The 70,489-nt window shown below is 53.9% G+C and overlaps 1 protein-coding gene and 2 non-coding genes across 3 annotated transcripts; 2 read left to right on the top strand and 1 right to left on the bottom strand.

Moving 5' to 3' along the window:
• Window positions 1-2,949: 2,949 nt before the first annotated feature.
• On the top strand, window positions 2,950-3,109 carry LOC138396226 (U1 spliceosomal RNA). Its single transcript, XR_011235682.1, has one exon. It is a non-coding gene; the product is annotated as a U1 spliceosomal RNA (small nuclear RNA).
• Window positions 3,110-35,900: 32,791 nt separating this feature from the next.
• LOC138396137 (U6 spliceosomal RNA) lies at window positions 35,901-36,004 on the top strand. Its single transcript, XR_011235616.1, has one exon. It is a non-coding gene; the product is annotated as a U6 spliceosomal RNA (small nuclear RNA).
• Window positions 36,005-45,388: 9,384 nt separating this feature from the next.
• VEGFA (vascular endothelial growth factor A) lies at window positions 45,389-59,970 on the bottom strand (the record flags this gene model as incomplete). Its single annotated transcript, XM_069489053.1, has 8 exons — window positions 45,389-45,749; window positions 48,408-48,539; window positions 49,715-49,786; window positions 51,573-51,602; window positions 51,952-52,028; window positions 52,823-53,019; window positions 56,066-56,114; window positions 59,107-59,970. Coding segments are annotated over 8 exons (1,443 nt in total), but the record flags the coding sequence as incomplete, so codon positions are not given.
• Between the last annotated feature and the right edge of the window lie 10,519 nt (window positions 59,971-70,489).

Here is a 70,489-nt window from a genome sequence, read left to right as displayed (position 1 = left end):
GGGTGAACGACGCTAGCCTCCTGTCCCCAACACAGGAGGAGGGCCCCGGCCCCGGCCTGTGGTCCTCCCGAGCCTTCGCCCCAGCTGGTATTGCTCCTGGGAAGGCCTCGCCCTTCTCCTCTGCCACCCCAAGCTCCCCACCCTGAAAGGCCCACTTTTGGTCTCCCCTTCTCTAAGATACTCCCACTGATCTCCGTACTGCATACTGAGTACTTTCTGGAAGGAGTTTTTAGAACAACAACAAAAAAAAAAACCAAAAAAGCTTTGGGATAAGACCCAATATTTAACTCTTAAAAATCCAGTTCTCTGGGTCAGGCATTGCTGTCTCATCAGGAAGGATTTTGTCACTGGGTCCCCAGGTGCTTATGTGGCTGCGTCACAGCAGAGGCAGGTGGTCACAGGCAGGTACCACCCTGGAGCATGACTTCTGGCTCTCGGCGTAGCACCACCTGCGTGGGAGGTCCAAGCCCTCTCTGAATGCACGATGAGGGATGAGACTGCAAACCTCTAGGTCCCTCCAGCTCCCGGAGCCAGTGGTTTCTCCTTCCAATCAAGGTTTTTTTATTGGGAAATCACACAACTGACCTTGCTACTTTGAAATGTTGCCGTAACTTTAAGGGGGAAGAGAAGTCCTGCTGAGCCAGGCCGAAAGTGCAATAAAATTAGGTTAGCTGTAAGGTGGAACTTCCAAGACCGTGTATTACAAGGCGTGCGGAATTGTAAAGCAAAACCACAGAATGTCTCCTCTGGAAATCTTTAAAGTGCAGGAAAGATATTCCTCAAAGGCTGAGTGCGACTTTGCTGGATGTTAGGGGCCTTTTATTCTTATTACCAGGAGAGAGAGTGTGACCTCTCCTGAGCCAGGAAGGGGTGGGGGACGTTGATGGAGTCCCCAGTGCCGAATGATAGAGCGCTGAATAGGCGCAGGGCCTCACCCCCACCTCCTCCTTTGTCCCCTCTTCCCCTTAATGAAGGCTCAGACCAGAGCAGCCAATGAGGCTTGGAAAATCCGCCTGTTGTGCGAGGGGATTTTCCATAAATCTCCCTCATTCAGGCAGCGACAGCCCCGTGCCCTGTGGAGGGAGGGCTGCCCGGATCCTGGGGACCCTCGTTAAGAACAGGTGCTTTCTGGCCGGCTCCCTGCTCCTCTGGGCCCCTCAGCCGCCTGAGGGCTTTGGGGTGGGGGCCTGGGGGGAGAGTGAGGGAGCCCACCCCAGCCTTGCAGGAGCCATCTCGGAGGAAAACGGCCTTGGCCCCCTTCCGGCCTGCGAGGGCAAGGAACGGGGCTCTGACTCACCACCAGCATGGCAGCGTGGAGGTTGTTTTGTGTAAATTTGTTCGCCACCTGTCCAAGGCCCCCTTCTGAAACATCATAGACCACACCGTGGAGTATGGTAGCCACTAGCCACATGTGGCTGTTTAAATCTAAATTAATTAAAATTAGGTTTTAAAACTCCAGTAACTTGGATGAATTAGTTTCCTTGATCGGTACACACTAGTGGCTATCGTTTTCCACAGTGCAGCCCTAGAACATTTCCACCATCACGGAACGTTCTATCAGACAGCGTTGCTTATAGCCGATGCTAAACAGAGCAGCCTCCCGTCAGTAAGGCCACCCAGTCAGGGCAGAAATGCAAGCATTGACAGCAGAAATAGAAGTTGACAATGGAGAAGGCTCCAGGACTCAGGCAGCCCCTGTCTGAGGGGAAGACACGACCCTGTCCTCAGGGAGCTCTTAGCCCAAAGAGGGTTAAATAATTCCTTGGCCAGATCTTGTTTTCCTGAGCAGGTGAGGGGGAAAGGGTCCAGCTGTCACTTAGCAGGCTCATTAGTGGTGTCTGCTGGGGCCTTGCCCTCCCCAGGGGTAATTATTAACAGGCCTCAGGTGTGAGGGAGCACGCAGCCCAGGCCCCACCCTGCCTTTCAGCCTGCTGGGCCAGCTGGGCATCCTGGGGGAACCCAGGGCCAAGAGTCCCACCTGGTGACAGCCCCAGGCCTGAGGAGTGACACCACTGAGACCCGCTGTGCCGACCCTGCCCCCAACCCCTCACCCTGAGCCAACCCCTGCTCCACGTTTAATAAGAGGGACTTCCAACCAGTAGGCAGCAAACTGAACAGGAAAGCTGCCCACCACCTCCCAATATTGGGGGGCCATCTTTGCAGCCTCATTGGGGAAGGTCTAATCCCCCCAAACCTGGGCCACAGCCTCTTGCCTCGTCAGCAGGAATTTTCCACATTTGCTGAGATTTCTGTTTGCCTTCCCTATTAGCCCAATAAGCATGGATGGAAAGATGACTAAGGTCATTAGCGACTGACCACAGCTCTGACAGAGGGGCCGGGCCAGGAGGAGGTGGCAGGGGCTGGAGTGTGGCTGGAGAGGCTGTGAGTCATCCAGCAAGTGTGCACGAGGGGCCTGCACCAGGCCTGGAGACCTCCGGCCAGAGAGGAGGGGGCCTGGAGCAGACCCACCAGAGTCAGAGGCAAGGGACAGAGAGAGCAAGTGATGGTTCAGCCTCGTAACTGTGGAAACGGGTCCAAACCCAGGCCGCCTCTACTGATGAGGACGTAGGCCCATGGGTGGGCCAACAGGCCTGAGAAGGGAGAGGCCTATTCTGCAGCTGCAGATGGGGACCCCTCCCCAGCCCTCAAATGGCCCACGTCACAGGGATGTGACAAGTAAGAGGAGATGCCTACAGAGACAGAGCCTGAACCTCTTGCCAATGGGGGTGGCAGGGGGAGCGGGTTTAGAACCCCTCCTGTGGCATATCCCAAGCTGACCCCAGCCATTATCTATTCTACTTCAGTAGGCTCCCAGTCCTTTCGATCGTATACCTCCGTTCACAGAAAATCTGTGACATATGCCCCAATAGAGGTATCGTTATTTATAAATAATCTATATGTACTATTATACTAATAAATTGTGTACATTATTAAAAATACAGAAAAATAATACTTATCTAGCAGGGGAAACACCCTGATCACTAAGGTGGCTTCCCCAGGGTGAGGCTCATGCATTGCACTCCGGGTGTGCCAACCTCTGCGGTTTGCAGTTTGGGGAAACCCAACTGCATAATTTGTGGCAGTGGGGGACCGCACTTGCACTCTCCCCTATTTAAAAAAACAAAGAAAACTTGGCATTTTTAAAGGATGAAAGAAAACAAATAGAAGAGTCTAATGCGTCCCCAAGTATTCATACGCCAGTCTTGCCCACCAGTCTTGGAGATCGCTGATTTACTTAAAGAGTATGGGTGACGCATTTCTAAGCTTATTCAATGAGCAAATCTTCCTGTGTTTGCAAATTCAACACCAGCTAGTCCTTCTGGTTAACGTTAAGATTAGTTGCTATCTCAAAATTACTTTGAACTTGAGCTGACCCTTAAGCTGGGATGGAGACGGTGGCGGAGCTGGCCATGTCAGCTGACAACGGGATCCATGCACCCCTACCCCGCACGGTGACTTTGCCCCTGCTGTTCCCTCTAAGTGGGGTGCCCCACCGCCACCCTGCACGCTGGCAGTGATTCCCCTTGGAAACTCTGCTATTCTCCGGGATTTCTTCCCTAAATTCCAGGCTGGCCAAGTGTCCCACCTCTAAATTCCCACAACCCAGTATGTATACAGGAAGTCCTTGCTTACTGCGACTTTGAGGGAAATGACATATAACAAAACCACTTTTTTTCCTGTTTTTGTTATACCACAACGATGACGTTATTCAAAGACCTGCAGTACTAAAGTCAAAGTTTCCAAGAACCTATCGATGACGTTCAGTAGGGACTTACTGCACCTCCATTCTGGCATTTACTGTGCCGCACTGGGACAATGTGTTTAACCCTCCAACTCGTCACTAGACTGTAGAACTCCTGTAGGGTAGGGCATTGTGTCCCCAGCTACCAGCATATGGAGACACGGACATACCCAGCCACATCCTCTTAGCACTCGCCATTCTGACACCTTGAGGACACTTGGGTTTGTGTATGGGGCAGGTCAGAAGTGGCAGGGAGTTGACACCCCTTCCCTAGGATTCCCCAGTCACTGACTACAGGATTTGGTGGCTAATATCCCAGCTCCCTTGTCCCCTGGGTGGGTAACTTTGGGGCAGGTGGTCTACGTAGTCGCGTGGGGGTCCCCAGTGTGACTGAGCCCACAGCAGTCGCCTGCTCAGCAGTATACGTGGTGTCGGCATCCTTCGCTGCCCTGCCTCACTTCCCCACTCCTTTATTGGCGTGTCATGGGATCACCTCCCAAATCAACTGCTAAAGCTCAAATCTTTATTTCAGGGGAAACCAGCTGAAGACACTGACACATAGCAGGTGCTCAATAAATTCGAATTCATGAGGATCTAGTGAGCAACATCTACCCCAGCCACTGAGGGTTCCAGGCCGGGACAGCTCCCTAGGCTGGAGCAGCAGCAGATGGCTCCTGAGGAGGTGGATTGAGCTGGGCCATGCGGGCTGGGCAGGACTGGGGTGGGCAGACAGGAGTGGCGATGGAATTCCCAGCAGGAGGGACTTGAGCACAGCTGGGGAGGCCGAAATGAAGGCACCTTATCCAGAGGGCAATAAGGAAGCACTGAGTGGCTGGTCTTATCCTGCCCGGAAAGGTTTTCCCTTTTCCATGCCTAGTTCCCCTGGTTCCTCTTTCCCTGAGTTCCAAGTCCTGGCAGCTAGACTTGAGGTTTGACACTTTGGGAGAAAGGCTTCTGTGTCCCGCCCTTTGGAGCAATCCTCATTAAGATCTTTCCCGAGATAGGCAAAGGGCTGACTTCTGGGAAGGCCATGCCTCCACCTGCCCTATCTCCCGACTAGAGAAAGGAGGGAGGCAGAAGGAAGGAGCCAGGGATTCACTTGGTCCCTCTGTGGGATCCTTAGGTGCAGTTGAAAGCAGGCAGGAGACAAATCGAGGCCTGCCAAGGAGTGGGCACTGCCATCCCCTCGTCCACCCTTGCCTCTGGGGTCCTGCCTGAGCTGGCAGCCACCCAGGCTGCAGTGACAGCAGCGGCAGCAACATCTGTCCTGGGCACTCATGCTCAGCCAGAGAGGGCGTGTGGCCCTGTTCTGGGGCTGCAGGCCAAGCCGTCATCCCTTATTACTCAACTGGAAGAGGACTACTGGCAGGGAGCTCACAGAGGGCTGGCCCAGGAGTCCAGATACCACGTGCCCAGCCCGGCTCCGCCATCTGCTAGTTGGGAGACCTTGGGAGGCCTTACCTGTGACTCAGTTTCCCCAGATGTACAATGAATGAACCGGATACTGTCTAAAGTTCCTTCAGCTCTGGTGTTTTATGTTCCAAGTCTGAGAAGCTGCTTTCTGCAGAGAGTCTGAGATGCTGACCACAAGTCTCAAAGTAAGCTCTGGGGTCCCAGGCTGGGGCCAGGGTGCAGTTGACTTCAGCCTGGAGACTGACCCTAGGCGTCAGAGTCCTCAACACGCACACGCACATGCACACACACACGCACACGCACACACTTGAATATTACCATGCCTACAACAAATTGTAAAGACTGTGACGATTTGCAGAGAAGGAGATCCAGCATTTGAACACATGGGCGGGGGAGAAGATCCTATACTGGGCTCACTGGCCTCAGCAATGCCGGGCCCACGTTTTAGGGTCACACTGCCTCTGGCCTCTCCTCAGAGAAATGAGCCTCGGAAAGAGAGCGGGGATTGCATGGAGCAAGAATGGGTACACATAGAACAGATCATGTTAAATTTACCTTCTTTTCTCCTTCAGTGGGGTCTCTGGTCCTGAGGAACACATGGATGCTGTGATTCCAGTGAGACCAACAGGGGCGTCCCCTCCTGTGAGTCTTCCGTGCCACAGGGGACCAGCATGGTTTTTGGTGGAGGAAGTTAGACCTCAGGGGAAACTTCCCCACTGGTGTGAGACCACAGGGACCTGGCAATGTCCCAGCAGATCACGCTAAGCTGATGCACAGACCCCACCCAGCCACAGGCAAGGAGAAGCCAGTCTGTCTTTGGATTTGGAGACGACTTGAATGGTTGCCGCAATTAGAGTCTCTCTCTGGCCAGTCGTCCACGGATTGAGTCAAATAAGGTCAGAAGCATGTGCCCTTCCCTGACAATTCAGCCTTACAAAATCCTTCATTCCCCAGCAGAAAGCTGCATTCTCCACACCCTAGTCAGATACCCCGTATACAAATGCACGTCCAAATTAGAACTATACTAAGATACAATTTCTCACCTGTCAGATTGGCAAAAATCCAAAAAAAAAAAATTGATAGCATACTTTCTTGGCCAGGCTGTGGGGAAATAATCACCCTCATGCATTGCTGGTGGAAGTTTAATTGTTAAAATCTCGGTGGGGAACTATTTGGCAACGCGAACAATCCCCGGTCTGGGAATTGGTGCTACAGATACACCTAGTACGTGAGAAGTGACGCACGTACAACACCAGTTACTGCAGCATTGTTTGTAAAAGGCTAAAGATGGAAATGACCTAACTCAAGAGAAGCCTGGTTTAATAAATGACAGAGCAGCCATACAATGGAATACTACGCAGCTATAAAAAAGGATCCAGACATTCTTTTTGTGCCATTAGTGAAGGTCCTCCAAGACACAGACCAGGCCGAAGAGGGAAGATACGGAACCACGTGTAAAGGGGGTGTACTTTGGGTAGCATACTTTGTTGTATCTTAGTCTAGTTCTACTTTGGACATGCATTAATGTATCGGGTATACGGCAAGGGTGCACATAAACACATGACCAAATTAGAACCACACTACCTTTTGTGGAGAAAAAGGGGGAAATAAGAATATATATATATATTTTTTCTTATAAAAATAGAAATTTTTAAATTCTTCCCTCAAGAGCCCTGGGAGGAACTTGCCCTGCCCACTTCTCCAGCTTTGAATGAGCAAATGAGGTAATGGGTGAAAGTCAAGTGCTCTCGAGCCTGTCAGGGACAGGGGAGGGCGTTGCTAGACCCTCTCTGGAACCAATTCTGTCCCAGGACCTGGACCTTCCGCCCTCATCCACTAGGGTTTTCTCACTTCCAAGCTAAGCTCAGGAAATGAGTTTAAGCAAACCTCTCCTGGCCTCATTAGGGCCAATTGTCCTGGCCAATGAGAAAAGAGCAGGGATGGGGCTTAATATGTAAATGAGCCATCGGTCAGGTAAGAGCAAATGACTCCTAGGTCCCCCTTCAAAGGGGAAAAAAAGCCTGCATTGTGGTGGTCAGTACACTGTTCACACTGTGAGTAATGATTTGGTTTCAGCAAGAATCATCAGACTACAGTGTGTGCCCTCCGTTTGAAGTGTGTTGGTTGTTTTCTTGTATTTTTGATTGATTTTCATTTTCGAGTTGTGCATAAGCTGAAAATGAAGTATTTTGTACTTTAGTTGTATTATATGTTTGCATATATCTAAGTAAATTTAATTTTAAGGTAATACTGGGGTACCCTGAGGATTTTTCCCCCTTTAATTGAGGTCCTAGACATTATTCATGGTTGAGATAAATCTATTTGATTACAAGTTTCTCCAGGGCCTGAGAAGAGTCTTATTTTTCTTTTTGGGAACACGGTAGGTACTTAGGAAATGTTTGCTGGAATAATTACCTATTTAGGAATCTAGGAGGGAAGCTGGTGAGTTGACTGCCGCTGGCAAGGAGGCAGGGCTTCCATCCTGGGGGAGCAGGTGGGGCAGGGCCCAGCACCTGGCCCGGCCCGCATCCTCCAGGCACCCACCTGGGTACACATCCTCATCCCACTGAGGGATCCAGTTTCCTGCCTGGGATTGGAGGTGGGTGGGGGTGGTGGCAGACCAGGGCACACCACTGCCAATGTTGGGCGTGTCCCCTAAGTCGATGGGAGCACGTTCCTGAGATAGGGGTGCGATGGCCGGAATGTAAGGGGCCAGAGGCAGTGATGGACCGCGCCAGCCCAAGAGCTGAGCAAATATTGACCCTCATCGGGGCAGCCTCTTGAAAACCCTCCACAGAATGCCTCTCGCTGTTCCCCTATCTCCAGCCACCCTCACGGCGAGGTGCCTCCAGCTGGGTGGGTGGAGGGGCTGGGGGCTGCTGACTCTTCCTCTAGGGTCCAAGGCCAAAACCCAGCCCAGAGACCCTGGGCAGGGGACACTGTGGAGGTCTTGCTGCTCCTGGAGGTCCTTCCAGCCTGGGGGGTCTCACTGTTCTCCAGGCTCTCCAGCCTGGGTGTGGGTGGCACCTGGGATATGATGCGGACCTTCCTGGAGCCAGGCTGCCCTTAAAATGCCCCATGGAGGCATTTTCATCACAAAAGAAACCCACGAAAGGCCATCAACAACTGCATAGCAATCAACTGCCTTCTTAATTACCAAAAATGATAATGGCAAGTAACATTTATTAAGAGCCTTCTGTGTGTTGGGCGCTATACATGTATTTACTCATTCAATTCTCACAACCACCTTAGGAGATAGGTATTATTGATATCCCCATTTTACAAGTGGGGAAACCGAGGCGCAGAGAGAGCAAGAAACACCAAATAGGGAAAAGTGTTTCAAATCTATTGTGTCATTCAGCCTGTGGACACAGAAGTGTGGAGATGGCAGGTTTTGGAGGAGTCTGGGTGCCACCTCCTGTTGCAGCCAAGGAGATAGAGCCCCTGCAGAACGACTTTCACTCCAGGCTCCGAGCAAGGGTGTTAGACAAAGGGTGCGAGACAAAGGTCTGTGTCAGAGGTGCTGCTCACTGGCTGGCATTCCTAAGGAGCTGACCCTCCGGGTTGCCTGAAGTCTTGTCCTGCAAGAATCCTAAATGCTCTGTTTTCTTTTCCTGCAGGCCTGCTGCTCTGGGCAAACAGCCCCAGCCAGTCTCTGCCCCAGCTTGGTGGATACCTTTCTCCCTTCCTGCATCACTCTCCCTAATCCGGCATTTTCCTGCATTGACCCAGCAAACTGTAACTCCAAGTCCCATCCCTGGGCCTTCCCCTGTGGTTTCTCCAGTATGTTTGGAAAAACCTCTATGGGCCTCAGCGACCTCGCTTGGCTGAGGAGGGCGTTGGACTGAGTGATCCCCAAGACCCCACCCTGGCTAGCTCTGGGGTGCTGGGAGTCTCAGGTTCTATTTCTGTGCTCTGTCTAGAGTGGCCGAGTGTCTCCACCTGGCCCTGCTAAGAGACCACCCGCAGCCAGGGTCTCCCTATCACCTCCACAGACAGGTGGGGGGGGGTCAAGAATAGAGACAAGAAGACCAAAGGGTGGGGGAGCATGAAGGGGTGATCCGAGAAGGGGTTCCCTCCATTGCCACCCCCCCCCCCCGGTCTCCTAACCAGCTTTCGTCACTCTATCCCACACACTGCTCCAGCCTCCAAGGCCTGGTCTGGACCCCTAGGATCCCTCCTCTGCCAGTGGGATAAAAAAGGAGAATGCAAGTTGGGGACAGGAAGATGGCAGGAACAACCCTTCCCTGGGAGGGGGCACATGCAGCCCCCTGGCTGCCCCTCAAGGGTGCTGAGGAGCCCTGGCTAGGGCCGGGTGTGGGCCCCTCCATCTCTGCCAAGAGCAGCACCCTCTGCTCAGAGGGAGACACAGTGGGGTGCCCGGCCTGCCCCACCCCGGCAAGCCCTTGCCTTCCTAGGTCAGGGACCTTGGGAACACCAAGAAGGATAGGACACTTCACACTCATCCCTCTCCCTGTCTCCAGGCAGACCCCCTGAACACCGTCCCAAGGCAGGGAGAAGCCTCGGGGCTCTCCGTCAGCCTCACTGCGCATGCGCTACTCGGGCAAAGGACAGGGCAGCCCAGGCCTCAGTCAGAGTGGCAGGTACAGAGTGTCTTGGGGGTATCAAGGAAGTAGGGTCTCCCCCACGCCCTCAGGGCATGCATTTCCTGGCTTCAGAGGAAGCTGGAGGCAAGGAAGGACACACAGACACCTGAGGACCAGGGGCAAGCACTCAGGGGAGGTAATCAAGTGTTGGCACACTGGACAGGCTGAGAACCCAGGAGGTTTCCTGGGGCGGGAAGGGGGAGCCAGGCCCAGGGAGGAAGTGGGTGCTCCAGAGCGCAGAGGCCGTCCCTCCATCCGCTCCACCTGGCGCAGACGCTGGGCTTGGGAAGCCTCTGGGGACAGGGCTGTGCCTCCCTTCGTGCTCGGGGCGGACTGATAGAATAAAGTTTTCTTCCTCATCAGAATGGAACCTGCGAGCCAAAGCTAGAGGTTAAAGACCAATCCCAAGCCCTACACATTTTTGTCATTTAAATTGATTATCTTTATGGAAAATAAAGCCCCCCCTCCACATTCTGGATATCAAATAAACTTCAAGTTCGTTTACTCTGAGAAACATCTTTATTTACTAGGGAAAGAAAATGAACAAACTTTCATCTTACTTGTTTTTACAATCAGATAATGTATCCACATGGTTCAAATGTCAAGGTAATAAACCTTGAGAATTTCCCCAACACTTCTCCATCCCCTCCCTCATGTGTAATCAGCTACATTAGTTTCTTATGTATCTTTCCAGGGTTTGTGCAAATGCAAATGAACTTTCTTACCTTCCCCTGGCGGCGGGACCTCTCTGACAGCTAGAACACGTCCCAACGAGAGCCCAGGTCTGTACCCGAGTTGGGAAGCTGACCCCTTTGACCTCACGGCCCCCTCCTGGCTGAGGGTGACAGCCGCAGCCCTGCGTGCCTGGAGGAAGGCACCAGCAAGGGCTCAATCCGTGCTTACTGGTTGGGGTTTATTTTAAAGAAGAGACCATCTAAACTCCATCTGCCCGCTATGCCCTTAAATTTGGCTGAGCTGCGCTTCTTCACGAGTGGATTTGGAGAGAAGAGCTCTTCAAGTGAAGAGAGTGGGTTGTCAGGAGGGGACTCCGAGGAGTGGGGTGAGGCCATTGCAAACGTGGAGGCAAGTGGCACTTCTGAGGTCTGTGGGTTCTGAGGATCTCCAGCGAGGCACCCCGGTCCTGGGAACAGAAGTCGTGCCGGTGTTCCCCTGGCGGCTCAGCCCCTGCAGCCTCGGAGGCCGTTTAAAGCCCTATCTAAGGTACACAGCATTATCTCCATTCCTCCCCGCTGGGGGGGCAGGCCTCCCGGAGGGCCTGGCTCCTGCTGCTTCGTTAATGTTTACCGCAGCTGGAGAGCAGCGGCGCACGGGGGCACGCGGCACGGCCGCCTCCCCACAGAAACGTGCGCGCCGCAGCTCACCTCTGTGCGTCCCCGCGAGCCCCTTCTACCGCCAGACGGGCCCTGGTGGCACGGAGTGATGGCATCAAGTCCCCACACACCCTCTGGCAGCTCTGGCTCCTTCAAGTGCAGGGGGGGACAGGGAGACATAACCAACCAAGACTTCCCTGTCCCACCCCCTTGAAATGTGGCTGGTCCAAATGGAGACGTGCTCTAAGTGTAGAACGCACATCAGATGGTGCAGCCTTAGCATGAAAAATAAGGTACGTTGGCTCAGCAAGGTGTCACGTATTGATTACCTGTTGAAATAATAGTTTGTATCTATTAGGTTAAATAAATATATAAGTATATAAAATAATAAAGTTAAGTTCACCTGTTCGTTTTACTTTTTTAATATGGCTCCTAGGAAATTTAAAAATACAGACGTGGCTCCCATTATAGTTCTACTGGATGGCACTGACCCAGACCATTACAGCAAATATGTCTTGGAGGCTGTACCCTTGTCCGTCTGCCTGACCCAGAATACAGTTACAGTACCTGCTCCAGCCCTCAGAGCCTGCGCCACCTCCTGCCATCAGGCTGAGAACCCTTGAGAACAGGGGCCAGGTCTCCTCTCTCCCCTAATCTTCCTGGCGTGTCCAGACACTTGGAAGTGGGGAGAGGTGGCAATGTGAGGAGCAGGCCACCCAAGCCCTCTGCCTGGTCAGTGACAGGGTAGCCTAGGGAAGGCCAAGCCCACTGCACTGCGGCCCGTTATAAACCCCTGTGTTGATTGACGATCAGAAGACAAGTTGCTCATTTCATTCAAGTGGTCTTAAGAGGAAGCATCATTCCCCCCAGACTTAAGATTCAGGCATTCAGCAAGGTAGGGAACACACTGGGTCAGAAATGGCTTGCAATGCTCACAAATTACTAAATTTCTCGGGAAATCCACAAGTAAATGCAGGAAAAGTCATGGCACAAAATCTGTCTCCTTCTAGCTTCCACTCACTCCACCTCGTTCCACTGTTTTCAGACACACCAGCCACGCTGGCCCTTCTTCCCTAGGAAAGCTCTTCTTACAGTGGAAGACCCCCCACGTCCGTTCTTTTCTAAACTCAACATTCTAGTTCTTTCCTCCTTTCTACTGCCCTGTGTGCTCCTTCAATAGGCTGCTGTGGCTCCCACCTTCCCCTCTCCCAGCTGAACTCAGTTCCCCTCGTGTGGACTTGCTGCTGCTGAACCCGGCAGGTGAATCACCTCCCTCATTCTGGATATTATATGTCCATTAACCCAGCCTATAATTGTCTTGCTCTTTGGATTACTACACATCACTGCTGACACACAGGGAGTTGTCTGCAAGTCTCCAGGTCTCCCGTACTGAGTACCTCTACTCCCTCCCACTTATGCAGGGCCTGGAAAACGCCACTTTGTACCACAGTATCCATCATGGCCACCTGCGATGGTTCTTCTGGGTCCAGATGCTCTCACTGGTGATTCACTTTTCCTCCCAGGGGCATCAGCGTAATATCTAGGCCCTCATTAGCTAGTGGTGGGTCAGGCTCTCAGCCCCGCCACTCTTGCGAAGTGCTCTGGTCAGGGTCCCAGTCCTGTGGCCAATCCTCAGTCCTCATCCTACTTGGCCTCTCAGCTCCATTGGTCCCCGAATTCCTCTTACTGAAATATTTTTTCACTTGATTTTTCAGGTCATCACACTCTCTTTGTTTTCTTCCTAGCCCCCAGCCACTTCTTCTCAGCTCCCCAATTCTTTTAACGTTGGGACGCTGCATGGCCAGTCCTTGGACCCCTTCTCTTCCTTCACTCACTCCCTTGGTGAAAACACACCATGAGCAAAACTATAGGGAAAACAGACCCCCTGAGACATCCAAGATGGGAACAAAAATGGCTACAACTTCTATGGAATTTGACAATTTGACAATATCTACTGAAATTAAACATACACATATTCTTTGGCTCAATAATTACACCTCCGAGTATTTATTCTGTAGAAACGCATATATACCACATACATCAAGCATGTGGGAAGTGACATCCAGACCGGGTTATTCACTGTGTAGATCTTGATAAGAGAGAAGGGCTGGAGACGGTCGGGACGGGCCGGATAAATGATGGGGCAGCTGTACCCGGGACTCCGCAGGCGTTGAAAGAATGAGGCAGCTCCAGGTGCGCTGCTGTGTAAACATCTCTAAGGCCTATTGCTAGAGGAAAAGAAGCCGAGATAAAAGATGGCAAGTAAAATATGCTACAACTGGCCTTTTTAAAAGGATGGGGGTACGCAGATAGGTAGGTTAGATGGAAAGAGGATAGACAGGGAGACGACATGCATAAGAAATGGCAACACCAGTGGCCTTGCCTTTCAGCTGGCCTGACACAACCAGTCCTGGTGAGCCCAGTCCGGCTCCTGGTGCCCCCCGCCCTTCCTTCTCTAAGTGCTCACTAGCCAGTCCTTCCGTAATCCACAGGGATCCCTGCCCTCACTCAGAGCCACGTTTGCACCTCGCCAGGCCCTGTGCTCTGAGCTTCTCAGAGGGGACCCGTGGTCCCAGCAGTCTTGTTTGCAAGTTTCCTCTGTGCCTGAAATGCCGTTTTATGGGGAGAGACCCCTTGGACACCCCTCCAGGGCTCCCAGGGCCACTCTTTCCTCTGCAGAAGCCCTCTGGGTCTGAAGACCCCTGTCCCGGCAGAGGGGCCCCAAAGGGCTCCACTCTGTCTTCATTCCGCACACCTTGTGCCATGAGGCCCAGGCACAGCCTCCTCCTCCCTTGACCTTGACCGGCCCTGATCATAGCTCAACAAGGCCTGGGTTGCCTCTAGCACCTTTCACAAACCTCTGCTTAGTCCTGTCTGCCAGACACCCTCTGTGCACACCTGTAGCCCTGTCTCGTATCTGTCCTTCCCTCTCTGTCGAGCCTTCTTAATGCAGCAATTTGGCAAGAGCTCCCCTGCCATGCACTGCTCCCTTTGGCCGCCACCCTCTTTCTTCATCCCTGGAACACAGACTACCCTGTGTGCAATTGCACAGCCTGATGTACATATTTGAGAGCTTCTCGGCCCCCTTGAGACCTCTGTCCCGCCCAGAGATCCGTGCCATGGAATCTTGCCTATCTTGTCACTGAAATATTGGCAGCCTGACTTCGGAAAATCTACGCCAGGCCCCCAGCAGCTGTCATCTGGGTGGCTGCAAGAACCTCCCCGCCGGTCTCCCTCCTCCTGTCTGAGCTTCTCATGGCCTCTCCCACCCATTCTTGGCACAAGCATTGAGTAATCTTTCTAAACTGTGCAGACTTATAACACAACTTCCAGAGCCCACCATGAGGTGGGAACACTCTTATTCTCTCTCTCTCTCTCTCCATCCTTAGCTAAGTACCTAATGGATACCTAATTGTGCCCACTTCCCTGGACACACCATATTATTTCACATCTCTGTGCTTTTGCTCCTATTCTTTTTTTAAAATAAGAGACAGGGTCTTCCTGTGTTGCCCAAGCTGGTCTTGAACTCCTGGCCTCAAGCAATCTTTCCAACTCAGCCTCCCAAAGCTCTGGAATTACAGGCGTGAGCCACCGTGCCTGGCCTGTGCTCCTATTCTTGATAGGGCTGCTCAAGACCTTGCTCAGGGGCCGCCTTTTCCAGGAAACCTTTCCTGATGCCCCCAAGTCAGGCTAACTCTGCTCCTCTGGGTTCCCTCTGCCTGCTGGTCCTATCCTGGCTCTGACCACTCGTGGCAAACACTGCTTATTCTACCTAACAGCCATTCCATCCCACCCCTTCCTCCTGGCCCCGGCACCCCTCCCTTTTCGAGTGACAATGTATCCAGGCCCAGGGATGAATCAAGCTTCATCTGATCTATGGTGAAATCCTGTCCCCATGTGCTAGTCCTCCAGTTTCCCGGCTCCCTGCGGCGTCCCTCTCAGTTCAGGCCAGTGAGACACGAGAGGTTGTTTTCTGAGGGGGGCTTCTGGGAAACACTTTTCTTCCCTGATAAAAACATAGCCCCATTTTTTCCTTGGCCTTTTTCTTTTCCTGCCTTGAATCTAATTGTAGGCGGCATCACAGAAGCCGTCTTGTGACCATGAGGCAACAGCACACAGACAAAGTTAGCATGCTGAGGATGGCAGAGCAGGAAGATAGAAAAAGCCCGAGTTTTGGTAACATCATTGATGTTATCCTTTCACCCGCGCTGTAACCACCTCCCTCCAGACTTCCTGCTGCATGACATTGATAAATGTCTTCATTGCACAAGCGACTGTCTGTTGGGTGTCCTGTTACTTGAGACCAAAGGCATTCCCAACTGGTACAGGCTGTCTATGAAAACGATCTTAGAGTCTGTCTCCACAACCAGATGACTGACTCCTTGGCGGTGGGCATGGTCTCATGCCTGTTAGCGTTCCCAGAGCCTAACACAGTGACTCCATAAATGACAATTCAAGGGAATCACCTTTTTGCCCCAGGTTTCCCCTGTCACTGCCACTCTGCCAGCCAATCCCTCCTTCCCCCATTCACTTCCACCACCTCGGAGAGATGAAATGGTCCCCAATTCCAGTTGAGAACTGGTTGGATGCTCTGCCCTGTCAAGTCCTCACAGATGAGGTCCCCACCTGCTGTGTCGCCCTGGGCCAGGCAGCCACTGTGCACAGGGAAAGCACAGTCGTGTCCTCCTGACACCCCAGCAGAGAGACGGCAGGACACAGGCTGGTAGCACTGACCAGAAGGTCCCTCCTTGCCAACATCTGGATCCAGATTTCTGCTGCCCCAGGGAATCTCACCTTCACTCTCTTTAGGAAGAGAAGTTCCTTGAAGGCAAAAACTTGGCCTTCAGAACAGCCCTAGCCAAGCGCAGACACCTACTTAACAAAGAGGGTATCTGGGTCAGCCACTCCCACCTGCCCTACCTACTGCCTTTCCAGGGCTTGGCTTACGAAAATGTGAAGTTCCAGAACGAACCACCACCCCTGTGCCCTAGTCCTGCTCACTAAATAGTAGATCTAATTACTTAAGCTACAAAGTATGCTTTTTAAACCTAATCAATACTGAGCGCTTAAACACTGTTGGCATTTCATACTGATTACTGAGGGCTCCAAATATGTGTACTGAATACTGAATGCAGAACTCGTCTTCTCAGAAAACTCAAACAGGAAGTATCACCCAGGGATAGCTCTCCGCAGTGCCACGTTACCATCTGGTAACTGGCCTCACCTGGGGACTCACCCCACAACCCTTCAATGCCTCCGTGAAGCCTGCAGACCAAGGCCCACCGTGTGGAGGGCTCGAGCTGGGTGCTCGCCAACGTGCCGAACCAAGTGTGTCCCAGGAGCCATTGCGTCTGTCCCCAAGCCTGTTTGCCAGTTGTGCTTATCATCAGTGTAATTGTACAATGTAATAAAATGTGACACAAAATAATGAAATATGACTGTGAAAAGAAATAGTTTCCTTTTTTCCTTAAAAGTCCAAGTTGAATACTTTGGAAAAGTTCGGTAACAGGAAACTGCTGAAAAAAACTGCCATTGAGTTAGGCATAGAAGGGACAGACTGCAAAGAGTGGTGCCGGCGGGCAGGACATGAGCCTGTCCTTGATTGGTTCTTAAGAGCTGTGAAGTTCTCACTCCACGTTAAATAAACCAAAACTGGAACCCAAAGAAGTCAGTGTCAAGGGCTGGTTTGTACAAAACGACCATTCAGGGTACAGGAGGGCCTGCACCCAAGGGAAGCCTTCAGCAATACATCAGACGGCTGGTGAGGCCCTGCACAGTGGCTCACTAGCACTTTGGGAGGCTGAGGCAGGAGGATCACTTGAGCCTAGGAGTTCAAGACCAGCCTAAGCAACATAGCAAGACCCCATCTCTACAAAAAATAGAGAAATTAGCCAGGCATGGTGGCACATACCTGTGGTCCCAGCTACGCAGGAGGCTGAAGCAAGAGGATCACGTCAGCCCAGGGGTTTGAGGTTGCAGTGAGCTGTGATGACACCACTGCACTGTAGCCTGGGCACCAGAGCGAGACCCTGTCTCAAAAACAAAAGGCTGGTAAATGTTAGCACATCCATAGATCTCCAGTTAAAAATGAAATATTTGCACTGGATAGGTTTTTATTGTTATGACCTCTGTTCTAACCAACCAACCATAAGCTTTGATGGTAGTGGATGGGAAGTCTTTACTGTACCAATTGCAAGCCCTGCAGCAAAAGTTTTATCACTGGCAGCCTCTGCTTCCTTGTGCATTATCATCTGCCCCACCTCCCAGGGCCACAAAGGCTACCTGGAAGAGGGAAGCGGTTAGCAAAGGGTAGGCACCCTTTGCTAGCACTGGTAGGCACCAATCCTTCATTTCCACAAATGGCATCACCCTCCGACCAATCGAGCAAGCCCGAAGTCACAGCATCATGGCTAGCACTGCCCTCTCCCTCTCTTCCCAACTCTTACCTAACCTATCACCGAAATCCTGCCAAGTCTACTGCTGAAAAATCTCCTGCAACTGTCCTTGGAGCTTCCTCCCCATGGCAGCCGCCCCGGACCAAGCCACCGCCTCTCCCACCTGAGGTCCCTGCCTGACCCTGCTGCTTTCTCAGCCCAGCCCAGAGTCCAGCCTCCTCCTGCAGCGGGAGGAATGGTTATAAAACATGAATCTAATCATGTTGCTCCACTTAAAACTCTTTAACAACCTTCAAAACTCTTTCATATACCTGAGAAAGCCCTACACACACACACACACACACACACACACACACAGCATTCCAGAGGCACCCGCCACCTGTCAGCTCATCAGAATGCACTCTGCCCCTGCCTGCCTCAGGACCTTTGTACACACTGTTCCTGCCATTCAGAGCAGTCCTCACCCCTTCTTGACCTGGTTGTTGCCTACTCATCCTTCAGGCCTCTACTTAGACGCCATTTTCTCAGAAATGCTTTCCCTTTCACTTACACAAAAAGTATTTATTCAGCGCCTTCTAACACCGGGCACTGCTCTGAGCGCTGAGCACTCAGTAACAGGGAACAAGACAAAGATCCCTGCCCTCATAAATATTATATTCTAGTGGATAAGAAAGATAAACAAGTAAATAGATACTATTTTCAGATAGTGGTAATAACAACATGTGATCAAAATGATTTATTTTCTTATTATTAGAAGTCAATTATTACCAAAAATAATTTGTATTTTTAATTGTTTAAGAGAATTAGGTTGCAACAATATATATCCAAAGCATTTATTCATGCCAGTGACTGCTGAAATTTAGTTCTAGAATGTTGTTTCTGTTTGTATAATTTTGAAAATCTGGCATGTTCCTCCAATCAAAAAATAAAATAGAATACAGTGGCACGGCTCACGATATACATACATGCATACGAATGTACATACCTCAAAACTGACATGTATAGCAAGTCACAGGCTCACACAAGTATATACATGAAAATACACGAGACTCAAAACATCACACACATACACACACACACACAGTCATAAACACACAGAGACAAGCACTCCCCGTTCACCCCACCTCACACTCCCCAAACCCCTACCTGCCAAAACCTGGCCCTGCCTGCTGGAGGCATGGTTTTCTGAGGGTGGCAAGTGTCCTTCTTCCTAAGATGGCATCATTCAGATGACAATCAGCAGCTGGGATGGTGACAGGAGGCCCTAAATTCTGCCCCCATTCCCAGCAGTTACCCAGCAACCTGAGCCCTGGCAGAGGCTGAGGTTAAATTAAAATAAAGAGAGATCAAGGTACATTGTAATTTTGTGGTCATTCTCTACTCTGACCTCTACTCACTGCCCAAGCCCCAAGCCCAGTATCACACTCCATACCCGTCCCACCACCAACACAGACCAACTCACGCACCCCAACTCACTCACTGCACACGCTCCCACGAGCCCCACAGACACAGATCCCATTGATCTAGCATGGACAAACTTACTGGAAATTCACACCCACTCACGTAGTATACATTTTACCACACCACACGTAATCCCCATCCTCACATCCCTACACTCGCACCCACAAACCACACACTCTTACACAAGCCCATCCCACAATGCGTGCAGATGCAGGCCAGCCGCTAGACTTCTCGGAAGATGGGAACATCTGGGGTGGGAACATCTGGGGTGTGAACCCCGATTCCCCACCCCCTCCACACCCACACCCTGTCCATGCCCTGCCCTCTCTCCTCACCACTACCTGAAAGGGGTGACTCACTGCACCTACACCCAGAGCCAGCCACGCAGGGCAAAGTGGTACCTCAGCCCCAAGCCAGCCTCCACGCTTCCCCATCACCCACTGCCACCTGACACCACCTGCCACACTGCCCGGGCACATCAGAGGAAAGGCCAAAGTCTTCGAGGACAAGGTCCCTCGTGAGTGGGGCGGGGCAAGTCACAGGACCTGAGGTGACGTCAGGGAACTCAGGACATCAGGAACTAAGAAAAGGCTGAACCCTGGGCAGAGAGCACAGCTGACTGCCTGGGTCTGTGTGGCCCTGGTCCCCCTGGGACACAGCTGGCCATGGCAGCAGTGACCAGGGAATGGAGGGCAGTGGGGCAGCCGCAGGAGTCTGCCCATTACCTCTGGACACAGGGAAGGAGGCCGAGGGCTTGGCTCCTGGGTGCCTCTGAGGGTGACAGCGATGCCAAGGACCCAATCAAAAGAGTCATATCAGAGAGTCTCTGAAGGAAGGCAAGGCCAGCACCCCTTCAGAATGCCTCTTCTCTTCTCTCCGGTCCCCTGGTACCAAGAGCAAACCAGGCAGCCAGCAAGCTAAGGAGAACAGACACAGAGTGGTCTGGGCCCTCAGTGGGAGTAGAATAATGCCCTGAGATGCCATGATTCTGTGACTTGGGGCAGGGGGCACAAGGAGAAAGAAAAGGGGAGCACAGCAGCCCTCCTCTAGCCCCGCCCCCCACAACCCGCCACCTCCACCTGAGTCCATACCTGAGGAGGTGACTGTTCACATGGACAAGGTGTGGCCAGACCTTAGGTTACAAACCTGCCACCGCAGCTCACCCAGTCCCTGTCCCAGCCCAGTCCCAGGATCTCCTTAAGAAGGCTGAAAAGCAACGGTTTGCCTTCCTAGAGGCCCTTTGCAGGGCAGCGGAGACAAAGACCCGGCTGTGCAGCAGGATGCTAGAGAATAGGGCTCAGAGCTGCAACAGGAGAAACTAAGGTAGGAGTGAGGAAGGACTGCCTGCTTGACAAAAGACGGCTTAATTCAATTAACAAATGCCGACTGAGTGTCAGCTCTATATCAGGCTTTATGCTGGGTGCTGGGGCCACAGAGATGTGAAACATGTGTTCTCTGCCTCCAGAGAGCTGAGATTATGATAATGTCATAATAACAGCAGCCAGTGCCAGCAGAGCATTGTGTTGTGCTAAGCCCTGTTCTCAGTGCTTTACAAGTCATCAGATCCTCGCAACAGCCCTCTAAGCTCGGTATTATTATTATTCCCATTTCAAAGATGGCAAAGACAGTGAAGCATAGAAGGGTCGAGTAACCTGCCCAAGGCTGCACAGCTGGAGAGTGAGGTTTGGGACTCGGCGCTCTGGCTCCAGAGTCCAGGCTCTGGCCATGTTGAGCTCCTCCTCCTGCACGGCAGCAGCAGGCATCACGTGCCCATTCTCCTCGTTACCTCTCACACCACTCACCCACCCCACTTAAATCATCTGTCATCACACTTAGGTCGAATTCACTCATTCACCAGACACACGTTGAGCACCCATGACCTGCCAGGCCCTGTGCTGGTACTGGAAATGCAGAGTCATGGCCCCTAGAGTGCTTTCTGCCTGGTGGGTGATGTCATCCAGGAAAACACAGAGAGACAGGTCTAGAAGTGTTGTGGGCACGAGACACTCTGGAGCCCCAGGTGAAGGAGCCATCTGGATGGCATCAAGAAATAGGGCCATTTCTGAAACTTAGAAATTTTTGTGCATCAAAAGATACCATCAGGGTAAAAAGGCAGCCCACAGAATGAGAGAAAATACTTGTAAATCATATATCTTATAAGAGATTGACATTCAGAATATATAAGGAACTCCTAAAACTCAACAGCAACAGCAAAAAACCTGATTCAGAAATGGACTTGAGTAGACATTTCTCCAAAGAAGATATCCAAGTAACAAATAAGCACATGAAAAGATGCTCAGCAACACTAATTACTAGGGAAATGCAAATCAAAACCACAGTGAGATACCACTTCATACCCATTAGGATGGCTCCTACCCCAAAAAAACAGAAAATAGCAAGGGTTGTTGAGGATATGGAGAAATTGGAACCTTTGTGCATTGTTGGTAGGAATACAAAATGGCGCAGCTACTGTGGAAAACAGTATGGTCGTTCCTCAAAAAATTAAAAATAGAATTACCATATGATCCAGCAATCCCATTTCTGGGTGTATACATATACCCAAAAGAATTGAAAGCAGGGTCTCAAAGAGAAATTTGTACACCCATGTTCATAGCAGCATTGTTCACAATAGCCAAAAGGTGGAAAATAACCAGGTGTCCATCAACAAATGAATGAATAAGCAAAATGTGTACATAAATACAGTGGAATATTATTTGGCTTTAAAGAGGAAGGAATTCTGACACAGGCTACGACACAGACGAACCTTGAGGACATGACACTCAGTGGACTATGCCAGTCACAAAAAGGTAAAGACTGTGTGATTCCACGTGAGGTGCACGGAACAGTCAGATTCACAGAGACAAAGCAGAATGGTGGCTGCCCGGGTCGGGGAGGGGAACGGGGAGTTGGTGTTTAATGGGTAGAGTCTCAGTTTTGCAAGATGAAAATAGCTCTGGAGATGGATGGTGCTGATGGCTGCACAACAAGGTGAATGTATTTAATACCACAGAACCGTACGTTTAAAAAATGGTTAAGATATTATTGGTAAATTGTCTTGTGTATTTTACCTTGATAAAAAAATTTTCTTTGAAAAAAGAAACCAGGGGCAAAGTGTAACTCGAAAACCAGCCAACCTCAGAGGAGAAAGTCTCCTTGGCGCAGAGACAACAGAAGCAACGAAGGAATCAGCAGCTGGGACAAGCTGAGCGTGTGCAGGGCAGAGCTGGCCTCCGCCACCAAGCCTTGCTGTGCCCTGCCTGTGTCACTTCCCTGCTCACGGGCTCGGTTTCCTCATCTGTCTGGCGGGATTCATAGAACCTGCTCTACCAACCCCGTAAGAAATCATGTGTACAGAGCTTAGAAAAGGATAAGCTGCGAGTGTGCGATGCTATGAGACAGCCGGTGACAGTTAAGCCACAGTCGGGAATCTGGTGGAAGTCTTCAGATTTGAACACCTGAAACAAAGACAAAAGCATTCAGACGTTCATGAAGAGCTCTGTGAATCAGAAGTAGGGAAAGAGCACAAGCTTGGGATAAAGCCTCCCCAGGAGGAGGGGCCCCCTCCCCACAGCAGGGTCATCTTGTCTGTCCCTCTGCCTCCTCCGGCTGTCACAGCCCCCTGGCCTGCCCCAGGGAGCCCCGGGACTGCAGCGAGGCCACAGCCACTTGCAGACTCAGAGCCCAAGGCAGTGGTGGAGGAGTCGGCTTGGCCGAGCTCAGGGCCACTAGAGTCTCACTGGGGGAGGAACAGGAGGGGTGACGTTGGCAGGATGGGGTAAACCTCGAAAGCTTTCTGCAGGCCTCGCTGAGCCACTCTGGTGAGAAGTGGCAGAAACGCAGCCATCACCCACAATGGCAAGAAGCATAAACTTTGATGCGACGCACATCAGGGCCGAGTCCCCTCTGCCTCTGCTCTGTGGGACCTTGGAGCAGTAACATAAGCTCTCTGAGCTTCCTTCCTACTCTGGTAAAAATGGGGATGAAACGTGTACCCTCCTCACGGGGCTGCTGCAAGGGTCACAGGGGTCTCTATGCTATGCCCAGGGCCCAGCAAGGTGGCTTTGGTACTATCAGTACTCAGTGCGCTGCTTTCCAAGGCCAGGAGGGGCGACACAGATGCAGGGTGGAAGAAAGATTGTGGGTGTTGTCAGGTTGAGACTGGGTGATGCTCAGGCACCTTCTGAGTCTGGTGGACATGAGTGTGGGTGGGGGCAGTGAGGGGTCCCAGGGCCTGCCCTAGCCAAGGCCTGGCCTCCTGAGGCCCAAGACATGCCCCCACATCCCGTTTGGCTATGAGAGCCCCCGTTCCCCTGCTGCAGGAATCCCAAGCCTGGCATATTCTTTCTTCTCCCAAAGTGCTCTCCTGTCAGAGCTGGGGGGAAGCGCCCTACCCTTTACTCTCCATTTTGGGCTCACAAGTACCCTGAGCTGTTAGCCACTGAAGACACAGGTCCCTCCTCATGGCCCAAGGCCAGCCAGGAGAGTTCCATCGAGGAGGGAGCATCTGCAAGGATGTGTTCAAAGGAAGCTTCCAGCCTCCTCCTCGGGCCGGGCCACCGTCTGTCACCACCTCCCACGCACCCACCCCCCATCTTCACACACACCAACATCTGGGTCTCTTGGTGACCCAACAGATAATCATTAACCTTGGCCCTTTAAGGCTGCCCTGGGAAGAGATGACAAAATCACCCCATGGACTTCGCACCCTGAAGCTGTTGGGGAAAACAAGGCCTGGGAGCTGAGTGCAAGAGTCTGGCCAGGCAGGCCCACGGCGGGCAGCCCAGCCCGGAGAGAAGCTCCTGTTGGCCCTTTTCCCTCCCTGTCCCTCTGGTCGGCTTGTCCTACATGAGAGTAATGGCACGCGGGTCTGCAGGAGTGACACTCTCTCACATGGACGTCCTCTCTGCCGAGATCTTGAGGCTTGAGTTGAGATCCTACCTCCTTCCAACGAGTGTCTCAGGCTGGGCCATCCTTTCAATGCCCATCTGTCATTGTGTGAGAAGGGGGACCCTGGTAAGGACCACCACAGCTGTCCCCAGCACCCTGCCCAGAGCCGAGGTACTGACCCCGAGAAGGCACTGGCCCAGCAAAGGCGACAAGAGGTGGCGGATCTATGAGAGAGCACAGAGGTGGGAGTCAGGACCCCTGGGTTCTGGACCCAGCTGTGCCCCGAGTCACTGCAGGGCTTCCAAAGTGTCCCGGCCCGTCTCTGAGCCCAGTGTGTGCGTGCGGACCATGGGCCCTCTCATTGCCAGCTGGTGTCTGTGGCCCTGCAGCCCTTGAGCGGCAGTGATGCAACAAGGGGTGTGACACAGGGCATGGCCTCCACTCTCCCTCTTCCCTGCCACCCAGGACCACAGGCAGGTCACAGGCATGGCTTGGGGCAACTGAGATGGACAAAAGGTCTCTTAAATGGCTCACACCAAACAAATGATTGAATAGGAATCTTTCAAGGCCTCAGGGCCACTGCCTCTGGGGAGCTGCCCATCCCGCCCTGTGGCTCCAGCCCTGAGGGGCTGCTCGGGTAGATATCTCAACTCCTTGATTGGTTTGTGACCTCCTTGAGGCAAAGGAAGCGTATCACCTCCGGCTCAGAGCCAGAGCAAGCACAGCGCTTGGCACATCAAAAGCCCGCGGCATCTGAGAGAACCAGTGAATGAAGGTCAATGGTTCTCAAACATCAGCCTCGCACACATAATGAAGTCTCAGGTCTGAGTCACTATGTGTAGGTTTGGCCACCGATGGGTCCAAGCTCTTTCCCTAAAAAAGCTGGACAACCTTGAGAAACCATCTGACCTCGCTGGGCCCGCTGCGGCTCAGATCCCCTAGGCTAGCTAGCTGGTGAGCGTCAGTTAGGAGGCTGCTGGGTGCAGGACTCTGGGGAGGCAGGCACAGGGCCACCCGGGACAGTTAGAAGACACTGTCTCTGCCTTTGGTTGTGGTTGAATATGCCAATATAGAAGAATCCAGGAGCAACAGCAGGGAAAGATCCAGACAGGAAAAGCAGACCAAAGGCGGGAATGGCAAGACATAAAGAACAGGGGAGACACAATCCCAGGAGGCTTCTAGAGGAGGTGAGTTCTGAACTGTAGATCCAGGACATTAGTCCCATTCATTCATTCATTTATTCATCCATTGAAACAGACATTAAAAGCCAGGCCCTGAGGTGGTGCACACCTGTAGTCCCAGCTACTCAGGAGGCTGAGGCAGGAGGATCGCTTGAGCCCAGGAGTTTGAGGCTACAGTGAGCTATGATCGTGCCACTGCATCCAGTCTGAGCGACAGAGCGAGACCTTGTCTCAAAAAAACAAACAAAAAAAAAAAAAAAAACAGCCAGGCCCTGAGAATACGATGATAAACAAACACAATCCTTCCCTCCAGTTGCTCACAGCCTCAGTGGGTAGGCAGCACCTAAACTGGGGTCCCTCCACCATCGGAGGTGTGACCTGATAGGTACATAGACCACATGCCAGAAACTGGCGCAGTGGAGAGTCAGTCTTGAAGGACCCCACCACTGCCACCACCACCGCCAACATCTGCCCAGTGTATCTGCGCTTTGAAGGGAGCAGGAGATGCAAACAATGAGTGGAGAGATGGGAGGAACCTTTGTAAAGCGACAGGTACCTGGCAGGTAAACAAAGCTAATGGAGACCTGTTGTTTTTCCAGGTTCTTGGTGATCTCACCTTTGACCAACAATTTCCTGGCACTGGCTCCGGCTGCCAAGCGGGGAAGGGGGGAGAAAGAGGAGGGTAAACAGCAGGTGAGGCCAAAGGTGGCCCTAGAAGGCAAGGGACACATTCCAAAATGTCTCCCCAGCCTGAGGCCTGCAGCAGAGCCCAAAGTCCGATAGGGAACACACACCTGCATTCCAGTCATTGAACAGGCCATAAATACCCAATTACCCACCAGAAAGGATGCTGCTTGCACCTGCCCAGGAATGCCTGCCTTTCCCCACTCCGAAGCCCAGCTCCCCAGTTCCCCAAGTGCCCCCTGGTCCAGGAGGCCTCTGGCGTGGCAAAGAGGAGCCAAGGATTTCCACCTGGGCATGACCTTTTCCTCCCACCACCTCCTCCTCTTCTCCAGTATCATTAACAACCAACCATTAGGAGAAGCCCCCTCTCTTTTTGAAGGGGCCGTGCTGCAATCCTGCCGGGCACTACCAGGAGAAGCCCTGAAATTTCTCAGCCAGCAGCCAGGCTCCTGGCTGTCTCTGCCACCCGCAGGCTGTGTGACCTTGAGCGAGTCACCGAACCTTGGTTTTTTTCACCTGAAAACTGAGGGTGTCAGCAAGGAGCACTTTCACAGGGCTTTTGAAAGGAGCAAATGAGATAATGCACAGGAAGTGCAATTAGGCATTACTATTCTCAATGATGGATGTTACTAGAAATCATCCAAACTTCTAATCTTACTGATGAGGAAATGATAGTCTAGAAAAGACATGAAAAAATTGGGGGATTGGGTACTCTCTGTCCTCTTCTTCCCCTTCCTCCCCCTATAATTCATCTTCTTAGTTCAGCCTGGCCTTCTAAACATGGGTTGCTAAACTCTGGGGGACACAGATCCCTTGGAGAATCTGATGAAAGTCAAGGACTTTCTCTCCCTAAAATACACTTATTCACACACTTCCAAGACGGTGCACGTAATTTCAGGGGGTTCGTGTGCCCCAGGTTGGGTACCTTTGCTCTATTACAGAACAGAAGAAGAGAGAGACTGTCATCGTTCTCAGGTCACACTTCCCACTGTCACAGCCCCAGGGAAGCAAGAAATGACAAGGAACAAAGCCTGAACTTTGGGGAGCAAACCTCACCCAAAGCCCAATCCCCAAGGCCCTGGGAAGAAAGCCCCGTTTGATCTCCCTCCAAACTCCTCTCTACCCTCTCTCTACCCCCACCTGTCCTCGCTCTATCCAGCTAAAACTCCCTGCCCACGGCTCTTCTCCTGAACTGGTTAGTTCCATGCCGGTCTTTGAAAGTCAAACAGAATCTTCAAGACCATCTATACAAACATCTTTATCTTTCCAGATGAGAACTGTAAACAACAAAAGGTGTACTGACTTGCTGAAGTCACCCAGATAATCAGAACAGAAGTCAGGCTGTGTTAACCAACTCAGTGCCACGCGGGTGCACTGAGGACCTACTGTGCTTTCTGTGCCCTCCCGGGAGGGGTGGGACTGCCAAGAATTGATGGGCTGTAACCTGATTGGCCAAGCAAGTCCAAAATCCTTGGAATGAGAGTGCAAACAGGGTTACCATGCTCCTGATTGTGTAAGACAGGTTGCAAAATCTCCAGAGGTTCAGCAAAGGCAGAGTTAGAGCACTCATTCATTTAACAAACATGTATCGAACCCAAGCACTACACAGGGGCAAACAGTCAAGATAACCACCCAGACAAGGTTCCTGCTCTCCCGAAATCCTAGAGAGGGAGAAAGACAGTCTCTAAACAAATAAATCAAATTTAGCTAGAGACATATACCGTAAAGAAAATAAAAAGGGCGAGATGCGAGAAACCTGGTGATATCATTTACACTGGGGGAAGGAAGGGGTTCAAGGAAGGCCTCTTGGAGGAGGTGACATTTGAACTGAGCCCTGAGAGGTGAGGAGGAGCATCCATGCACAAGTGTGGAGGCAGCATATTGCTGCAGGAGAACACGGCAAGTGCAAAGTCCCTAAGGCAGACGTGAAACTGATAATGTTCAAGGAATGGAGAGATCATTGTGTGCAGGGGTGGAGGGGGTCCTTGGGGAGGCTGGAGAGGTGGTGGGGAGGCACAGCAGGCCTGCCCTGGAGGGGCAGGTGAGGAGGGCAGGCAGAGAGACAGCACCATCCCAGGCTAGACAGTGGGAGGAGAGGAACAAGGGATGGAAATATTTTTGAAGCATAACAGTCTGTGGGATTGCTAATGACTCCGGGTGTGGGGGTTAAAGCAAAGTGGTGATCAAATATGGAAGCCAGGCTTGGGCTTGAGCACCTGTGTGGCTGGTGGTGCCTCTACAGGTACAGGAAAGTACCAGGCTTTCGAGGGGAACCAAGGCTTACAATTCACATATCAGCAAAGAAGCCCAATATCCTTTGCTCACAAAACCTGTTCTGTCTGAATGTACTATAAAACAGTTGGACACATGACAACAAAAGATATAGCCATTTAAAGAGTTCAAAGGAGGCTGTGACAGAGAATGGGGGAGCCAGGGTCTAAAAATGGCCTCAGAAGCGTATGTATCAATCACAAGTAAAATTTCAAAACTGCTTTCCTTGTGGTTTTTCCATACCTTGCGCCAGAGGGCCAGGCCTCTCCCTCCAGCCAGAGGAGGGGCCGTGTGGTCAGGGAGAGAGGGCTGCAGGGGCACCTCGGGCCCATGTTTACAGTTCTTTAACTCTCATGCCATTTGCATGTTATGCAAACCATGGGCATTGGATTTTGGCATGGTTCTTTTTATAAGTCAAGGGTTTCTTTTTATTGGAATAAAGTACCAGCTGGAATCATATACTAAACCACATTCCCACCTTCTGTGGGAAACGCAGGCATTAGATTCCACCGGGCGCCTCTGATTAGAGGACGGCACTGACCGTCTGCCCCGTGCCTGTCAATGCAAACCCCAGAGGAGGACATGGCAAATTCCTTCCGCTAGGGATTCCGGTTGGGAAAACCCAGCCTCTTCCTCCAACTCTATATCCTATGATGTCCCACTGGACTCCAAAACCAAGACTTTGGGCCTTGGCCAGCTCCAGTCTCAGCTCCAGCCTCAGCCCTGCCTCTCTCCTGGGCCTCCCCTGAGTTCTGTCAGATCCTCCCTCCTTCTCCCCCTATCGCAGTCCCTCCACTTGGTTCTTCTGAACTTCTGACAGGAGATGTCTTGAGCTTTTTGCTCCTGTGCTGGTCTAGCACTAGGCCACCTCCTCCAGGAAGCCCCCCGTGGCTAAGCCTGATGCCTGGCAGCACCGTGTCCAGCCCTCTGTCCCTCTCTGCCCTGTACACTGTCGTGTGATCACTCTGGATTGTGTGTGTGTGTGTGTGTGTGTGCGAGCGTGTAACAGACCTGAGGGAGCACATCTCCTCTTCACACCGGAGGATCTTAAGGGGCCTCAGAGTGACCAGTGAACACCTTTCCATTCTCTTCCTCAGGAGTCCCCTTGATGGGGCTGCTCCTGGTCACTGTCCTGTCTTCCCACTCTCCCTGACCTCTGCTTCAGGTCGCTCCCATCCAGCCAACAAATATTTACTGAGCACCCACTGTGTGCCAGACACGCACTGGAGGCACACGGTGAACAAGACAGACATAGCCCTGACTGTCATGGGACTGTTATTCCGGGCGGGGGTCACCTTACAAACAGGGAAGTCGATGGGCAAGTGGCGAGTGTGTACAAAATAGAAGCAGAGAGAGAGAGAGAAGATCGTCAGTCACGGTGACAGGTGTCATTTACTCACTCAACAAACCGAGCACCTACGACATGCTGGGTGCTGTTCCAGGGACTGACGATACGTCAGTGAATAAAACAGACAAAGATACCTGCTTCTGTGGAATTTAAATTCTAGTGAAGTGAGACAGACAATACACCATGCATGTAATAAATAAATGAATTTTACAATGTGAAAACATTAGAAAGTGATAAGCGCTTAGGAAAAAAGATAAAATAGTATAGGTTAAGAGGGGTGGCGAGTGTGGGGAGAATATGGCCATTTTAAATAGGATGCACAGGGGAGGCTTCACTGAGAGAGTGATGTTTGAGCAAAGACTTGAAGAAGGTGAGGGAGTGAGTCCTGCAGATTTCTGGAGAAAGAACATTCCAGGCAGAGGTGGAGAGCTGTGCAAAGGCCCTGGGGCAGGAGCATGCCAGATGTGTTTGAAGAACACACTTTGTGTTCTTGGAAACAAATCATGTAGGAACTTGAGGGCCACAGTAAGGACTGTGGCTTTTACTCCGAGGAAAACCTGGAACCACTGAAGGGATTTGAGCTGGCAAGTGACGGGATCTGACTCAGCCCTTCCCCATTAAGCGTAGTGATTGATAGAAAGTGACCGGGGGTGGGGAGGAGTGGCTACTTTAGGCAGTGAGGTCAGGGAGGTCTCCGAGGAGGAGCATCTAAGCTGGGAGCTGAGGGGCAGAAAACAGACCCACCACTTCTTCCTTGCCCTCCTCTTCCTCAATCCGTTGACCAGGGGAAAGCTGCTGCTGTGCACCACAGCGCCCCCATCGCCCTCCCCTCACCCCCTCATCCTCCCTCCTTCCCTCCCCTGTGCTTTTGCCGTCAGCCTCACCCCACAGATAGGAGGCCTCTGCCTTCCCGGGGTTCTTAGAAAACAGTTGCAAAAAGCAGAAGGAAGTGCTGCGGCAGGCCCTCCGCAGGAGCCAGGGCAGCGGATGACAGTGTCTGGTCCTGGCGGCTCACCCTGTCATCATCACCGTGTTTCAGGTGGACGGGGACCCTGGGACGTGCCCCTGCCAGGCCCTCCACAGCCCCCCACTTCGAACACAGGGGAGAAAGAGGGGGCGTCTCTGAGGCCTTGCCCTCAGCCCAGCCTTCAAGGCCTGATGAGGGAAGAGCTAGAGGGGACCCCCGAACCTTCAAACACAGCCCCCTGTGATGCAGAGGATGGGACTGAGGCTCCAAGAGGAAACACTGCAATTCCAGGTCCTGCAGTAAGATTTGAACCCAGGATGCTGTCTGTGCCCCAGACTGCCTCGTCTTCCCATCCAGGCCGCGGGGTCAGGTGGCAGGTCAAGATATGGGCTCTCTCTGCCTCAGGCAAAGAGGAAAAGGCTGTCTGTGCTGAGAGGCAGTGTTACAGGGGCAGGGCACGGCTGGATGCTGGCTTCCCAGGGGCTGGGGAAAGCTCTTTCCCAGTGGAGAATGACCCTAACCTCACCCCCTGGGAGAGCAGAGGTGGCTCGGGACAGCCCCACCCACTGGAGGAACTGCTCAGCCAGCTAACGGATCAAACGCTCCAGGGAACAGGCAAGCCCGTGTGCCACCTTGTCAGCCCTACCCCACCAGAGGCCTGGAATCTGAGCCCATCAATGGAATCCCTCCTGTCCTCTAAGAAAGGAGATTTCAGTGTCAGCCTCCTAGGTCACCTGCCTGTACAGAAACAGACCTGGCTCTCCTTAGCTGTCATGTGCCATGCGTGGCTGTGGCCTCCAGCACCTGAGTCATCTGTGACTCATCACCCTCTGACCTTGGTCCAAAGAAGGCTAGGTTGGGCGGACTTGGCTCTGGAATAGGAAAAGACCCAGTCTTGTCCCTGGTACAGGCCTGTCTGATGTCCCTGGTACAGGCCTGTCCCTCCCCCTCCGCCCTACACTGACACATAGGCATAGCCAGACACCTTGGAGAGGACACCCACGTGAACACAAATCTGCTCACAGAGGACACAGGGAGGCTTGTACCAGATCCCCAGCCCACACCCAGCCACACACACACACACACACACACACTTTCTCTCTCTCTTTCTCTGACATGGGCCCCCCCACTCACATGTGTGCTGGGTGGCCCCACACCCCCGAGTCTCCGTGAGCCCAAAGAACCCCTCTGAGATTTAGGCTCTGCTGTTAACTCCCTGTGTGAACTCACATGAGATCCAACCCCCTTCCTTTTCCAGGCCTCAGTTTCCTCCTCTGATCTAGGACTCACAAGTCTACAAGATCCTTTCTAGACCTTAATCTAAGGAGGAACTTTATTAAGGTGCTGACAGATCTCTGGCCAATGAATGAAGGGAACGAGGCAGGAGGGTGACAGTGGGCACAGCGGAGCAGAAAGGAAGACATCTGTCTGGTGCCCTTCAGATGGCACCACGCCCCAGGCTACAGGCAGGCACTCCAAAAAGAGGGATGATAATGTCCTGAAAGATGTCCCCAAACCAGTTAACTCTGTGCCTCCAGGTCTCCACTGAAGCCCATGGTTGTGGGAAAAGCCAAGAAGGTGAACTTCCACAGGGCTCTCCCTTAGCCTGAAGTTCCCTGAGGTCGGGGCCGTGTCTCCCCTGAGACTGGAGTTCCCTGAGGACAGGGCCATGTCCCCCCTCAGATTGGGGCTCCCCGAGGAAAAGGCTATTCTTTTACTCAGATTCTCCCACAGCTCAAGAGCTTTTAATCCCACCTTTTCTCCCCCCTCTTCCCCTCTCTTGAGTGAGCGTGACCCAACTCTGGGACCTGTTCCCCTTGCAGCCTGTTCTACCCTCTGCAGCTTGGACCCCAGGACGACTGCACCCACGGAGGGAGGCAGGTACTGCTGAAATAATCCCATCCTCTGCCCGTTTCAGCCTCAAATAATCCTGAGTAGTGAGGGTCACACACCTGATTCCTCAGTGGAAAGACAGGACAGTGTGGTCCAGAAATCAGAGATCCGGCAGAAACCGCAAAGCTGAGGGTCATCAGCCCTTCACCCTTATCCATCCTTTTCCACCACCCGGACCCCAGCCTGCCTGGCGGGGGTGGCCTCCCCTGCCCCCCAGGAAGGAGTTAAGGAGCATCAGTCCTCGCACGGAGGAGGGCAGTTGGGAAAGCTGGAAGGGAGTCGTGTTCTTCCACTTGGCCCGAGCTTCGGTTTCCCAATCCAGTATTATTTCTGTGGGACAGAACCCAGCTAGAGGCAGCTGGGCCACTGGGCACCACCAGGCTGTGGATCCCAGAAACTTCTTCTGCAGTTGGGGAGGCCCAGGGAACCCAGCTAGCTCCTGCGGGCTCTCAACCAGGAGAAGCCTGGCCTCTGGGGAGAGGGGCCGGAAGACAGGCCACTGCTTAGGAGAGCAATGCAGGAGCCCTGAGAACGGGCTGCGAGGGGCCTGTCATCCGTGACATGGAGAAGTAGCAGAGACCCCTTCAGCTTGCCACTGTCACTCTCCTGTCACAGCTTCCAAGATGTTGTCTTCCTTACTATTTTATGTTACTATAATCCACATGAAAGATACATCCTACATTATGACCCAGAACACATGTACACACACCCCCGAAAAAAGTTTCAAAAAACTACAAAGCAAGACTGAATATTTTCTACCCTAGTCTCCTCCTTTTTTTCTTTTCTTTTTTTTTTTTTTGAGACAAAGTCTCACTCTGTCACCCTGGGTAGAGTGCAGTGGTGTCATCATAGCTCACTGCAACCTCAAACTCCTGGGCTCAAGCAATCCTACTGCCTCAGCCTCCCAAGTAGCTGGGACTACAGGTGCATGCCACCACACCCGGCTAATTTTTCTTTTCTTTTTCTTTTTTTTCCTTTTTCTTTTTCTTTTTCTTTTTTTTTTTTTTCTTTTTCTTTTTCTTTTTTCTTTTTCTTTTTTTTTTCTTTTTATTTTTCTTTTTCTTTCTTTCTTTTTTTTTTTTGGCAGAGACGGGGTCTTGCTCTTGCTCAGGCTGGCCTTGAACTCCTGAGCTCAAGCGATCCTCCCGCCTCGGCCTCCCAGAGTGCTAAGATTACAGGCGTGAGCCACCATGCCCAGCCCCTATTCTCTACATTTAAGAAAAAGAATAATGCTGGTCACAAACTGCTAAACTGACTTTGTGACCCACCGATAGATCACAATGTGCAGTTTGGAAAACACTGCTGCATGCACAGCCGGCCAGATAAATTGTCACCGCACAGGTGTGGACCCTGAGGCCCAGGGAGGAACCGAGAGCTGCCCCAGGTCACAAGGCTGGTCAGTGACAGAGACCCAGCCAGAGCACAGGGGAAATATTTCCACTGTAAGTTTCCAGAGCCTGAGGGTCTTCTTGGCACAGCTGCCTGCAGAACAAGGGCTGGGGGACAGAATTGCCACTGGCGGAAAGGTGAGATGGATGACTGTGGGCCCACAGGCTCCCTGGAGCTTCTGCAGGTCACAGCGCTGAAAGCCACGTTGAGCCTATGGAAAAGGCCAGTCTTGAGGGTCCCCGTCCACGTCCTCCCAAGTATGACGGATGGGGAAAGGGAAGCTGTCAGGCTGAGGGGTGACACAGACCCAGGCCAAAGGGGGCTCCCAGTCTGAGGTGGGGGGAGGCCCTGCCTCTGCCCTCAGAGAGCTCCTGATTTGTTGCAGATCTGTCCAGGCAGAAATTGAGGACACATCCAGACAGGGGCCTACATGCAACGTCTACACTGGCTCCAGGGACAAGAGTGGGGACGAAGGAGGGCTGGCAGCATCCAAGCACCTGAGAACTCGCCGGTCCAGCTCCAGGCAGGGTTGCCAGGTAAAGCACAGGAGGCTCAGCTACATTTGAGCATTTCAGATAAACAATGAAAATTTAACCGGGTACCCTGTATTTTTATTGCTTTATCTAGAAACCCAGAAGGGGCAGCTGACCAGGGAGGCCTGAGGCCCACATAGGAGTAACAGGCAGCAGGAGAAACTCAAGACAGACCTGCGGAAGAGCTTGCTGTCCCAGTACCTGGTATTGATCCCAAGTGGGGATGGGACAGAAATGAGGGTCTCTGGGACCCCCCACAGCACCAAGGAGACAGTCCTCAGACCACAGATACCCCTAGCTCAAGCAGCTGCCCCCCCTCCCCGCCTCCGGGGAGGGAGAAAGTATGGTTTGGGCGGGGGATCTCGAGAGCGGCCTTTGGAACGGGCATGTGATGGTGGGAGAGGGAGTCATGGCTTCCTTCGCGCCTTCCCGGCAGCCACACCAGGCCTTTCAAGATTAGCCAGTCTTCGGGGAAACTTCCTGTTAGGCAAACGCCAACGGCCGGCGACTGGCACGCCACTGGCATCTGGGGGCCGCGCTGGGAGGGGGGCGGTTTCCCCGAAGTCACGGGGCCTGGGGGAGGGTTTAACCAGCATCGAGTGGAGCTCTTCCCCTCACCCCCTGCCCTCCTTCCTCCCTGAACCCACCGCCACACGCCCCAAACACACCACGTTTGGGTTTTTAATGAGACTGCCAGAGTCAGGCAGTGCCGGGGGACTGATGGGGGTTGACCCCAGCCAGAAGGAAAGGGGACAAGCCCCGCTGGCTTTAACAAGAAGGAATTCCCTGAGCTCTCATAGCCTTTGTGGGCAAAATGTCCCCTTCCCCAGTCCCAGAAGCGGGGGTGAAATGCTAGGACTGGACTAGGGAAGTGGGGCACAGAGCAACAGGGATGCAGCCAGGAGGCAAGCCCGGGGCCACATCCTGGTGGGGACTAATTAGGGCTGGGACTCTGTGCCTCAGGGTCCTGCCTGTACCTCATTACTAAAAGGAAAGGAAAGTTGCTTCTAGTTCTCCTTGTGGGTGTCTACACTGGCTGTTTCCACACAAAGGGAATAACCATCTAAAATGCTGAGCTTTTTCGGGGTTGGGGGGGCGAGTCTGTAGATCAGCCCCTACGAGCAAGTCCAAGGTTGTACCCCACCTGCAGAGAGCACGCAGGCTGATGAGAGAGAATCGGAGCCCGCCCTTGGGGACCCCATCAGAGTGAGGCAATTCGTTCATCCCCGTCATTCGTTCATCCAATAAGTACTATATTGAGTCCCTCTTAAGTAGCGATCACTTTATGTTCATTATTTAACTTAATCCGATCAACACCTGAGAGGTAGGTGTTTCTGTGCCCATGTTACAGAGCAAGACAAGGAGGCCCAGAGAGGTTGAGCAACTCGCTGAAGGTCACAGCGCCAGAAAACTCTACTGATGTCAAAAGTAGAGCTCAGCTCTGTCTACTTTCAAATCCTTTCTTCCTACCGCCCGTGCCCAAACGCAATGACAACAGCCAGCCTTTCCTGGGTCCTCACAGCATGCCAGTCACCACCCTAGGCCCGTCCACATTTCCCTGAACGTCAGTGTCTCATCTCTGGGACGGAGACACTACTGCCTACGTCTGGTGTTGAAAGGGTGATGTGATGTTCGTATACCACACACTGCGAAATGGGTGTCATGGTGCCTGTTTTACAGATGACAGCCGGGATTCAGAAAGGTGATTTTGTCCTAAGACATAATTTAGAAGCTGTCAGGGTTGAGGCTGTCTTTTGGGTTTGGGTTTTGGACCTCAGGGCTTAGAATTAGCAGCCGGGTGCTCACTGGGGCAGCACATGCACCAAAATTGGAACACTACAGAGATTAGCATGGCCCCTGTGCCAGGACGACACACACACTTGTGAAGTGTTCCATATTTAAAAAAAAAAAAAAAAATTAGCAGCCGGGATTTGAACCCAGGCCATCAGGCTGGGCCAGACCAGCAGTGACCCAGTGTTACCAATTCTGATAGCCAGATAGAAGGTTATTAATAGCCATGGAGTATTTACTGCTGCACAGTCAGCAGTTCCCAGAGAGCCGCTCGGGGTCACGGGACCACAGCCAGGTCAGCCCCCCGCCCCCCAGCCCCGGGGGGCTCGTCCTGAGAAGCTGACTCCCTAGCTGGGCTTCATCCGCCCCCTGGGAGCCCTTACCCAACCAGGCGGCCGCCCCGTGACTAGGAATGGTGACCCCTGTCACACTTGTGTGTGTGCAAGCCCGTGTGGATGTGCTCGTGCGGAAGAGGCTCTGTAAGAACCAGGTGTCTCACTCTCGGGGGGAGGATGCCTCGGGAGGGCTGCTGGGGGCAGAGCTGCCCCCACGATGCCCGACCTCCAGTCCCACTGTCCTGTCTCTTTCTCAAGCTGGCGGGAGAGCAGCTGGGGAGGGAAGTAGGGGAGCCCTGGGGTGGGGGTGGAAATGCCTTTGGAAGCCAAAAGCAAACAGCTAAGCAAACACCCTTCCTGAATAGCTCCTGGAAGACATCCTCCTGCTGCCTCTCCAGGAGACGGGATCCCAGCTCCCAGAGTCCCAGGGAAAGCCTTCTTCTCCCCCACCCTAGTCCCAGAGCCCCACCCCAACCTTTTCGCTCAAAGATCCCGGAACAAGCAGGTTTTCGTCCTGAGGGAGCTTCTGAGGTCAGCCCAGGGGGCCTCCACTGTAGGTCCCTTAAATGACAGCTGGCCCAGGCCGCCCGGCCCAGGCCCCAGTGTTTCTTGCCCAGAGGACAGCTGTACGTACAAGGGTGGACATCAGGCCTCCTCCACCAGCCTGGAGATTCCTGCTGTGTTTGGGGGGACATAGAAGATTGGCCTGTGTTCTGGGCCTGTTCGTTTGTCCACTGATGCCACAAATACTCATGAAGCCCACCTTGTGCCTGGCCCTGGGTTCAGAGCCGTGGGCCATCGCCCCTGCAGGAGGGCTCTCTCCACGCTCTCCCTGCCTTTCAGCCCACCCTTTTTCTCCCTCCTGGGCTCCAGGGCTGAGCCAGCTCTGGCTCGCCTCACTCGTCAGCAGGAGAGTAAGGATGTACGCTGGAAAAGATGGGGACAAAACGCAGCCAGAGTGCTTCAGGGTTTTTTAAGTAAGAAAAAAAAAAAAAAAAAACAGGCTGGGCACAGTGTAATCCTAGCTCTCTGGGAGGCTGAGGCAGGAGGATCCCTTGAGGTCAGGAGTTCGAGACCAGCCTGAGTAAGAGAGAGACCCAATCTCTACTAAAAATAGAAAAATTAGCCAGGCATGGTGGTGTGTGCCTGTGTGCCTGTAGTCCCAGCTACTCAGGAGGCTGAGGCAGGAGAATGGCTTGAGCCCAAGAATTTGAGGTTACAGTGAGCTATGATGACGCCACTGCACTCTAGCCGGAGCGACAGAGTAAGACTCTGTCTCAAAAAAAAAAAAAAAGCTAAAATGTACTAAAAGGGGAGCTCAGAGAGAAAAAAGCATTGGCAAGGAGACTAGAATAACAACGTAATTACAATGACCATTTTTGAGCACACCCTGCAAACCAGTCAGTGCACAAGGTACTTTCACACGTCCACATCACTTCATACCCTCAAACTCCACCGTGTAAGTGTTATCGTGCCCATTCGAGAGATGAGAAGGTTGAGGCCCAGGGAAGTAATTTGTCCAGTGCAGAACCAGGAATCCAATCTAGATCTGCCAGAAGTCTTGGTGGGACTTAGGGCGGCCCAGATAGGGCTCTGCAGAGGCACCAGGCAGGGCATCTAAGGAGAGGTCCCTACGGGATGACCTCACAGGCCATCACCCCATCTCTTAAAGGACTTCCAGTCCCGGGATGGTTGGCCCGGCTACAAACAGGGAGTGGGAGCATAGTTTTCCTGCAGGCAGTCAGAGGAGGTGACAAGTGGGGTTCTCAGCCCTCTGCAGCAGAGGGGACAGGAGGAGCCCCTGGAAAGGGGCATGTGTTGGCAGCTGCCCCACTTGGAACCAGATCCAGGGACCATCAGGGATGTGTGGGGAAACATCAGGGCTCGGGCTGGGGAGCCATGCACGGCTGTGACAAATGGAGAAGCCCTTTGGGACTGTGAATGCACGTGGGGGGCAGAGGGAAGGATGGGGTCAGAACCCCGGAAAGGGTTCATCTAGCACCAGCATCCGGCGACTCTGCACAGCCTCAACAGCCAAATGAAGGCAAGGTGGTGCCTTCCTGAGACTGGTTTCCATCTTAATCAACCAAGAAGTGTCCGATGGAGGGCGTCCTGTCTCCTCCCTCAGACTGGAAAGCCTGTGAGGGCAGGGAGCGTGCTGAGGGCGAGGGCGTGTCGCGCTGAGACTGGGCGCTCCCTGAGGGCAGTACTTATATTTCCTTCGAGAAGAAAATAATTCTCCAAAGGCAAATGCAGCCTTTGCAAATCTTTTCCAGATCCCAGCCCTCTCTTGTCCTGGGGAGCCCAGGGCCCAGCCTTGCTCCCACAGGCACCTGTACCTGATGCGTCCTTTCCTTTGAATCGCTGTCCTTCCGTCCCAGCGCTTCCCCTTTCTGAGTCACCCCTTCCATCCCGTCCTCAGAAGATGCTTAGCCAGGCCCCGTCTTTGCCCTGTATTTTCCTTTTCCAGGCAGATTATAAATATTTACTGATTCCTTCCCTGCCCTCCCCTCTTCCCCATGTCCTGATGGATAATGTCCCGTGGATGCAGCTGAATTATCTCTCCCCCAGCAACTCTGAGGCCAACCTGGTGGGGCTTCCCAAGCGTCATCTGGCTCATACTAAAGCTACTCCTAGTCCATGAGAGACCATCCTACATGTCCTATGTCGATGAGGCCCGCTTTCTCTTGGCGAGACTTAATAGAACTGAGTCCCTCTCCTCACTCCAGAAATTAGGATGATACTTTGTCCTGCCTGGGTCAGCCCTTGCCCTGAGTCTTCCCACCACACTTAGCACAAGGACAGACCCCCGGGGTCTGATTCTCTTATAAACATGTCCTTCCTTCCTTGGATGTCCCTCCACCCCCTGAGACCTGCATGCATACCAGTAAAACCTTGTGGATGGGAAGGGACGAAGGTCCTAATCCCAAGGCAGTGACCATTTAGTTGGATGGTTTAGTTATTACTGTTGGGTAAGAACGACCCCAAAACTTAGTAGCTTTAAACAATAGCCCATACATTTGCTTACAACTCAGTAAATTTGGACAGGAGATGTCTTCTCTCTACTTTATGTGTTGTTGGCTGGAGTGACTCACCTGGCACTAAAGAATCCAAAATGACCTCACTCACGTGTTTGGTCCCTCAGCTTGAGGTGGTTGAAACACCTGGGGACTGGCTGAAGCCCTCTCTCTCCCTCCCTCCCCTCCTCTCCCTCCCTCCACGGCCCCTCTCTCCAGCAGGGTAGTTGGACTTCCTTACAGCATGGCAGCTGCCTTCCAAGAGCACAAAAATGGAACTTACAGTGCCTCTTAAGGCCTACACCTAAAAGTTCCAGACTATCTCTTCTGCCACACTCTTAGTCAAAGCTGGTCATAAAGCCAGCCCAAATTCAAAAGGAGGAAAAATAGACCCTACTTCTTGCTGGGAAGAGAGCACGTGTGCACAGGGATGGGAAGAACTATTTGCACACAGGCCGCTACAATGGTCCTAACACTCAACACTGATCCAGAGTCACCAAGTCCTGTGTGGATCCAGCCACTCTCCTTGCAGGCGGTGCTGTTGGAGGGAGGAGAGTGGGCTGGCAGTTTCCCTGGAGAAGCAGGGGCTCTAAAGGCCTTTGAGGGCTCTGACCAGGGTAGGTAGCTCCTTTGGGGGAAGGGAAAGGGTCTCAGGCCAGGCAGAACAGAGAAGCTCCAGGGAAAACAATGGCCAGATCGCAGGGTGTGAGTCCCACAGAGGGGAGATGAGCTGGGAAGGCAGGGCAGGTCTTCGAACTTCATTAGGTCTTCTCTGGGTCCTGAGAGATCCTTGGGAAAGGCTCCAGGGGAGTGTCTGAGCAGGTCTTATACAACTGGGGGATGTGGCATTTTCATTTTCTCCTTCTTTTCTCCCTGGTCTATTTCAAGATTGTTTCTGTTATCCAAGGCTGCGTGTTGCAATCTCTTGCGTGCTTAGGTTTCTGTCTTCCACTGACGAGCCCCAGCCCCTGGAGACATCTCTTGCCTTGCCTTGCCTTGCCTTACCACACTTGGGGAAGTCTGGATTTCAGCCCTGGGTTTGGCCACCGTTATATCCTCCCCCTGTCCCACTTTTCTTCTGCCTGTTTGTATTCAGTCTAGACGACTCATTTTTACTTGTTTTTTTTTTTTTTTTTTTTTTTTTTTTTTTTTTTTTTTTTTGTTGAGACAGAGTCTCACTTTGTTGCCCAGGCTAGAGTGAGTGCCGTGGCGTCAGCTTAGCTCACAGCAACCTCAGACTCCTCGGCTTAAGCGATCCTACTGCCTCAGCCTCCCGAGTAGCTGGGACTACAGGCATGCGCCACTATGCCCGGCTAATTTTTTCTATATAGATTTTTAGTTGTCCATATAATGTCTTTCCATTTTTAGTAGAGACGGGGTCTCGCTCAGGCTGGTCTCGAACTCCTGACCTTGAGCAATCCACCCGCCTCGGCCTCCCAGAGTGCTAGGATTACAGGCGTGAGCCACCGCGCCCGGCCTCATTTTTACTTGTTGATGTCCTGCCCTAGCCTGGGGCAGCTGTGGTGTGGTGGAAAGAGCACTTGAGTTGGAGTCAGAAAAGCTGGTTTAAATTCTGGCTTGGCCATTTACCGGTTGTGTGTAAATTTGGGCAAGTTATTTACCCTTTCTGAGCCTCCTGCTTCTCATCTGTTAAGCAAGAATAATGAGCCCCGTCTCCAGGAAGGCTAAAAGGAGGAAACAGTACTGTCACTGATGAAGAGGCCTTTGCTCCTAATCCCTACTGGCTGACTCTGAGTTCACTTCTAGCCAAGCCCTGCTCAAGTCCCCACTTGCCCAGCAAGCCCTCCACTAGCCATTCCTGACATCTTTATAGAAACCTTGTACCTATCGCCATAGTCTTGGCATGAAATTCTCAGTCTCCAGGTCTGTTTCAACATCAGTCATTTAACAAATGTTTATTGAGCACGTACTATGTTCCAGGCACCGTTCCAGGAGCTAGAGATGCCATGAACAAAACAGACAAAATCTCTGCCCTCGTGGAGTTTGCATTCTAGTGGGGAGAGAGAGAAAAAAAGGGAAGTCAACTGTCCAAAATGGTAGCCACTAGTCACGTGTATACGTGGAGCACTTGATATGTGGCTACAGAGAATTGAGGTATGCAACAAGTATAAAGAGTACACCAGTGAATTCAAAGACTTAGTACCAAAAACTGTAAAATCTCTCATTAATATTATATTGATTAGATATTGAAATATTTTAGATATGTTGAGGTTAAATAAAATATATTATTAAAATTAATTTCACTTGTTTCTTTTTACCTTTGGAAATACGGCTCCCAGAAAATTTTAAATTACATATGTGGGCCAGGAGCAGTGGCTTACACCTGCAATCGTAGCACTCTGGGAGGCTGAGGCAGGAGGATCGCTTGAGCTCTGGAGTTCAAGACCAGCCTGAGCAAGAGCGAGACCTCGTCTCTACTAAAAATAGAAAAATTAGCCGGGTGTGGCGCACTCCTATAGTCCCAACTACTCGAGAGCTGAGGCAGGAGGATCGCTTGAGCCCAGGAGTTGGAGGTTGCAGTGAGCTATAATGATACCACTGCACTCTAGCCTGGGCAACAGAGCAGAGACTCTGTCTCAAAAAAAAAAAAAAAAAAAAATTACATATGTGGCTCACATTATATTTCTTTTGGACAGTGCTGTTCTAGAGTTTATTAGGTGACAGGTACTACAGGAAAAATGATGGGATCATGAAAAGGAGGAGCCCGAGTGCAGACTGGGAAGGGGGGTCCATTGTAAATGCAGTGGTCAAAGTAAACCTCACTGAGAAGGCAGCAAGACTTGAAGGTGAGGGAGCCAGCCACACTGCCATGTGTGAGGAAGAGTGCTCCAGAAGAGAAGGCAGCCTGTGCAAAGGCCCTGGGGCAGGAGCATGCCTACTACATTTGAGGAACAATGAAGCCAGTGTGGCTGGAACTGAGTGACCAAGGTGGGGGGGTCAGAAGTCATTGAGTAATCAGGGAGGTGGTGCAGGCCTTTTAAGGCCATTTGGCTTTATCTCTGAGTAAAACAGAGACTCTGAAGGGTTTTGAGCCAAAAGTTGGCATGATTTGGCTCCCATTTTAACAGGCTCACTCCGGCTGTTGTGTGAGAATCAACTAAAAGGGAGGCCAGAGGAGATTCCAGGAGGCCAGTTTAGAGGCTCTGGCAAAAGTCCAGGTGGGATGACAATAGCACCTACCTCCCAGGGCTGTTGTGCAGATTCAGTGTTAGCCAGAGTAGATGCTGACATGTGTTAGATGATTGGGAAAGGAGCACTTACTAGAGCAAAAGCTCCCTGAAGGCAGAGACCTTGCCTCCTGTCCTCCACACAGCGTAGGCGAAGGGCCCAAAGAGCCCACAGTGCCTGTCACCCAGGGCATCTTCCCACCCTGGGGGCATCTCCCCCTAAAGGACCACAGTAGCCTCCTACTGGCCTCTCTGCTGCTCGCACTGTTGCCAGGCACCATGGAAAAGCGTGTCTGACCGGGCCACTCCCCGTTTGTGGCTAAGCTTCTCAGCTGTTGCCCATCCCGGCCAGGTCTCAGGCTCCTGGCACTGAGCCGCAGACTCCTCTCCAGCCAACCTCCACCCCTCTCCAGCCTCAACCCCCTCACCCACTCCCTGCCTTTGCTCGCACACCCTCCCTTCTGCCTGGGATGCCCTCCACCCTTTCACCTCCCCCTGCCCTGTTCCGCCTGTCTTCTACCCATCCTTTGAGGGGCAGCCTAGATATAATATCACGGGAAGACCTCCCCCCGCAGCCACCACCCCCAATACAACTCCCACCCTCAAGCTAGATCAGATGCCCCCAGCACATTTTATCCACTTGCTATTCACAGATTTATAATTCTGTGTCTCCCCACCCACTCACCCTCACCAGATCCTTGAGGGGTAGAGTTGTGTCTTATAACAGCGTCCTATGCCACAGCACAACAGCTGGCCCAATATTTATTCAAACCATATTTATGGTTAGAGGAAGTGGATTAGGAAGCATTGCTCTGCAATGTCAAAGACCCAGACAGATTCCATCTTCCCCAGGACCAGGACAGGAGAGAAGGCACATGCAGCAAGGTGGGGCAGGGAGTCCCATCAGTGGCAATCAGACCTGTGGGTCTCTCTTTCAGAGGTTCAGGGACTCACTAAATTATACCCTGGGGTCGCAGCCTCCCAGCAACACCCCCTTCCCGCTCCCAGCCTGTAGTGTAACCAACAAGACCCCACAGCAAAACACAGCCCTCTCCTATCTCCTGGGCAGCAAGCTTGGAGACACGGCCAGTCCTTCCTTGACCGAGGGACAGTGGCCTGCATCACCCAATTCCTGAAGGCAGCATTCCCCCTTGCAAGGGCCCTCGGCTCCTAAGGAGCTGTCTCCCCTACCCCCACTCCCAGGGCTCCCCCAGGACCAGCCCAGACAGAATGGAAGAACGTTGCCCAGTACAACGAGGTGGGTCACCCCATATCCCACACATCAGACACCCCTTTCCCAGACCTAAGACAAATGCCATGTTCCCCAAGAGAGGAGGGAAACGGGGCCAGAGGAGGTCAGGAACAAGGATTCAATGGAGAAGGAGAAACCAAGAGGAACTTTGAGATCAGAATTAAATTCTTTAATACAAAATGCCTTTTTTAAGATATATCTGTATTTCTTTGTCGTTGTTTAAAAATAAATATGTACTACGGAATATCTCGAAAAACTGCACTAGAGACAAAGACGTGATGTTAATATCTTTTTTCCCCCCACAATTATTACGGATAAACAGTAGCACCAATAAATAAATGATAACAAATATTAAAATTAAAAAAGGAGAGAGATTTAGTATGTAGAATTCTCTATTTTTTCTTGTTTTGTTTTTACATATAAAAAACAGAATAGCAATGTCTATTTTATCAGAATCACATATATACATAAACATATATATATATATATACACACAAACACAAGTTGCCAAATATATATATAGTATGTAGATGTATATTGAAACCTCATTTCAAAGGAATGTGTGGTAGGGGGCCAAGGGAAAGGGGAGGGCAGAGCTGAGTGTTAGCAAAATTAAATATCTGTTCAGGACAAGCTAGTGACTGTCACCGATCAGGGAAAAAGAGATTGGAACCACGGATTTTATACATAAAAACCAGTACAAATAAGATAGAGCAAGAGAGAACAAGAGATACATCTCATAAATAGTTGAAATTAAATATTAACCAAGAATACTGAAAAAAAACCTAGTCTTTAATTAAATTAACTGTTTTAATTTCTAATTAAAAAGGGATATTAAATAAGTACCGTATATAAAACATTTTCTCTTTTCTCTGCCTCCACAGTGGGCACGTGGATCCTGCCCTGTCTCTCTGTGCCTCGGGAAGGAAAGGGTCGGGGGGCGGAGGAGGGTTAACCACTCACACACAGCCAGGTCTCCTGGGGGGACAGAACTAGTGGTTTCAATGGTCTGAGGACATTAGGTCCCCCTGGGCTGCTCCCCAGGAAGGGGTGGCAGGAAGAGGACCAGGGTGGGTCCCAGGAGGAGAAGCTGTCTCCAGGCTGCTGCTTCCACCAATGTCTCTTCTCTTGGCTGGGACCTCTGTCAGTGGCCCCCTGGGCAACTAGGAAGCGGGTGAGAGCAGAGGAGGGCCGCCCAGGCTCCTGAATCTTCCAGGCAGTGCCCCGGGGGGCAAGATGCCCATGTAGCACGTGGAGAGGATCCCCAAAGCACAGCAATGTCCCGAAGCTCCACAAACTCCTAGTTGGAGCCAGCATCCTCGTCACTGTACCTGTCATACATCTTTCTGTCCATTTGACTCAGGGTAGAGGCTTGGGGCCAGGGCTGGGTTTGTCGGTGTTCCCAAGGGTGGGTCATATTTGCCCCCATGCCCTGGCCTTGCACGTTCCCAGGCAGGGGAGAGGACCCTGGCCCCCTAAAAGGGACAAAAAAAATTATGCCAGAGTCTTTCGTCCCATCCTCTTCCCTGTCAGGATCTGGGTGGTGACATTCTCCTCAAACTCAAGTCCACAGCAGTCAAATACATCCAGTGAAGACACCAATAACATTAGCACTGTTAATTTAAAAAAAAGAATATATATATTTTATATATATAAAATATATATATTTATTTTTATATATATTATATATATATATAAACGTATGTATGTGGGTGGGTGTGTCTACAGGAATCCCAGAAATAAAACTCTCTAATCTTCCGGGCTCGGTGATTTAGCAGCAAGAAAAATAAAATGGCGAATCCAATTCCAAGAGGGACCGTGCTTGGTCACCCGCCCGGGAATGCTTCTGCCGGAGTCTCGCCCTCCGGCCCCAAAGTGCTCTGCGCAGAGTCTCCTCTTCCTTCATTTCAGGTTTCTGGTCGATAGTGACGGTGGTGTGGTGGCGGCAGCGTGGCTTCTGTGTCGGTCGTTCCGTATCGGTCTTTCCTGGTGAGAGGTCTGGTTCCCGAAACCCTGAGGGAGGCTCCTTCCTCCTGCACGGCTCACCGCCTCGGCTTGTCACATCTGAGGGAAAGGGGAAACCAGGGCTGCGGTTAGGGCCAAGTGGGAAGGCCGAGCCATGAGGCAGGCGGCCGCCCCACGAGAGCAGAGAGGCCAGGAGAGGTGCCGTCCTGCGACAGAAAGCCACAGTGTGAGGGAGCGCCCCAGCCCCCGGCCCCGTCCGAGCAGCGGCTGCGCATGCTCGGGGGCTCCCAGTCTGCCCTCTAGAGCTTGCAATCTACCGGGGACAAGACAGAGACGTGGGAACACTTTACGAAGCGACAAATGAACAAGTACCAAAGAACAGTCCCTACTTGACATTTAAGAGCTGATGGGCGACCAGCGTTGGATGAAGTTAATCAGAAGAGGCCCCTGCAGAGGAGGTTGCTCAGCTCTCCGCAGGGCTGGTATGAGGAAGAGGACGGGCAGGGCCTTCGGGAGGGCACCCTGCGCCAGGGCAAACTGGCAGAGGGGAGGGCCTGCCCTGGGCGTGAGGCTCCCGCCCCCGTGCAGCCAGAGGGCCTGGGCCCTGGGAGGGTGGCGAACATGCCCACCTCCCGGCCTTGACTGTGGGCTTCATCTCTCTGGACCTGGCCGGCAGGCCCGGGTCCTAGGCTGCCTTTCCTTTCTAATACGCTGTTTAACTTGGGGTGGGGGCGACGATTTGGTGGTTTCACTATTCCTGTGGAAGCAAAGGGGACCTCCCAGAACTTTCTCCTCACGCTCCTGCCCCTGGGCTGATTATCTGTTATCCTCCGCACCTCGATGAGACAGAGAAGGCCTGGCCCTTCTGAGAGCCTGAGAATGGGGGTCCTAAGACTCCGATCCTGGAAACTAAAATTCCCAGATACAGCCAGGTTGGGGGTTAGATGCGGTCACTGGAGGTTAAAGTAACTGCAGTTAGCTCCCAGGTCGCTTCACACCCCACTGCCACCCCAGACAGTCTCTCTGCAGAACAGCCACCACAGAAACCCTAAAATGGCAAGTCTCTCATCAGCCCCAAGGCCCCCTGGGAAATTGAGACCCCTCATCCAGCCCTGGAGTGAGGCAGAGACTCCACCCCTCAACACTAATGTACACTTCCTGTCTTCACATGGTGCCAAGACAGACAGAACCCCACAACTCAGGGCCTGGTTCTGGTGTCCCTGAGCACTCACAAGCCACAGGAACATTGGCGGGGGCCGGAGGGGACACTCCAAGGACTTTGTTAGTGGAATGTCTGCTAACTGGGAGGTGCCTTGGCCCTACCCGAGGAATCCCCATAGAAGCCCCTCCTCCCTGGGTGGAGTTCACCCTGGTCCAGAAGGCCCCTCACTTGGAGCACAGGCCAGTGGTACAAAGAATGCTGATGGAGGCACCCAAAGATTGCCTGCTATTTGTCATGGCCCTGTGCTCCCCTGAACTCAGTCGTGTATTCACTCATGAACTTGACACTTCCTTGGTCCCCACATGGACAAGGAACAGAGGCACAGATGCCTGGGGCTCACACGGTAAATGGAGGTTAAGGCCCAGGTTCAAGGAATTCACAGCCTAACGTTAGGAGAGTGAGCTCAGCCCCCTCCCTCCACCCACCCTGGGGGCATTTGGAAATGTGCGGGCTACTTCAGGTTGTCACTCTGACTGGAGGGGGCTTAAAGGTATCTAGCGTTCTCAGATGCTACACCTCCTTCAATGTGTAGGAAGAATTACCCTGTCCTAAACCAACAGCCAGAGCCCTTGCCCTCAGGGAGCCCCAGTCTGAGGGGAGACACGGCCCTATCCTTGGAGAGCCCCAGTCTGAGGGGAGACTCATCCCTGTGCTCAGGGAGCCCCAGTCTGAGGGGAGACACGGCCCTATCCTTGGAGAGCCCCAGTCTGAGGGGAGACTCATCCCTGTCCTCAGGGAGCCCCAGTCTGAGGGGAGACACGGCCCTATCCTTGGAGAGCCCCAGTCTGAGGGGAGACTCATCCCTGTGCTCAGGGAGCCCCAGTCTGAGGGGAGACACGGCCCTGTCCTCAGGGAGCCCCAGTCTGAGGGGAGACTCATCCCTGTTCTCAGGAAGCCCCAGTCTGAGGGGAGACACAGCCCCATCCTCAGGGAGCCCCAGTTTGAGGGGAGACACGGCCCCGTCCTCAGGGAGCCCCAGTCTGAGGGGAGACACGGCCCTGTCCTCAGGGAGCCCCAGACTGAGGGGGGGAGACTCATCCCTGCCCCCATGAAGAAACCCCGAGGGGATGAGAAGTCTCTGAAGTACCGACTCCGGAGAGCAGTGGCAAGGCCCGCTGAGAATGTTGCGCTCTGCCGACATGGTTCCACACCCGGAAGGGCTCTCAGTTTCTCAGCACGAGTACCAGAGGTCGTAACAACATCAGGACCAACAGCCACTACGAGCAGCAGGACCACAGGACACAACACACAGCTTGCGTCCACACCACCACATTAAGCCACACCAGCCTACCCACTCAGGCAACCAGAGCAACCTCTGAACAGGCCCCGCCAGGCTGGACCAGCGCCCACAGCCCACCTCAGGGGCCTCACAAGCAAAGAAAGTAGCAGTCACCAGGCAGGCAGCTAGAAGCCAAGCAAGCAGCTGGCCCCTCTCAGGCGCGCGCGCTCTCTCTCTCTCTTTCTCTCTCTCTCTCTCTCTCTCTCCATCTCTGTGTGATGCCCCTCTCTGACTCGCTCGCCCTCTGGGAACCAACCTGCAAGTACGTTCGTTTAACTCAAGCTGCCTCGCCTTGCAACGCGAGTCTGTGTTTTTGCAGGAACATTTACACGTCTGCGGATCTTGTACAAACAAATGCTTTCTCCGCTCTGAGCAAGGCCCACAGGGACTGCAAAAAGGCAAAAGGAAAGACATCTAAGCTAGAGCATCAGCAGAGAGAGAGAAAAAAACACCCATGCACAACCCCCTAACACATCCACAGCTGCATCCCCACCCGGCTCCTCAGCCCCCAGGTCCTTCCAAGCCCTGGAAGGGTGGAAGCACTACAGCAGAAGACAGAGTGGCGGAAAGAGGCAGCACTGGCTAGACGCCTGCCCACAGGAAGAGGCAGGCACAGACAGGCAGAGAGTGCAGGAAGAGGCTGCCATAAGGGGCAGTGCTGTGTCCCAAGGAGACAAGGATGAGTCTCAGGCCGCAGGGCCCCAACTGCTGCTGTCCCCAGATGAGCACACCTTGACTCTTCACCTTCGGGGACATTTGGGGACCACTGAGATCGCCAGGGGCCACCTCTTCCCTGTGCAAGGGCTCAGGTCCAGGCCCCCTCACCAAATGTAGGCTAACGTAGGGTGTGATGGTAGGCTAAGCCCAGAGGCAGCGTCCACAGGCCAGGCCACTGGTGGCCAAGGGGTTCAGGGCAGCCACAGCCTCCACAACCCAGAGGAAGAGGCCACGCTACAGGGAGGCTTCTATGAGTGCCCTGGTGGGGCTGGAATACGGGGTTCCTCTCCAGAGGCCCAAGTCCACGAGGAGCCAAGGCACTTCCACGAGATGAAGAGGGCCTGTTACACGGTGCTTGACCACACCCAAGCTCCTCCTTCAGCTGACAACAAGCTGCCTCCGGTCATTCATAGCCCTTCCTCATGCCATGCCTGCCCTACCCACCACCCTCAGCTTCCAGACAAGTGTAGAAGCCTAGAACAGTGGAAACCAGTTGGGTGAGCAAGCACCATTGCTTGGCACCCATGCCAACATGGGCCCGCCACCAGTGCCCAGTGGGTGAGAGAAAGTCGGTGCCCAGCCAAGCCAGAGTCCCCTCCCTGAATCCTCCAGGCCCGCTAGGGCCCCCCACCCAACCTCAACCCTGGACCAGCAACACCACCACCAAATGTACCCATTGGTGCCAATTAGTGGAGTGAGAGTGAGAGAGAGACACGGGCCAGAAGGGAAGGAGAGAGCCAGGAGGGGTCAAGGGAGGGAGGCAGCGTTATGGGGTACTGCAGGCAGGGCTCTGATATGGAGCCAGGGAGGCTCCAGGGAGTTAGACAGCAGCGGGCACCAACGTACACGCTCCAGGATTTATACCGGGATTTCTTGCGCTTTCGTTTTTGCCCCTTTCCCTTTCCTCGAACTGATTTTCTGGAAAATAAAAAAACAGAGACAGACAGAGAGAGAACGAGGGAGGGGGAAGGGGACAGCAAAAGAAGCAGTGAGGAGGGCAGGGGTGCGAACAACCGCAACAGAGCCGCGCAGGGGCCTGCTTCCTGCAGCAAGGCGTGGAGGGAGACGGGTGGTCTCTGGGAAGGCGGCCACACAGCAGCACAGGTGAGCCTGGGCAGCATGCACCGGGTGGCTCCTTCTCCTACTGTGCCCATCCTGGGGTGGCAAACTCAGCCCTGGGCAAGGCTTTCGGTGGGAAGCAGAGACTGGGTGGAGGACGCAGGACCCAAGAGCCTCCATGCTCACAGCAGCTCCTGGTCCCAGGCAGGGGGCAAAGCCCTGAGGCAGGCTCTTCGCCCAGCAATTCTGTACAAGTCTGACCTTGAAGGTCAGGGGCGATAAAAAGTAGGCCAGACATTGGGGAAAAGGTCAGAGATCTCACTTGATCGGCGATGGGGGGCAGTGCTTTAGGCACCTTCTGCCTTCATTTCCAACTATAGTAACAAGGGGTCCTTCAAGACCTGCCTCTGGGAATCCCAGTGTGGGGGAGCAGCTACCTTGAGATCTGGCACAAAACCAAGAGTAGCACAAGAAAGGTACCAGCCCGCCCAGCCATCACCTGGGCTGAGATGTCCTGCGGCCCCCAGAAGGCAATAGAGTGGGGTGGGAGTTAGGGAGGGTTGGAGAGGAGGGGCCTGGGCGGTGCTTGTCCTGTCAAAGCCTGCTACTCCATCTCACCAGGCTCTCTTCCGAGCCAGGCGAGCCCCCAGCTCTCCCCGGGGGCAAAGCAGTCATTTGGGGAAACAGGCAAGGGGGGCAGGCCGTAGCCTGTTCCCCTCAAGGGAACCAGCACTTTCCATGCCTGTCAGGCCCAAGAGAACACAACTCGGAATGTCTGTCACAGGGAAGAAAGGAAGAGGAGAAGGGACCAGAGTGGACAAGTCTGCTCTTCCTCAGGAGAAGGCGGCCAAAGGATGGAAGGAGGAGGGTCTTCGCATACTCACACTCTGGAAGCTGGGGGCTTAGGAAAGAGGCACAGGGATTGAGGCCTAGGGGACTTCAGTGTCCCCAGGGCAGTGGGGCCAGACAGGATGGGAAGGCAGGACACAGGTGCTCTCTCTCAGTCTCTTTCCCTGTAGGCCTGTCCCCAGTGCCAGCTGCTCACCCTGTCTTAAAGACTTGCTGCCCCTCACCCCATCCTGCCCCGACCCTCCATGCTGAAAAACTGGAAGCTTCTGAAAATGGTCATCATTCAACTTTTTCTCCCTGGCCAAGATGGTCGTGTGTCTACCGCCTGCCCTACTCCTCCTGAGGGGCACGCATCGAGAAAACCCTCAGCTGGCCCCAAATCCAATCGCAGCACCACGGTAGCCATCAAAAGAGGCCGTTTCCTCTGACGCACAAAAGCTGACCTCTCTGCCACCCACCTCCTCTCCCCACTGTGGGTGCCCTAGAACAAGCCAGGGAGCCGGTGTCCACATTGCTCCCTGACACAACAAAACAGCAAGGTAGGGAATGATCTGGAGACCTGGGAAGCATTGCTTCTTCCAAAGGAACTGCGAGGCTCCCAGCTAAGTTTTCTCACTAACCCTCGAGCCAGAATCCTGGAGTTGGCTCCATTCCACGACTGCTGCCACAAGTTCTCCACAAGACCAACTCCCTGACCTGGTGAGTCCATCCGATCCCCCAACAGAGGAAGCCAAGAGCCCCAAACCAAGACAACTGGCCAAGGAGAGAAAGAAGTGCTAAAGTCAGGGCCACTTACTTTTCTTGCTTTGCTCTATCTTTCTTTGGTCTGTAATGGGTAGGGAGAGAGAAGAGAAAAAAACAGAGTTAAAATGGTGATGATAATGCTAGGGATAACAATAACAGTAGGAAAACCTCAACATAGTATTTATGATGTAGCTACACTGTTTTAATGCCTTTATAAACAATAACTCGCTTAATCCTTATAACAATGCTATGAAGTACATACTAACATTGTGCCCATTTTACAGCTGTGGAAACTGAGGCACGTTGCTATAAAATGCCCAAGGCCACAGAGTTGGAAGGCGGACATGGGCTAACAAGGGCAACATGCTTCGCCCTGGAACAGCTCAGGGCCTGCAGCCATTTGCTGACTAAATCCGTGACTCCATCCTCACCTGCATTCACATTTGTTGTGCTGTAGGAAGCTCATCTCTCCTATGTGCTGGCCTTGGTGAGGTTTGATCCGCATAATCTGGAGGGGAAGGAAGCAGATCAGAGATTAGTGACCCAGCCAGCCATACCCAGATGGGACACTCCCGGGGCTCCTGCCACTCAGCACCCAGGGGTTCTACAGAGCAGGGGTGGGTAGTGGAGTTGGGGTGGACCAGGAGCTCTAGCAGGAAAGAGCCTTGGGACCACCCCAATTCCCCCAACCCTGCTGGCCTCAAGGAGCCCCTGCTCCACTTGAGGGCAGACATGGCTGCAAGGGTTGGCCAGGCTGGGAATTCAAATCCTGGGTTCTTACCACTCCCCATCCCCTCCCCTTCTTTCACCCCTTCTAGACCTCACCCTGACCCCTAGTAGCTACCAGACAGCCACCCCCTCCCCGTGTCTCACAGCTCCCTCCTGCCCTATCTAGGCTGAGACGTGCCCCGTCACCAGGTAGCACCAAAAGACTGGCTTTTTCTCATCCAGCTTCCCAAACAGAGCTCCCACGGAGGGAGAGTCCTCAGAGCTCCCTCCAAGAGAGGAAACGGGCTCACAGACAACAGCCCGCCCCTGAGCCCAGGAGGCAAAGGTCGAGGAGGAGGAGCAGGTGGTCAGGGCTTGCTGGGAACCTCGGCGTCCCAGGAAATGCAAACATCTTCTCCACAGAAGGCAAGACCCCACCATACCTCTTCCTGTCCGACTCAAAGGCAGAAGCCGGACAAGGCAAGTCTAGCTCCTCCTGGAAAGAGCTTCCCAGGAAATGACCCAGGACCACTGGTTCCCAAAATCTTATGCCCCTTCCTATTCCCCCTGCCCCCACTCCCCACAGGTGCCCACCTGCATAGTGATGTTGAACTCCTCAGTGGGCACGCACTCCAGGCCCTCATCATTGCAGCAACCCCCACATCGAATCACGGGTACACAGGACGGCTTGAAGATGAACTCGATCTCTTCAGGGTACTCCTGGTAGATGTCCACCAGGATCTCAATCGGATGGCAGTAGCTGCGCTTGTAGACGTCCATGAACTTCACTACTGCATGGGAGGGGGTGACATGAGCCCAGTGGGGAATACAAAAGAGAGCTGGCTAGCCCCTGTCTCTACCCAGCTCTGTAAAGCCACTCCTCAGGGCTTCCATGAGAAGTACCCACTGTCAGGCAAGTCCTTCTAAAAATCTAACTTAAGTCCCTTCTGCTGTGTTGGAAGGACTTCCCTAGGCTTTCCAACATCAACACTGATGAAGGGCTGTTTTTATTTCGAAGATTACATGATGCTGTCCAGTTCCAAGGGAGATGGCCTCCAACATCTGATCCCTTGGCCTCACTGTGACAGCTGAGCCAATTCCTGGGTCAGCCTTGATGCCAGAGGATAGTCTGAGCATGGGTACACATGTTGAGGGTGCTCTAAGCTTCCCCTGAAAGGAGGAACAGTCAGCTTTGCCAAGCTGGTCTCTATTTTCCTACAACCTCCCCACAGCCAGCCATAACAGCAGCCACACCAACATTTCTTGAGCACTTCCTACATGCTGGCACTGTGTACAGTAGTCCATAGTTATCATCTCACACAGTATTCCCCACATGGTACTATTAGAGAATAACATTTTGCCGAAGGGGACCTGGAGGCTCAGAGAGGCTAAGTGACTTGCCCCAAGGCCACACAGCTAGTAAGTGGTAGAGTTAGAATCAGCTCTGACACCAAAGGCTTCCCAAACCTATGCCATGCAAAAACAGAGAGGCTTCAGGAGGCACCTTGCCACCTGCCCGACTTCCTCCCCAGACGAGCTGAGGAGGTGGTGGGCATCTGCACGGGGGCTGGGTCCGCCAGGAACCAGCAGGTGGCAGTGGGCGGGCACGTTTTGCCGGCCCTGCCAGCCAACGATAACCCCGCCCAAGAGGGCAAACTGCTTGCATCATGGAAAAAACAGTGCTGCCACTGCAGCCACAGAGCATTTCTAGAAGCTGATCTGGAGGGAGAGCAGGGTAAAGACAGTTTCCCAGGCTGGCCGTGAAGCCTGGGGTGCATCGGAGCATGAAGGGATAATTCTGGGCCATAGGGGCGGGGCCCTTGAGAATAAATAAATGCAGGACTCCAGTGTGACTCCTCCAAATCATGGCCCAGCCTGCCACTCCCCATCATACCCCGCTACCACCACAGAGCAATCCTGTCCCTGAAATGGGTTCCCCTACACAGAGGGAAGAAATCACACCCAGCCAGCGAGGAAGCCCAGGCTGTGGCCGTAACTCAGTGTGACCTTGGGCCCGTCCCTCCCCTCTCTGGGGCCTCCGACTCAGCTCATCTGTATAAGTGGAATGGGCTCGTCTCTAAGGGCACTGAAACGGAGGCTGAAATGAGGGGTTTTGTCTTTCCAGCCCTGAGAACAACTGCCCTTTTCTCAGCCCGGGTAATACAAAGTTTGGAACTTCACCAACGCATCTTAAGCGTATGCCCTGTAGACCGCAACTGAGCCTCCTCATCGCTCCTCCCCGCAAGCTTTGTTTCCAAAAGGGTAAAGGAAGATGAGTCGGGGTATGTATACAATAGGTTGGAGGGGAGAAGGCCACAGGTGTGACAACATAAAGAACAGCAGGGTCAGCCAGGCCAGTCCCTCACCTTCCCCAAGGTCTCTACTTCTAACCAGACGACAGACCAGAATCCTTCTCTAACCCCAGAGGGCAAAGGTAAAACATTGTCAAAAAGAGTAAATGAGACCAGGAAGTCTGAAAAAAAATCGATTTTTAAGGCAGGTCTACACTTTAGATGACTAATCAAGAATTTTTGAACTGACCCTTCATCATGTTGGAACAGAGGTGGCCCAAACTTGCAGCCCCACCCAGGAGGGGATAGCAGAAAGGTCTGTCCTGGGCAAGGAGTTGGTAGCTGAGAGTAAAAAGACCTGGGTTGGGAATTTCTCTGAAAAGCTTCCCCCTGGAATCCCCAAGGCCTGTGGGAGGGAGAGGGGGCAACTTCGCCGGCACCCCTCATGTCCCAGCCACTACCTTCGAGGAGAGCTGGCCTCCTGTTGCACAAGCAGTATGCACACATACACTCCAACATCAGGCTTTCGTGGTTTTCCTTATTTATCGCAGACAACCTTTTTTCCAGCAAACAAAGACCATTTGTCTTGCCTCTCCCAGACCACAGAGACCACTGGGAGGCCAAAGGGGGTGGGTGGCACACTGGGAGCAAGGGGCCTGTCAGTGGCTGGAAAGCCAGGCCCTGGGCCAAGGAAAGAGTTCCTGGAGTGGAGAAGGAGGAGGCAGAACCGGCCGGGCATCACTACCCCTGGCTGCTACCCGCCACGGCCACACATGGGATTTAGGTCAAGGAAACTAGCCTGGAGGAAGACCCCGGGGCCTTCCCTCCTCAGAGGTGGCGAGCTGGGGGTGTGGCATCGAACTGGAGCATACGCCACATTCAGCGGTGGGGAGAGCCAGAGCGTCCCCAGAGAAATGGGAGGATCCCTGCTCCAAACCACAGCGGAACAAAAGGCAGGCAGACTCCGGGTTGGGCAGGGGGCGGGGCGCCTGGGAGCTACAACCAGCCCTCTGCTGGCCTGGGAGGGAAGTTCACAGCACCCAAACCCAGTCCACTCGGGCTTTCTCCACCCCCAGAGGAATGCAAACTGGGACAGGGAGGGGAGATCCCATTAGGCTGGCCCCTCTGCACCTCCAGCTCACACAGAAGGGTCACAGCCCCCACAGGTGGGATATGGCTACGTAGGAATTGACACTGAACATCCATCCTCCCCAAAAGCAGGGGTGGACAAGGGACACCTCCCCCAACATCTGGGATCCCTGAACACTGTCTTCCTCTCTGTGGTCAAGGCTCCCCCTCCAAATAAAATTTTACTGAAAAGAGCAGAAGAAAAAGACAAGTTCTGTTTCTAGCAGAAACCCAAACAGAGAAGAGAGTCATCAAGAAACTGAAAGGTTAACCTCATGGTACCCACCTCTTTTTTGGTCTTCATATAGCTATACCCCTTCCCCCTTCCCCCCTCCCCACAGGTGTGGAAAAGGAATAGGGCCTCCCACCCATCCCCTGAGGGGGCAGGGGCCCCCATCCAAAAACCAGGGGGACTCACCGTCACGGGTAGTGTGCTCTCCTTCTGTCGTGGGTGCAGCCTGGGACCACTGAGGACAGAACAAAGAGCGAGGTGTGGGCATGGGCAGGGGCACAAAGGCCCAGCCACCCAGCCCCTCCTCCCTCCTTGCTTCCCTCCCAGCCCACAGCCTCTGGCTTCTCCAAGGCTTCTGAGTTTCGAAGAGGGCACAGCCAGGAGTCCCCACGGGCACAGAGCATGCCCACCACTCCTGGACCACTCCAATTCTGAACCCAAGGAAGTTAAAGACTAACCAGATGTTGGGAGGTGGAGGCTCAAAATGCAGGAGGAAAACACCAGAATGCTGCACTGTCCAGGTCCCCTGTCCTGTCCCCATGTTTCCCTCTCCTTGCTCTCACTGCCCCCTTGATTTCCTGGTCCAAAGCCATGGGTAAGTATTAAGGTCAAATAGGAGGACAAATTTGGACTGGGGCAGGAAGGAAGGACTGGGGGCGAGAAAAACAACATGGTGACCTTCTCCTGCTGACATGACAAATACCAGGGTGAGCTGGTGTTGGAGAGGGAGGGGGTGCAGAGGACCAAAGGGTGCCAACCACCCTCCCCCATCCAAACTCTCCCAGTCCTCAGGAATATCTAGCATACCCACAGGTTGCTTAGAGGGGAAAAACACAGGAGGAAACCCCAGGGCAGGAGAGAGCCCCATTTCCCTCCCTGCACAAATCTCCCTAGAGCCTGAATAGATTTCCAAAGCCTCACCAGCTTCCCACGCCCACCGTTTTCCCTGGTGTCTTCTCCCTTCCAGAATGAGGAGGTCCCAAGCTCCTCTCACCTGGGCACCTTCCTCAAATGCCACCAGAGAAGCTCTTTATGCCTTAGCAATGCCCAGCCCCTAGGGGGCCCCCTGTACTACCCTAGGCCTGAAGCCTCCCCCAACCCTCCCTACCCCCACAGATCATTCCTCCCCTCCCCAGAAGCCGTGAAGGTCAACACATGCAGACATGTGGACCTGACAGCAACAAGCTGGCAAAGCTTCTCCTAGCCTGTCCTCAGGGTTTCTGGTTCCCACCGACTCCCCACCCCACCCGTTCTCCTCTTTCGTGCGGAGCCCAGAGAACCCCAGGACCTGCTGGGAGGGAGTCCCACTGTCTCTCTCTCTCTCCTTCCCACACACCCAAAATGCACCCCACCCAGGTCCTCCAGCCTTGCCCCCAGAGCCAAGGTCAGAGGAAGCCCCTTTCAAGGGAAGACAACAGAGCCCAGGCTCCCAGCTGGACAGCCTCCCACTGCTGAGGGACCCCCTGGTTCTGCACCTCAGCCCCTCACCCATTCCCACAACACCCCCTGATTTCCCCCTACCAACATTCTCCCTGCACCCTCCAATCCTCCTGGGCCCCAACAAGAAAAGGGGACAGAAACTTCATATCCCCTCCAAGGCCAGGGGGCACCGGAGCGGTGGTTCTAGGCAGGGAGGGGCCAGGTGCCCTTCTCTGGGGGCCTCTGAAGGTCACACTGTGGCCAGGCAGCCACTCCTCCCCCTCCTCCCTTCTTGGAGGCCTGAAGCCAAGGCCTTTGTGCCAGGGTCTGAGGAACTCCTGGTGGTAGAAGGGACCCCTGTCCATGTCCTTCCTTCTGTCTCCTCTCCAAAGGGGACTCTGGCTGAGGGAAGGTGTAGGGGGAGCAGAAAAGGACCCTTTACGTGGCTTTGAGAAGCAAGTTGAGTGGGCAAGTTTGGAGTTCCAAAAACCACCTGCTTCAACGCCCCATTTCACCAGGACAAAGTGTGTGTGAGGCTGGCAGGAGCTCCTTCCAAAGGTTCAGGAACGGCTATTCCCATGCTGCCCATGTCACAGCAAATTTCAAACCATTTCTCCAAAAGGGTAAAGTGGGCTAATGACACTCTTTAAACCCTGCCTTCACCCACCCCCATAAAAGCCACAACACAGCTCATTGGGAACTCTTAGGGAAGGGAGGGAAGCACACTGTCCCCAAGTCGGGACTTTCGGTAGTCTCGACAAAGCACCAGGGTGGGCCCCGACTTCTGACAGCGATCATCTTTTCCCTGGACTCTGGGGCTGGGGAGGGGTTAGATAGATCTTCTCAGCAGAGAGGAGTGAAAAATAAAGGGGTAGCAGGGGCTTCTCTCCATGCTAGGGAAGAAACGGGGAAAGGGAAGGAGGGTCAGGAAATTCATCCTAGCACAGAGCAAGGGTAAGGGCTGGGGACGGTGGGAAGGGGTAGGGATGGTTCTCCGCCGGGTCCCCGGGCTGGGGCTACCTCGAGAGGTCACCTTCCCGCGAAGGGCCGGCGGGGGGAGGGGCGCCGCTCGTAGCACTGGGCTCTGGGCTCCGGCAGCCGCGGCTCCGGGAACACGCGGCCGGCCAGGCCCGAGCTGATGTAATCTGCTCCGCGCCGCGCGCGCCCGGCCGGGCGGGGGAGGGCGGGCACCAAGCGGGACGCTAGCGGGGACGGGCGGGGGTGGTGCGGCGCAGGTGGCCCGGCAGGGAGGGGGGTCCCCGCAGCGATCCACCCCAAAACTTTTCCCAAACTCGCGGCTAAGGCCGAAGAGACCGAGTGGCAGTGACAGCAAGCCCCCTCTCTTGCCTGCGCCCTGCCCCCCTCCATGCTCTCCGCCCTCCCGTGGTCCAAGGTCCGAGCACTCCGCTGGCCGCGGGGCTCTGGCTCCCGCCCCCGCTGCCCCGACTTCCAGTTCGTTGGGGACCAGCGGCCGGGAGCAAACTTCAGCCTCCAGCCTCAGCGCAAGCCCAGCCCCCTCGGCCTCCTCCTCCGGCTCCCGCCCTCCGCTGGTCGGCCCAGATCGTACGTGCGGTGACTCTGGTGGGTGGGCAGGGCCCGCGTGGGCGGTGAGACTCTATCCTGGTGCCCTCCCACCTAGCGCGCGCCCCCTCCCCCTACACGTACGACGACAGAGGGGGATGCAGCGCGCCTGGTGCCCATGGACCCGCGTGGGGCACGGAGCCCCCACGCGCGCGCTCGCACGCACGTCCCCAGCCGGGAGAGGCGCTCGCAGCGGCCCGCGGCCCCAGGCGGGCACTGCCGCTTACCTTGGCATGGTGGAGGTAGAGCAGCAAGGCAAGGCTCCAATGCACCCAAGAGAGGAAAAAGTTCATGGTTTCAGAGGCCGGACTCGGGCCGGCGCGGCTTGCGCTCCCTCTCCGGCTCGGGCTGCGGGACGGCCCGCTCTCCTCGGCGCGTTGGCGGGCTCCTCTTCCTCCGGGAGCCGAGGCCCGGGCCAGGGCCTGGGGCGCGCGCGCGGCTGGAGCACTGTCTGCGCACACCGCCGCCTCACCGGTCCATGAGCCCGGCTTCCGAGCGCCGAGTCGCCACCGCGGGCCCCTCTCCTCTTCCTTCTCTTCTTCCTCCTCCCCCTCCTCCGACTGCGGTTCCTCCCGGCCCGAGCTAGCACTTCTCTCCGCTCCGCTCAGCTCGGCTCCCCTGGCGCGGACCACGTCTGCTCTGGAGCGAGAACAGCCCAGAAGTTGGACGAAAAGTTTCAGTGCAACGCCGCGAGCCCCGACCCCCTCCACGCCGCCTCCGGGCGCGGGCTCCGGCTCCTGCCCGCGGCTCGCTGCCGCGTCCACCGTCGGCCGCCGGCCGGGGAGGAGGTGGGCGCTGGGGCTGGGGGCGGTGTCTGTCTGTCTGTCCGTCAGCGCCGCTGGTCGCTTGCGGGATCCCGAGGGGGAGGGCTCACGCTGCGCTCCGGCGGTCACCCCCAAAAGCAGGTCACTCACTTTGCCCCGTCCCTCTCGCTGCTCGTTCTCCCGTGCGCTCTCTCTGACCCCGTCTCTCTCTCTTCCTCGACTTCTCTCTGGAGCTCTTGCTACCTCTTTCCTCTCTCTGCTGGTTTCCGAAATCCAAAGTGAGCTGGGGGAGTAAAGGAGCAATCTTCCCCAAACGGTCGGCCCGATTTAAGTGGGGAATAGGAAGCAAAAATAAATTAAAACGGGAAGCAATACAGTTTTTAAAAAATGTTTAAGAAAAGAGGGGAATAAACCCCGGATCAATGAATATCAAATTCCAGCGCGAGACCCCTGGCGGGTGAGTCCGCTGGACGGTCCGCCTCGCCGCTGCGTCTCGCGACAGAGCGCCGCTGCCGCCGGCTCCGCTTGCCCCTGCGCCGCGGCCTCCGCACAGCCCGGCTGCCCCACGGCTCGGCGATCTCCACCGACACCAGCCGACTAAAAAAAAAAAAAGGCCTGGCCCCGCCCCGCCTGGACCCCGCCCCCGGCCCGCCCTCCTGGGCGGGGCCAGGGGCCGAGCCGCTGCCCCTCGCCTCCGGCCCTGTGCGGGCGATTCGGGCTGCGGGCGCTGCCTTCGCCTGGGGACACCCGGTGTGGCCTGGGCCCCCCCAGCCCACCACAGCCGAGGGAAAGCTCGACCCCCACCAACGTCCACAGCCTGAAAATTACCCATCTCCCCCTGAAACTCTGCCCAGAGACACATACGCCCGCGGGGTATTGAGGGAGGAGGAAGCAGGAAAGTGAGGTTATGTGCGGACAGGGTCTGAGAGCTATCCCCTCTTTGCTGGGGATACTGGAGGGGTGGGGGCAGGGCGGGGAGCCGGACAGGGACGAGTGGGGAGGAGGACGCACAGATCTATTGGAATCCCGGAGTGGCCCCTGCCCTTCCACCCCTCCAACGCCCTCAACCCCGACACACACGCATGCACGCACACACACACGTCCTCACTCTCGCACACGCTGCTCTTCCAAGTTCACCCAGCTTCCCTGTGGTGGCCGAGCGCCCCCTAGTGACTACTGTCTGCACACCCCGGCTCTGGCTCTAGAAGGATCGGACCTTGGAAAGCTGGGGGTGCTCTTGAACCCCCATTTCTGACCTCCCAAACAGTTGCATGTTTGGGACTGGAATGGCCCCATGTGCAGAGACCCTTGGGCTGGGCACAGGGGGGACAGTGTGTCCATCTGGGCAATGTGTCATTCTGGAACCCTCATCGGCTTGCAGACATCAAAGTGAGCTGCAGCCAACAAGCTGGAGTGACTGGGGTCCCTTGGGAAGTGCCCAGAGAGGCTTCCCTGTCAAGAGGAATTTGGCACCAAGTTTGTGGAGCTGAGAAAGGGAAGACGTGTAGTTCTGGGGTTATTCAGTGACCGAGAGGAAAGAGGACCTGTTGGAGCCCACGTATGCACTGTGGAGTCTGGCAGAACCCAAAGGGGGAGGCAGCTGGGCAGACAGAGGCCCTTGTTCCTGGGGCCCTCCCCCCCAGATGTTGCCAGGGAACTGAGGCCAGGGGGCTGGTGGGGGTGGATGGAGACCAGGGCCTGGGTGATGATTCAAACCTACCCACCAGCACTAAGGAAAATCTGTAGGCCAGCTGCCCAGAGCTCCCACCAGGCTGGGGGCCAAGGCTTCTATCAGCCCCAGCCCAGGCTCATAGCTCATCTTCTGTACAGAATTGGGGGGTTCTCCTCAGTCCTCCCTTTCCCTCAGGGTCCCTTGGCTACTTTTCCAAGCTTGCAGCCTTTCCCCTCTCCCCAAGTCCCTTCCCTTCCAGCAAAGCCCCCTTTTCCTCCAACTCCCCATGTCTTCCCTAAGTGCTCCTCAAAGCCCCCCATCTCATCCCACCCTTGTATATAGGAACCAGCCTGGAAAAATTCCGGGCTGGGCTCTGGCCCAGCTGTTCCCAGGCTCCCCCAGGCAACAAAGGGGGGCTCTGATACCTATGGGAAGAGAGAGACCAATCGGTCTCATTATCTGGCCAGATCTGGCCAGGGCATGACCTGGTGCTGAGATAGCCTCTCTGAAGGCCTGGGCTGAGAATGAGAACCCAGAAATTTCCCCCAATTTGACCAAAACACTCTAAGAGGATTACTCAGCCAGCCCCCTGCCTCAGCACATAGTGCTGTCCAATTCCATTAGGGTGGTGTCCTGAGGCCCCTGTGAGGGCTGGCTCCCACCCACCCCATCCCACCCTTTCCATCTTCACGCTCCCATCTTCTCTCCACCCCCTGGCAGGCTCCGAAGAAGCATGGACAAGGTCTTTTTACAGTTAGCGAATGTTTATTTGCTGGCTCGGAGCCCTGTCCCAGGCCTCCTCACCTGGGCTCCATGCTCCAAGCTGCTGAGTGGCGTACAGAAGGGAAGTCACTAAACTGCCTCCTTGTATGCCTCTAGCACCCCAGGAGCACAGGCTGTGGGGACCTTGGCAGGGACCCCCTCCCTCATCCCTACCCTGGGGCAGGACAGAGGCTGCAGGCACCAAGGGTTCACTCTGGCCCCCTCCACTGCATCCCTGTGCTTCCCAACCTTCTTCAGCCCCCAAAGAGACAATGAACCTGAAAATCGTGTCTTAGTAAAAACCTTGAAGTTAGGAGGAAGCTGGAGGGGTTCCAAGGAAGGACAGCCATCAAATGTCACTTCATGGCCCCAGGCTTCCCCCAAGCCAACCATCCCACATGGTGGTACACAGCAAGGTATGTTATAATAACCTATTTGAGTTTCCCCCTGCGAGCTTTGCCCAGGGGAATGAAGGCCCAGAATTCCCTTTCTGTAGGGTTAGGGTTGCAACCTGGCCTGAGGGGGTTTTGAGCAACCTTCACTAGGGTGGGGGTAGTCCCACCTCCACCCTTCATTTTGGAGATACAACCTGGCGGTAACTCAGATTAGGGGTTTAACTCTGGATTCCATCCCCTAGTGTGGTGTCACTAGCTTTCACAACTATACATTCCTTGGACCCAGCCAATGTCCATATTGTCAGCAAATTAAAAGTTCAAGTCACTGGGGTCTTCAAAAAAGGGAAAAAAGAAACATGAAACAACAGTAATAAGACCACATTGTGTCTCTGTAGCACCTTCCCTTCCCATAGGCTTAACCCCCTTGGACAAACTGATTCCCCTTATCCTCCCTCCTCAGGTCGATGCAGGGCAGGGGGTGTTAGAGCAGACTATCTCCTCAGAGACTCCTCCACAGGCCCAGAGAGGGCACATAGAGGTCCAGCATCACCCAGCAAATTGGTGGGGGGTGGAGCAGAGACCATGCTGGCTCCCAGTCGAGGGGCAACCTCAGCCCTACTTGGAGGGCACCCCTGCCCGGGACTGGAGTGGCCACAGCCTGTGGCTCTGATAGAAGGTCAGAAGGAGCCAAGGAGGAAGAGGAAGGTGTTTCAGGTGAGGGGGAAGGGGAGCGAAGGACAGGGTAGGGGTGGGGAAGAGTGTGAAAGGCAGCCAGGAGCCAGCAGAGGCCCCAAACAAAGGAAGTAGTGATTGGGCCCACGGCACAATAGTTGTACTTTATCCTGATATCCTGTCACCTCCCCTGTTGCCTCCAATGTTCAGGGAAGCTCTCACCTGTGTGGGTGAGGACAGTTTATCTGCAGGCCCATGGATGAAGAGGCAGAAGGCCCCTGAGGAGGGAACGGGGTGAGGAGAGGGTTGCTGGGTCCTGCTGTTGTCCACACGTTTCTCCAAGTAGTTTCACTGCGATGGAGGGGAGTCTGCTCCTTCGCTCCACCCCGAACCCCGGTGCATAGCGGGGCTCTAATCCGCAGGAAGGGCAGGGACGCAACCTTGTTGAATCGAAGGAGAGAATTGGGTTGGTTCCCTCAATTCCCTGGCTCTGGCTCTGGGTGTCAATCAATCTCTGTCTTTCTCTTTCCTCTCCCTATGGCCAGGTGTTTCTCTATTGCTAGGTCTTTGCATTAAAGCAACAAAAAGAGAAAGAGAAAGCAAGGAGGGCCTCTTTTTTTCCAGTGCCAACATCACAGCCCCATCACAGGATCTGGAGGTTTGACTTGGGGTCATGGTAGGGAATGACAGTCAATTGATAAAGAGATTGGGGCAGAGAAAGCCAGGGAGGCTGACTCGCCCAGAGGATGCAGTCAGGGAAAGGGAAGAGGAGCCGGCAGGAGAGAGGGCATGGCAGAGTCACTGTCTGGGGAAGCACACCTACCCTACGCCAGGCCCCGTCAGCCATGTCTCTGCCTCTACTTTACGGGCCCCAGTTTAATCCCCTAACACTAGGCTGTCTCCCAGCAGCCCCAGGCATGCCCACTTCCTGACACCCCAATCTTTGCTGCCCCTCAAAGTCTGACCCCCATCATGCCCACTACTGCCCTGTGCGCATCCCTCACCCCAGCCCAGTCTTAGAGGGAGTCCCTCTGCTGGGAAGAAGTGGTAGCAGCTAAGGACCCAAAGTTATTTCCTGACCTGGGCCCTGCCGGAGAGCTGATCTTTGTTCCACTTTGTGAATATTTTCCAAGATCTTCCAGGCACCAGGCTCTGTGCTGATTTTACAGGAGATACAGGGACACCTAAGTAGGGGCTTTGGATCCAAATGGACCCAAATTGCACTCCTGGCTCTGCCACTGTTTAACTATGTAACCTTAGGCAGGTTACTCGGCCCCCCAAGCCTCAGCTCCCCTCTTCCACAAAATAGGAGTGAAAATACCTGCCTTGGAGAGTTGCTTAACACAGAAAAATGTGCATACAGCTTTTGCCCTAGAAGGCCAGATGAGAAAGAGGCCCTGGGACTGGCACAAAGTGTAATGAAGGTACAGAAGCAAAGCAGCCAAACTAGCTGGAATGGGCATCAGGAAGGGCTCCCTGCAGGAGGTGGCATGGGACATTTATTCTGCAAGCAATTATTAAACCCAGCTTGTGAGCCCTGCTTTGGGCTGGCCCTGTGGTTACAACAATAGGGAAGGGGCTTCCTATCTGGAGAGGAACCAGAAGAGCAAACCGAAAATCGGAATTCTCGAGAGGCGCACATAGTTGCTGGGAGTAGGGAAGGCTTCCTGGAGTAGGTGACACTTGAGTTGGGTCTTGATGGAAGAGCATGAGTTTAGCCAACTAAGTGCAGTGGGGATAGACAGGCAGAGGAAGGTGGCCTGGAGGGCTCTGACGGATCACACTGAGCCCTCTCAGTGCTCCTCAGATTCATAGAGACTTTGAGACTAGGCAGGGCAGGGGATTAGGGCTTCTTGGGGAAACATTCCCTGCCAAAGCCCATAGGGACAATGCTGCTCCCTCAGGGAGGGCACTCCACGCTGCTTTCCCCGCCCTCTGAGACAGTATGTCTGCCAGGGAATTTAAACAAACAAGCGGACACTAGAGGTAGGTCCAGCTCATACATTGAGCACCACTGTTGTTTGTCCCAGGGGAAAGGGGAAGAGGGCAGAGGACACCAGCCCACGACAAGCACAGGGCCACTCAGCTGGGACAGGGCAGAAAGATGTTTTCTCCAGCTTTACTCCCTCCTGTTCCCAGCGGGTACCCAGAGCCCTCCTGTCTGCCTGTCACAGACGTGCGGAGACCTGGAAACAGCACTGGGCAAAACAGTCCAGAGTCTGCTGCGTGCTGTGTGACTTTGGCCACGGCTGTCCCTTTCTCTGGACCTCAGGCTTCTAGGCAAAGCATGAGGTTACACTCCCTAAGCTCTGAGGCTCTGTGAGGCTGTAACAGCTCCATCAAACACTCCAGATGAGATCACTGGTACCAAATGTCACATCTTCCAGGGGGCTGTGTATTTGCAAAGGCTCCTGGAGAGGGCAAGGCTTAACTCAAAGAAATCCAACAATAATGGTGAAATCCGGGGCCCAGAACCATGTGATGGAGCAGACATGCAGTTCCCAGGAACCCCTCAATCCCATCAGGTATGGAACCGCTTCCTTTGTTACCTGGGAGGCCAGAATCTCTGTCCTTTTTGGAAAGACACTGGCTTAGGGAGCCCTCGTGATGGAAAGCCTCAGACTCCACCCACTCCCTCCTCCCCACCCTCCACCAGCACAGGCATAGTGGAAAAAGCCAGATGGGCTGGGTTCTCCACTTCACGCTGTGAGACTGTGGACAAGTCACTTCATCTATCTGAGCCTCAGTTTCCTCATCTGTAAAATGTGGGCTGTGGTTCTTACCTCTCAGGGTTGCAGGCAACTATGTGGAGACAGCAAATATAAGTTAAGCTTCTGGCCTAGAGTAGCTACCACATAAATATTACTTCCCTTCCCTTTCCCCTGTTCTTACCCCCCTAGTGAGCCAACTCTTAGAGAATGCAAACCCACTGTCATCTCACTAAAGTCAAACAGAAAGGAATAGGGAAATGGATTTACTCCACCCTCCCAGTAAAAAAGAAAAAAAGAAAAAGAGAGAAAGAAATCACACAACGCATGCCAAAAATGACTAGGGGTGGGGGGATATGTTGGCTTTGTTCCTGCTTTAGCTTTTCTTTGGAGCAACTATGTCACCAGGCTGTCACTGAGTTGGCTGCAATGTAGGTTCCTTCGGGGAAGTCCCAGAAAAAAAAGAGGCAGGGACCCAAGGTGCCCCCACCTCCCAGCAAGAAGGGCCCCTTCCCCCAGTGGCCCCCTGGGACTGGGCCGGAAGCCTGGGCCATGACCTGGGCCCCCCAGGATGGTTCACAAAGATAAAGCCAGTTAATGATTGGCCCCCTAAGAGGGGTCACCCACACCATCCTGCTTGCCTTCCCAGACCCAGATGTGCATGGCAGAGCATGGGGAGTGGGGACACCGCTTCTCAGCCTCCAGGATCATCCTGGCCTAAAACCCTTTGGATAATTGGTGAAACAGACAATTAGTCAAAGGATGTCTGTGTGAGGAGGACATCGGACTGTGTTCCTGGGCGGATTGGGGGTCCTCAGAGATAGGGTAGGTGGAAGGAGGGTATGGGAGTGAGCAAACAGCATACCCGGTTTTATCTGCTTGATTTATTGGAGTTTCACTTGGAATGTCATTCAATGAAAAGGCTCCACTGCTAAAGAAGAAGTTTGAAAACCCCTTCCCTGGCCAGAGGAGCAGGACCAGGCCCAGAGTTGTCTAAAGCCATGCATGGAGACCAGACCCAAACTCAAATCTCTCAACTCATAGCCTCGTTCTATTTCTACCTCTCCAAGGGGCACTCAGTCCCTTAATTGGGGCCCAGCACTGAACCAGGCACCTTTGGGATACATAGGGCTTCTGCCCCCAAGAGCCGACTGGCTGGCTGGGGAGCTAGGCAGTGCCAGGGAGGGGCTGCTGGAACTAGGTGCCCTGTGCATTGGAGCGTGTCAGCAGCTAGGCTCAGGGTTCTGTTGTTGCCCCTCCTTCCCACCTACAGGGACTCAGCAACCCCTCACTCCAGGCATTGCCCTGCAGAGGGCACCGCCGGTGTGAACCATGCCCTACTGGGGTCCCCTGGAGAGACGGCCCTGCCTACATCTCTCTGCATGCTAGCCCACTCACCCAAACCCATCTCCTTCCAGGGCACAGCTGGGAGCATCAGAAGAAGAGAGGCAAGGCACTCTCAAAGCTGCTGTGCCTGCTGCCAGCTTCCCTAAGTCCCAGGACCTGGCACTGGGCAGCTCCAGCTGTGGGGTACCAGCCCCCCACTGAGCCGAGGCTGATGGCCAAAACCTTTAACACCTGTTATGGCTCAGGCACAGTTCACGTAGAGCTGGTGGCATAAGCCTCTTCATTTCTGGATTGCGGGAAGGTCCAGGGGACCAAGGAAGGGACTGGGATGGCCAGAGAGTCCTGCCCAGTCTACTGAGGAGATACTCAGGGCCTGGACCAATCAGGTGGCCATTCCAGGGCATACCGGCTGAATGTCCCCCCTGCCCCGGTCCACTCTCAACTCTAGGCTGGAATGTGCAGCTCCCAGACGAGAGTGAGGCCTGTCTGGGGCCCGGGTCTGCAAGCTTCCGTATCTTCTCCGCTCTTGCAAAGATGAGGCCAGGACTCCCCCCTACTCTCCATACAAAAGTGTAGCCCACCCAACATAGCAGGTACCTCAGCAGGCCCTCAGTCCCAGAGGCCAGGGGTGGTGGACTCGTGGGCTCCAGCCACTGTTGAAAATGTGGCAGAACAGGCCAGCCCCGGCCCTGGGCTGAAATCCCAGCCCCAAGTTCCCAGATCATGGACAGTTATGAGTAATCAGAACACTTCCCTTTCCCTTCATTCTCTCTCTTTCCTTGGAATTCTTCATCCCTCCTCGCCTCCTGCTCTCTCCCTCCTTTCTGCTGGGCCCCATTGTCCCAGGGGGCCTCCTGGGCCAGTCCTGTCGACTAAGTGTTCCTCTATGCCGGGCAGAAGCCTCAGCTTCTCAGAGCCCCTGGGAAGGTGACTGCTCCCCATTTCCCATTCGCTGTTGGGGAGCGAGCCTGGGCAGGGGCAACAAGCTAGGAGAAGAGATATTCTTCACACCTCTCCAGTGCCCACTAGCCCTCCAGGAACTAAGGGAAAACTTTCAGAAGGGAACTTTCGGAAGACATGGGACACACTCCTGCCCTCTGGGTGCCAGGGGAGTCGCAGGGCAACTCTAAAGAGAGCGGCAAGTACAATGAGGGCACCAAGTCCCCTCCCCAAGCCCCTGATGTGACTTGATGCTTTCAAGAGGACAGAGGTGGGCACAGTGAGCCTGCCCTTCACCCTCTCTGACCGTAGCTGGGGGCGGGGAGGGGGTGCTGCCCCTCCCCTCTGCCTAGCCCTCTGGTCTCCTGCCTCTCCACGTCTCTTCAGCTCTCCAGGCTGAAGGCCCAGGGACTAATAAACCACATGTATACACACATGTACAAACAAATTGGCCCCATCTCTACCACCGCCACCCACGACAGGGCCCCACAGAAAAGAGGAGTGTTCCCAGAAATCCAGCTGTCCCAGGCAAGCTGACCTGGGTCACAGTGGCCTCTCCACCAAGGTTGCAGAGAGGCTGGGTGTCCCCTGAGCATCCTCTCCTGATACCACCACCGGAGTTACCTTGAAAGCCCCTCAGACAAACAGGGTCTCTAAAGTCCTGCCATTAAGCACTGCTACTTCCTGAGCAGTTCCTCATATTGCCACGTGTAGGGCTGTGGCTAGGGGTCAGGACACTTGGGTTCAAAAGTGGGCACTGTCACTGCCTTGCTGTGTGATCTGGAGGGAGCACGGTACTGCCCATCTCTGCCTCTACGTCCACCCCTATGGAGTAAAGGGCTGCGCTGGTTGCAAAAGCCCTGTTAGAGCCCCCAGTGCATGGCTGTAGGGGATGGGGAAGAAGCCGTAAGGTGAGAGCTGTGGGTGCTCCAGCCCGTGGCCTGGCTGACAGCAAGAGATGGAGAGAAGACAAGGGCGCACAGTCCCAGCACCATCTTTCAGAGATGTCATAAAGAGATGTCATAAAGATTACTTGGGTATGGGTGGGGGAAAGCAGAGAAAAGCAAGCTCTACAGACCATTGTCTGACCGAGTCTGAGTTTGCCTGTTGCCACCAACCGAAACAGCTGGGATTGCAGCAAGAAGAATTTAAGTCAGATAAGCAGGGGCCCAGCAAACTCATCTTCTCTAGAGGATTTGAGAGATGATAGCAGCAGGATGTTTATCTAGAGGCTTTCAGGCCCATTCCTGGCCTGAATGAAATGCCAGGGAGTAGGAGAAAGGAAAGAGAGAAAAAGGAGAAGGCGAGACAGCACGGCAGCTCCCGGCCCTCCCTTTGGGAGAGGTTGTAGGCAGGTGCCCTGCTTCTGAGCTGGGAGCTGAAGTGGGGGAAAGAATGTGGCAGGGGTGTGGTGGGGCAGAGAGCAGGGCACAGAGAATGGAATGAGAAGGCTGTCAAGTGGCACAGCAAGTGTTTGTGGGAAACGCCGAGAAAGACCCTTTCCTGGTAGGAGGGGGTGAGAAGGAGCCTCTGCCCAGGGCTCTCTGCTCTGGGTACCCCCAGCCCCGAGGACTATAGAACCTCCTTGGGACAGGGCCTAGGGTCTCTGTGACATCAGCTTGGGCAGGGGAGCCCAAAGCCACGGTTTGAGAAAGAGAGATGACATGCACCTAGCCTGGGCCCCAGGCACTGGGGAGGATAAGGTGGGGGTGTCTGCAGGGCAGAGATATTAGGGAGCAGGGAGCTTCCTTCCCCCAGGCTGCTGGGCCACCCAGGCCACTGCTGCTTCTCCCATGGGTGGACCCCCCAGCCCTTCGCTGGGGCAGCTGGTAAGACTCCAGGGGCCCGTGCGCCACTCCCGGCCTGGCCCCTAGGCAGGTGGAATAATTCTGTGATTCGTTCCATGGTTCCTCCTTCTCTGCCCCAAACTCAGGAATCTCTGGGTTTCCGCAGGGGTCCCCAACCTCTGATGAGGAGATAATTATTTCATTATATATTACAATGTAATAATAATAGAAATAAAGTGCACAATAAATGTAATGCGTTAGAATCATCCTGAAACCATCTGCACCTCCCCAGTCCGTGGAAGAACTGTCTCCCATGAAAACGGTCCCTGGTGCCAGAACGGTTGGGGACTGCTGTCCTAAGGTAACTGAGGATGCAAATCCACTCAGGAAGGAAGTCCCTCTTCTCCTCTACCCATCTTCCTTTTTGCTGCCATGAGGACCGAGTAAGGAGAAAGATGAGCAAGAGGCCGGGCGAGGTGGCTCACGCCTGTAATCCTAGCACTCTGGGAGGCTGAGGCGGGCAGATCGTTTGAGCTCAGAAGTTTGAGACCAGCCTGAGCAAGA

The sequence above is a fragment of the Eulemur rufifrons genome, chromosome 15 (genome assembly GCF_041146395.1).
Source record: "Eulemur rufifrons isolate Redbay chromosome 15, OSU_ERuf_1, whole genome shotgun sequence".
In the NCBI taxonomy this organism is placed as follows: domain Eukaryota; kingdom Metazoa; phylum Chordata; class Mammalia; order Primates; family Lemuridae; genus Eulemur; species Eulemur rufifrons.
This window is presented reverse-complemented; position numbering and strand designations above follow the sequence as displayed.